General features: G+C 40.8%; 1 protein-coding gene across 2 annotated transcripts; it reads left to right on the forward strand.

Annotated features, from left to right (window-relative positions):
• The first annotated feature begins 489 nt into the window (after positions 1-489).
• LOC104608168 (Yippee family putative zinc-binding protein) lies at positions 490-25,138 on the forward strand. Of its 2 annotated transcripts, none has more exons than XM_010274063.3 (6): positions 490-733; positions 880-983; positions 6,370-6,413; positions 24,348-24,456; positions 24,630-24,733; positions 24,842-25,138. In XM_010274063.3, the coding sequence occupies exons 2-6, from the start codon at positions 888-890 to the stop codon at positions 24,918-24,920; spliced, it is 432 nt and encodes a 143-aa protein (XP_010272365.1). In that variant the 5' UTR covers positions 490-733; positions 880-887; the 3' UTR covers positions 24,921-25,138. The 2 variants fall into 2 exon arrangements, with proteins under 2 accessions (XP_010272365.1, XP_010272366.1); XM_010274064.3 differs by having other exon boundaries at positions 554-733; positions 24,678-24,733.
• Positions 25,139-56,319: the final 31,181 nt, after the last annotated feature.

Raw genomic sequence — 56,319 nt, forward strand, 5'->3', positions numbered from 1 at the left:
AACAATTACATAAATTATTGTAGTTTAATATTTAGAAACAAAAATTATTACAATTAACTTAATAAAAGTTTTGGGAGTTTTGGAAAATTATTAATTTAATATAAATTAATAATTCTCAAAATTTATCAAAACCAACTTTGAAATAGTGGAAAGTTGTTAATTCAGCAGAAATTATAATTTAATTTTGTTGGGGGAAAATCTCTAAATACCCAATTCATCCCCACTCTGGAAGTCCATAGCCGAGTTCACATCTCCTCCCCACAACGCCGTACAATACATCTTCATCGTGTATTGGAAACATTTCATCGGTTCTGGTATATCATCGGAAGATGTTCTCAATAAACGGCGGGGATGTGCTGTGGGGCGTTGTGGGGCGGCACCATGTGGGGATTAGATGTGATCTCTCAATAGCCCCCCCCGCTCATTTTATCCTACGACTTAGTCCAACACTGAGTCAGTTGAAACCTTGTTAACCCGTTGCTGAGTCAATACAACCTCGTTTCCACAGTCCTGACCATTTAGACATCTTGCGCAATCCAACGGCTTGATACTACATCATCATCATCATCATCGTCCCAGTCCCAGATGAAAGCCATATAAGCGGTGACACCAGGAACCAAGCGTGCTAGCCAGCCGCGTCCAACGTCCAACATCACCCAACCAAGCTGATTCTCTCCCTTTTCCTTCTCTTCTTCAAATCTTCATCCAGTTCTGACCACTGAATCGTCCGCAGGTTAGTTTCTTTTCTTTCCTCTCGAAACGGCTCGTCTGATTTGATTGGTTTCTACTTATCCTTCTTACTCAGCGGTGGGTTCTGTTTATTATTGTCTTTGTTTTTCCCAATTACATGACTGGGTTTTGTTTGTTATTCGGTGGCAGTAGGGGAGATGGGAAGAATATTTCTAGTGGAGCTGGATGGTAGGGTTTATAAATGCAAATTCTGCGGAAGTCACTTGGCTCTCGCCGATGATCTCGTCTCCAAGGTATTTTCTTCCTCTTCTTTCCTATTTTCACCCTTTTCAATCTCACCTGGTTCTTTTTCTTTTAACAATCTATGTTTCCAAGTAATGAATTGACTACCAAATTATGAAAATAAAAATAAATAATATCGAGTTGACTAGGAGAATGCCCACATAGCTCGAATAGATTCTGGAAGTCTGTTAGATGAATAACTTGGAACGAAATGCAGTGCCGAGGCTTTAAGGTCAACATAACTAGGAATAGGCTAAAAAATGGACAACGGATGAGATTGAAAGAGCTCGGTTTTCTCACTTTTCATGTTTACTTTATCTATCAAACGAGGGACTCTAGGATGGTGACATTAATGAATTTCATTCTCGCTAAGTGAGAAATTTTCAATTTTGTGCTTGATATGTGGATGTTTTCGCTAAGTTTCTTTCCGGCATTTCTTTTCTGTAAAATGGTATTCGATGATCAAGAAGACAAGAATGAATTCATTGATCAATTACAGATATATATATAGATTCAATACACGTGGAATGAAGTCTTGTAACTAACTCCAGCTGGCAAGAAACTCTCTCGAATGTTCACGAATCCTCTAGCCCCCCCCCCCCCTCAAGTTGGGGCATCCGACATCTCGGATGCCCAACTTCAGTAAATGGTATAGAAAGCGATTTGTGGAGACAACCTTAGTGAAGAGGTCTGCTGGTTGAGAGGCACTGGAGATATGAGTAGTCATGAGATCACCGCATTGTATGTAGTCACGAACAAAGTGACAATCAATTTCAATGTGTTTTGTTCGCTCGTGGAACATAGGGTTGGCTGCTATGTGCAAGGTGGCCTTGCTATCACAGTGGAGTGTTTGGGCTTCAGACAAAGTAATTGTCATTTCAGCAAGGAGACATTTTAGCCAGATGAGTTCAGCTGTTGTGATGGGCATGGCTCGATATTCAGCTTCAGTAGATCTGCAGATGAACGGGAGATTGTATGTTGCTTCTTGGTTTTCCAAGTGATGGGGGAGTCTCCTAGTAAAGTTAAGTAACCCGTGGTGGAGCGGCGAGTGAGGGGGCAGCTCGCCCAATCAGAGTCGCAGAAACCATGAAGCTGTGGTGAACTAGAAGCTGAGAAGAAGATGCCATGAGATATTGTGCCTTTGATGTAACGCACCACTTGAAGGGCAGCATTGTAATGTTCTTGCTTGGGAGCATGCATAAATTGACTCAAGCAATTAACAACAAAGCTAAGGTCTGGACGAGTGGCTATTAAGTACACAAGCCGTCCAACAAGTCTTCTATACTGGAGCTGGATCGAAGTATGGGGCACTGGAACTATCAACAAAATGATTTTGTTGCTCCATGGGTGTGGAGCAAGGTTTGCATTCAGTCATACCGGTGTCTCGAAGAATGTCAAGCGCTTACTTGTGTTGATTGAGGAAAATTCCAGAAGTTGATTGAGATACCTCTAATCCAAGAAAAAATTTGAGTGAACCCAAGTCTTTTATGCCAAAATGATCATCAAGGTGTTTCTTGAGAGAGAGAATGCACATATTGTCATTTCCTGTGAGAATGACATCATTGACATATACAAGAACAGCAACAAAAGAATTCCTAGAACTGTATGTGAATAGAGAATAATCCAAAGAAGATTGACAGTACCCCAAAGAAAGAAGTGTTTGAGTAAATTTCTCGAACCACATGCGAGAGGCCTGTTTGAGGCCATAGAGTGACTTCTGTAGTTTGCAAACATGAGTGGGATTTGTTGAGTCAAAACCTTGGGGAATACTCATGTATACTTCTTCATGGAGATCACCATGAAGAAAGGCATTATTCATGTCCAATTGATGGAGATCCCAGCCCTTAATGGCAACTATAGCCAGTAAGCAACGAACAGTGGAAAGTTTGGCCACAGGGGCGAAAGTATCATGGTAATTGAGGCCTTCAACCTAGGTGTAGCCTTTCGCAACAAGTCGCGCTTTAAAGCGCTCTATGGTTCCATCAACCTTATATTTGATGCAATAAACCCATTTAGCTCCTGTGGGTCATTTGCCAGGAGGTAGAGGGGTGATGATCCAAGTATTATTGTGTTCAAGTGCTGCGATTTCATCCACCATAGCTTGACGCCAACATGGGTCCCGGGCAGCTTGAGAATAGGATTTGGGCTCAACTTCAATGGAGGCTTAGTTTGATTGGGAGATGGAAGGGGGAAGTTGGCAAATGTAGTCTTGAAGATGTGCGGGAATAGTGGTGTGTCGTTTTGGCCGAGAGCTAGTGGGAAGCAAAGTGTTGGGCTGATTAATGGGTTCAGATGTGTCAACAATAGGGGTGAGCTGACATGTGGTGTTAGGATTGGTGTTTATGAGCGCACCAGTGCTAGTTAGTGGATTATTGTGCTGAGTGGGTGGTTGGGGTGGGCTAGGATAGTCACAATCATCAAAGGTAGATAAAGGAAGAATAGATTGGTGATGTGGGAAGATGGTTGAGAGGCCATGCTGGAAGGGGAAGCGGTCCTCATAGAATATGATGTCATGACTAGTAAATATTTTGTGTGTCAAGAGAGTAAACCCGGTACCCCTTTTGGCCGTGTGGATAACCCACAAAAATGCAAGGGGTAGCCCGATGTGCAAATTTTTCATGAGGCCGAGGACGAATTTGAGCATAACATAGGCATCCAAAGGCTCTTATGTGATGATAGGAGGGTGGTTGGTGGAAAAGGGCTTCATAAGGGAGTGGGTAGTAAGTTTATTATATATGTGGCTGTAAGTATGCATTCCCCCCAAAAGTGAAGAGGGAGGGAAGCTTGAAATCTCAAGGCCTGGGCCACTTTTAGTAAATGGCGTTGTTTTCGTTCTGTCACTCCATTTTGTTGGGGTGTATCTACACATGAGGTCTGATGTAAAATACCTTGTTGTGAAAAATATTGTTGAACAGGCCCTGAGAGAAACTCCAAACCATTATTAGAGCGTATTTGCTTTACATTAGTATTGAATTGTCTCTTCACCATAGCACAGAAAGATACAAGAAAATGACCAGCCTCAGATTTATTTCTTAGGAGGTAGACCCACGTACATCTCGTGTGGTCATCTACTCTAGGAATGAGAGCAAGCTGGCCTTGTGAGGCGTGGCCTAAGCGTATATGCCAAAGTGTGGAACTGATGGCAGACGTGGAATGAGCAGTTTGTGAGTGGTTGGCGCTGGAATGGAAAGTGAAGTAATACAGTCCATTTTGGAGCTCACCCAATCACGGTCTTGGAGTGTGGGTCTTGGAGAATACAGAAGGATGGAAAAAAATTGCCACACAGTTCAGCTGTTGTGTGATTTTGCTGACTGATAAAAGATTGCAGTTAAAGGAAGGAACATGTAGAACATTATCAAGAATGTGGGATCCAACGGTGACAGTGCCTCTATGATTGGTGCAGGTAAGGGATCCATTTGGGAGCCGAATGGATGTAGCTGTAACAGTGCGCTTAACAGAGAACCATTTGACACCATATGGTTTGAAGCACCACTGTTGATGATCCACTCTACGAGATTAGAGGAAGGAGGCTTACCAGCCGAGACGGTGGCTGCAAATTCAGATGGTTCACGGCTTAGAAGAGAGATCAACTGCGTATACTGATACATGGTGAGGCCTACCACTGGAGAACTGTGATTAGTGACAGGTACAGATTCCTTGGTGTCTTTGGAAACACAAGAAGCTGCTCCTGTATTCTTTGAAGAGTCACCAATAGAGGATGAAGCTTTGTTATTTGGACGATGATTCCAATTAGGTGGATAACCTACAAGGGCATAGCACCTATCCTTCGTATGGCCGGTGCGCTTGCAATGATCGCATCAAAGCTTGGATCGAGGAGCTCCCATGCTTTTGTCCTTAGATGCATCTGTTGCTAACGTTGCCACTTCAGGTTGCAAAGATCGAACAGTTGAGAGTTGTTGGTGACGTTCTTCTTGTATGATGAGAGCGTACACTTTGTTCAAGGACAGAAGGGGCTCCGATTCGAGGATGCTTGAACGAATTATGTTAAAAGATTCGTTCAAGCCCATTAGAAACTAGTGAAGCTTTTCTCTGTCTCGTTCTGCCAAGAAAACCTTGGCCTCTCCACAGGTGCATTTAGGACATACTGTAATAGTGCTGAGTTCGTCCCATAATGTCTTTAGTCTTGTAAAGCAGCTGCTCACAGAAAGATCACCTTGCTGCAACAAGGCTAAATCTCGCTTTAGTTGATATATTCGGGGGATGTTTCCCTGCGAAAATCTTTCTTAAAGCTCTCTCCAAATTTCTGCGGTTGATTTGATGAAGGCTACACTATCATAAATCTCTCTCGTCAGTGAGTTGAAGATCCATGCAACCACCATCGAGTTGCATTTGATCCATGAATTCAGATCTGGAGAACTAGTTACTGGTTTGGGCAGCAAACCATCGACGAAAGAGAATTTGTTCTTTGCCCGCAGTGCGTTGGTCATAGCTCGTTGCCACATTGGAAAGTTGTCACCATTGAGGAGGCAAGAAACAAGAACCGCTCTTGGAGTATCAGGCGCAGGTAAGTAGTAAGGAGAATTCTCTCTGGTTTCCATAGTGGTAGATGACTGAATCTCCAGTGAAAGTGTCGACGATCAGGAAGAAACAGAGGAGGCAAAAAAGAAAAGAAAAAAAAACAAGGGAAGCGACGGTTGGGGATCACCGTGCTCTGATACCATGTAAAATGGTATTCAATGATCAAGAAGACAAGAATGAATTCATTGATTAATTACAGATATATATACAGATTCAATACACATGGAATGAAGTCTTGTAACTAACTCCAGCTGGCAAGGAACTCTCTCGAATGTTCATGAATCCTCTAACATTTTCCTTATGCCATTAGTAGTATTCAAGGTGGATCCTTTCAGTGAGAAAAATACCTTATTTAGCCTCATAATTTGAAGTCAACTTATTGGCAAGTATTTCATAGTCATCTTTTTGTCCTTGTTCAACAATTTAGTGTGGGCTATATAAATTCTATTCCTCTATTGTATTCTTTTGTAAGTCTCTAGCTTGACCTGGAAATTAGGGTCGTTTAAGAGAATTTGGAATACATAGAAAAAAGGAAAGAAAGAAAATTGTGCTAGCTTTTGATCTGACACAGATATTTAGCTAGACTAGCTCAGGTACATTAGGAATTGTATATGTATGCAATGGACTATGGCTAGTTAAGTCAAAGAATTGGTGGACAAAGGCTTGACTATTAGAAAGCTTGCAACATGGAACATTTCTAAAGATTTGCGTAAGTTGCATTCCTTCTTCTTGCATTGAAACTTCTCGTTTAATTTCATGCAGGCAGTGTTCTGTCTAGGTTGTTTTGGTGAAATTATTACTTATTAGTGATCTATTTATAGTTTGTGACTCTAATTTGCATATTTATTCTTTGGCCAGTCTTTCCATTGCCGTCGAGGGAAAGCATACCTTTTCAATATTGTGTGAGTTCTCTATGATTTTCTTATGTTCATGTTCTTGATTGCTGTGTGCTCTTTTCATAGAGTTGAACTCCCACCTATTTATTTCTTTATTTAAGTTCTGATTTTATTTTTATGCAACTTAACATAATTAATGTGTAGCTCTAGATATACACCTTACTATTTGAATTCCAGTGTGCCTTACTATTTAAGTTTCAAATGTTATTAACTAATTATACTGAAAATTTGCCCTTCATGATTTATTTTTTGAAACAATTGATTCTGTAGCTATTGGAAGTGTATCCAAATGAGTTTAGATTTCAAATCCTTTCTCAGGTCTTAGGTTTTAGTCCAATGTTCTGAGAGATAATAGAGATTAATTGATATGCATGGGGAACATTGAAGCATGGGAAACTATATCTCAAGCCACAAGTTAGAAAATTGATGATCATAATTTCAAGTTTATTATATCAATTTGTTGCCATCTCTTAAATTTATTTCATAGAATATGAAAACTAGTTTTCATTTAGATTGCAACTAGGAAAAACACTCATGAAATATGTGGTTATTATTATTTTTATCTTTCTTTCCTTTTTTTTTGTTTGATCTGTAGCATTATATTTCACTAATAGACCAAAAAGTTCTACAGTATGTGCAAAAATAGGGGTTAAGAAAGAACAGGGAACATTGTAATGGCATGGCACTGCCACTATACAATTCCTCTCTCCCCACCCAAATGTGACGACAATCATCATTATGTTATTTTGGGTTTAACTGACTACTGGATTAGAGCCCCCTCTTTTTCTCTCTAAATCACTACTGACAGAATAGGTGGGTGATTGGGAGAGGGGGTGCTGCCCCTGGATTCATTCTTTCAAAGAATCTGTGATCCATTCTTCCTTCTTCTGCAATCAATTCCTTGATCTTCTTCTCCTAATTCTTCTCCAACTTTAAAGGCCTATGCCTCAGTTCAAATTTATCTCAAGTTGTAAAACCATGAAACAAAAGTGAACAATAATCTAATATTCAGTCTAAATAATATTAACCAAGAGTGATGCCATGAATTTAGTTTGATGCTTATCTATAGTATTTCCTACACCCAAAACAATAGCTAAATTATATTAATCAAGAAGAATTAAGGGAATTGCTAAAAAAGATGAAATTTAAATGTAAAACTTAAATACAAGTCAACAAGTGTAATTCATTCCAAATAAATGGATTGTATCTTCTTTTTTCTTTGATCAGTAGATTGAATCTTATCTTCCATTGATTCAAGTATTCAACTGGATCTCAGTGTTACTGTTGTGTTGAAGCGATGACTAGTTGTTTTGGCCCATCTAGTTGATGTGATGGCTAGTTGGTGCCTAGGTCCTGATTAATTGATAGAAAGATATGCTCAAATGCGAGATATTGATATAGTCTCCTAGATAAGTTAATATAGACTACAATTATGGAAGAAAAGAATGATATGAACATTTAGTATACAGTCCTTGTTTTGTAAACAAAGAAAAAGTTAGATTGGATAGGCTAAGACAGGGAGTCATAGCCTTTTTTTCAAAGAAAGAGTGCAATCTTGACTATTTGATGTGCCATTTGTTTGTGGAAATTCCGTACCAACACACCACTGCTTGGAAGAAAATTTAAAATAATTCTATATTATTTCAATTAATTAGAGATGTAAAAATAAATAAATAGATAAAACATTAAAATGATTTTTGTGATTGACTAGGTTGACTAGTCATTAATCAATTATTAGTCTACCTAGTTGATCCTTAGTTGTCCGAGGTGACCGTATCACGAGGATTGACCGACTAGTCAGTCAGGGATGCCGTTGATCAGACCCTCAATTGACTAGCCTGTCACATTGACACTTTGTTGACACTTAATAACACTGCCGGATCTTTCAATGACACAAGTTCTCCAACCAGCCGCTAGGGAAGGAAAACCTCATCCCATTCCTTTCTTTTCTATTTGTTACAATTTTGTCATTTATTTTGGAGGCACTAATTATGGTTTATTATGCTGTTATGGGAGACATATGTGTAGGAATCCACTATTAACTGAGATAATGGTTCAAAGTAACAATACTCTTGATATACAAATTTTGTTAATCGGGAGTTTCAGCTCACCAAAATACTATTATTATTATTTTAATTTTTGGTCTGACGATTTGACAGGAAACCTGTCACATCACATATTAGAGTTTTAAAAAGTTGGAACTCTTGTAAATCTTTGTATTATGTGTATTGGTGGTCCTAAAAGCTGATACAATACGCACCTAATCAGATGTATGATATTGATACTTTGAACCTTGACTGAGAGGAGAGATGTGATTGTGGATATTTTGGAAAGGGAAGGCTTTGGCCACATCAAGAAAGTAGTAAGAGAAAAAAAATTAATTAATATTTTAAAATGTTGCCTTCTTTACCTTTCTTGTCATCTCTGAGGGCATTTAATGGAAAAAATAGAGAAATGTTTATTGAACCTCATTAGAAATGTAGGAAGGTAGCTTCACTTAATGTATGAGTATTCATACACATAATTGTATCTTTATTTGAGTCTGTGATATATGCTTTTCTAATCAATTACAAGATCAAATCAACTCGACAACAATTCATTTATAATAATAGAAACACAGAAAAGACAGCCTCTTCATCCATCATACGTGGAAAATGAAATAGCCCAAAGGACTCGTGACTCAAAACCCAAACCATCAACTCAGCTCTGAGAGGTGCCTTTGATTGCCAGGAGGATGCCATTGGAACCGAATTGGGGCATGTATTAAATCCCAAGACTCAATGGCAAAAGAGCAAGTCTGCTGATGGATAAATTCATGATTCTTCTTACTAAGGATGCAGACATGTGGAGAACTGGAGATATATACCATTTCTTTCTTCTAAGTTGGTGAATCTCACAAGTGTTAATGAACTCAAGAGTCACTTCTGAATATGAAGCTCTTACTTTTGGTGGAATATGCTCTAACCTACAACATTTAACGAAGCCTCAAGTAAGAGAGGGTTCGGAAGCAAACCTTGAAAAAAGGAAAATCAACAATAAGGCACCATTGCTATCTGAAATTATCATGCTGTTATCCTCATTGGTTCAAGATAAATCTCCCTTAAACAAATCAATGAGGTAAAAGCCAACCAAAAATTGAAAAGAAAAAATAAAAATCAATGAGGTAAACCACATCCTTATTCTGATGTTATCTAATATCTCTTTTGAAACCCAAATCCCAAGATAACCCAGAAGAGGAACAAGACATATGGAAAAAATGTAGACATGCATAGGAAAAAGAAAGGGTGAAGTCGGTAATTTCTGACTTCTCATCAGAGATCCTCCAATAACTTTACCTTATGACCAGACACTGGATCATATTTTATCAATCTGAAGAAGGTTTCTAGAATTCCAGCAATGGGTTTCCAAGGGTTCACTAAAAGTAACAATGTTAGATGGAAATGAGTTCCATGCATCAAACCATTTTCTTTTGATGATTGAATATCAGACTTTTGTAAGGAATTTCCACAACCATTTCCCTAAGAGAGTGGCATTCCTCTTTTTCATTTGCTTAAATCCCAACTGAGCATCATCCTTTCTTTTTTATCTTCAACTTCACCAAATGATACTTTCTTTGGTACTCTCTGTACCCATAAAAAAGGTCTGTAATTATCAATTACTTGAATTTACTATATATGCTATATACAATTTAAGTTGTTGGACAATTGCCTAGGTGCCCCAAATTTCTATAAGTAGCCTCTTCTATGACTTTTGACAATGTTGGATCTAGGTGCCACACCATTTGAAAGCCAAGATGCTTCCAGTAGAATTAAAGAATGTTTCCAGCTAATCTCTCTTGGGTTTATAACTTGCACTTCATTCTGAGGGACTGATTCCATTACTCATCTTATGGAATTGCTTTGACTGGTGTTAAGACACAAATAAGGGGAATAGAGGGACAAGTGTACAAGAAGAGGCCACATCAACCTTTACGTAATGTAACTGACAGCCAACCACTCGAACAAACTAAATAACAAACTGGACAAGTGGAGAGGATGATATAACAGAATTGTAACGGAAGTGTTATAAATAAGGAAAGGAAGCCAGAAGAGGAGGTATTGATTTTGGGAATTCAGTCTCTCTCTCTCTCTCTCTCTCTCTCTCGTTTTAGGAGGCAGGCTTCCTCGAAAAGCCCTGAGTTAGGCAGTTACCTAACAAGTTGGTATCAGAGCAAGTACACTACTTGGGGCACGTAGTCGAAAACGGCACTGTAGCGGCAGACCCGGAAAAGATCTCAAGCATGATAAATTGGCCCAAACCTAACAGGGTACTACCGGCGATTCATCAGAGGGTATGGACTGATTGCTGCCCCCTTGACAAGTTTACTTAAGAAGAATGGGTTCTGCTGGACTAGGGAGGCCCAACAGGCCTTCGAGACGCTCAAAACAACTGTTTTGTCCCCACCGACGCTCGCACTTCCAGATTTCTCAAAGGACTTCATCATTGAATGTGATGCGTCAAGCCAAGGAGCGGGTGCGGTTCTCATGCAAGAAGGAAGGCCACTAGCGTTTTTCAGCAAAGCATTGACAACACAAAAATGGGCCAAGTCAGTATACGAACGAGAACTGATAGCAATTGTTTTCGCAGTTCAGCGGTGGTGACCCTACCTCCCCTACCTTCTAGGGAGGAGGTTCATCATACGAACTGACCACCATAGCTTGAAATTTCTGTTGGAGCAGCCACTATTATCCCCAGAACAGCAGCGATGGATAGCCAAATTACTCGGCTACGATTATGTCATTGAATACAAGGTAGGGCACACTAACAAGGTGGCAGATGCACTGTCACGCCAACCACAACTATTTCCATTACTTCTCACGGGCCCAACGTGTTCCTTCATGAGTCAGTTAAGGGAAGAAGCTGAAAGACACCCATAACTGAGCAAGTTGTGTTCACAGGTCCAAGAGGACCCTACCAGCCACCCAGGGTACACAGTGGAGAATAACTTGCTGTTGTATAAACGTCAAATGGTGATACCACAGGATTCAACCCATTCAGAAACTTCTTGAATTGTTCCACTCATCACCAGCAGGAGGACACTCAGGGATTTTGCGCACTTACAAGAGACTAGCCACTCAATTCCATTGGAAAGGCATGCGGAATTCGGTCCAAAAATTCATAGCCGAATGTGTTATTTGCCAAAAAAATAAGGCTGATACCCAGTGTCCAGCAGGTCTGCTACAACCACTCCTAATTCCTACACAAGTGTGAAGCGGATATATCCATGGACTTCATAACGGGGCTTCCCCTTTCCGATGGCAAGCCCGTCATTCTCGTAGTTGACAGATTCACCAAATACTGCCATTTTCTCCCTCTTTCCCACCCCTTTACAGCTTCAATGGTGGCTGAGATTTTTACTAAGGACGTGGCACGACTGCATGTCTCAAACCGCGACCCAATTTTTATGAGTTGTTTCTGGGCAGAACTTTTTCGATTACAGGGAGTGACTCTTCAAATCTACCAGCTACCATCCTCAAACAGATGGGCAAACTGAGGTGGTCGATCGGAGTTTGGAAACCTATCTAAGGTGCTATGCAGGGGATAGGCCATGTCAGTGGCTCAAGTGGCTCCATTGGGCGGAATGGTGGTACAATACCACGTATCACAGTGCAACAGGAATGACTCCCTTCCGGGCTCTATATGGACGGAACCCACCTCCCCTACTCCCATATGAGAAAGGGTCTACAGCAGTAGCAACAGTGGAAGACCAACTCCTCCAGCGGGATAAGGTGTTACAAGAGCTCAAATTCCACCTCCGTCGAGCCCAACAATGGATGGCAGACTCTTACAACAGAAAGCATAGGCCCGTCCAGCACCAGGTTGGGGAGCAAGTCTTCCTTAAACTACAACCATACAAGCAAGTTTCAGTAGCAGGCCACAGGTGGAACAAACCGAGTCCAAGGTACTTCGGCCCATTTCGGATTGTGGAATGCATTGGGTTTGTGGCATACAGGCTTGACCTTCCAGCAACATCAAAATTGCACCCTGTATTTCATGTATCTCTATTAAAGAAATGGCCAAAAACAGGAGCAATAACAACAATCACCCTCCCATCATTCTCGGAAGATAGCCAAGTTCAAACTGAGCCCACCCAGATAACAGATTTCAGGTGGATACGCAAAGGGAATCACATCGAACCAGAGGCATTGGTGGTATGGTCAGGTCTTCCACTTGAAGATGCAACTTGGGAACCTTACTTGGACTTACATAATAGATTTCCACATCTTGACCTTGAGGGCAATGTCGCTTTCAAGGGAGGGACTGTTAAGACACAAATAAGGGGAATAGAGGGACAAGTGTACAAGAAAAGGTCATGTCAGCCTTTAAGTAATGTAACTGATAGCCAACCACTCGAACAAACTAAATAACAAACTGGACAAGTGGAGAGGCTGATATAACAGAATTGTAACGGAAGTGTTATAAATAAGGAAAGGAAGCCAGAAGAGGAGGTATTGATTTTGGGAGTTCAGTCTCTCTCTCTCTCTCTCTCTCTCTCGTTTCAGGAGGCAGGCTTCCTTGAAAAGCCCTGAGTTAGGTAGTTACCTAACAACTGGGGCTAAATATGCTATGGCAAGTGAAGGTTGTAATATTTAACTGAAATGCTTCTATCTAATTTTGCATCTAAAACTACAAGTTGAAAGAAAGTTTACAAAAGAGGAAGATGCAGATCATAACTAAGAAGAGGAGGTTGAGTGAAGTAGAGAGATTAAAGAGAGATGTAGAAGGAGACAAGAAGCTCGAGGTAAAAGGAGATAGAAGGAAAGGGGGAAAGTAGTGGGTAGGTGGCAAGGGGTTTTTAAAAAAAGAAGCGGAATGAAGATTCTTAGTTGGAATGTGAGGGGAATTGGGAGTGCGAAGAAGAGAGCAACAATAAAAGAGGTAATAAGACGGTATGACCCAGACATTGTGCCGTTGCAAGAGTCTAAGAGAATGGAGTTTAATGACAAGTGGGCAAGGAGTGTATGGAAAGCCAGGTGGATTAGCTGGGTGGTGGCTCCATCGTGGGGTGCTTCTGGGGGGATTGTAACAATGTGGAAGAGGGATGTGGTTGAAGGTCTGGAGGAGTTGATCGGAAAGTACTCGGTTTCCATGAAGTTTAAGCAGCAAGAGGATAATTATATGTGGGTGCTCACAAATGTTTACAGACCGAATGACTACAGAGAGAGAAAGGAGCTGTGGGAGGAACTGGCTGATGTTAGAGGGTTGTGGGATGAGCCTTGGTGCATGGGCGGAGATTTCAATGTGATTAGATTCTCGGAGGAGTCCAATACGGTTAACCAAAGGGTGACAAAAAGCATGAGGAAGTTTAATAGTTTTGTGGATGCCTTTGAGCTCAAAGAGATTCCCCTAGCACATAAGGCATTTACATGGTCAAATCTCCAATCTAGACCCATTTGCTCTAAGTTGGATAGATTCCGATTCTCTTTGGATTGGGAAGAACATTGGGGAACCTTGGCTTCTAGAGCTCTCCCAAGGGTGACCTCGGATCACTGGCCCATAGTGTTATGTAAGGAGGAAAGAAGGTGTGGAGGTCCTACCCCCTTTAGATTTGAAAATATGTGGTTACTTCATCCAGGGTTTCCTAACAAAGTGAGGGAGTGGTGGCATGAGTGTAACCCGCTAGTGGAGTGGGAGGGGATGAGATTCCATAAGAAACTACAATTCTTGAAAGCAAGAATCAAGGAGTGGAATTTGATGGAGTTCGGGAGGATAGAAGAAAGAAAGGGAGACTTGATGAAGAAGATTGAAAGTCTTGACTTTAAAGAGGAAAGGGGAGAATTTGGAGAGGAAGACAATGACCTCAGGAGAGAATTGAGAAGACAGTTAGAGGATTGGCTGCAAAAGGTGGAAATTAGCTGGAGGCAAAAATCTCGGTGTAAATGGTTGCAAGAGGGAGATAGAAACACTAGATATTTCCACTCTCTAGCAGATGACAGGAGAAGGAAGAACTTTATCTCCAAATTGGAAGTAGATGGAGTTGAGTTAGTACAGCAAGAGGAGATTGCCAGGGCCTGTGTGGAGCACTTCAAATCTATTCTAAGAAGGCCTGTGAGTAGAAGGGTGTGGGTAGAAGGTTTGGATTGGCCAGATGTAGGGGTGGAGAACAGGAGAATGATGGAAAGAAGCTTTAATCTAGAAGAGATCAAGGAGGCTGTGTTTTCTATGGATAGAACAAAAGCTCTAGGGCCGGATGGGTTCACAATGGCTTTTTATCAGGATTGTTGGGATATCTTGAAAGATGATCTCTTGCGGGTGTTTGAGGAGTTTTTCAGGAGAGGAATTGTCAATTCGGGTGTGAACTCTACATTTATAGCCTTAATTCCAAAAAAGAAAGATGCATCCCATCCGAAGGATTTTAGGCCAATAAGCTTGGTTAATAGCTTGTATAAGATCATTGCAAAAGTGTTGTCTTTGAGGCTGAAGAAGGTACTGCCAGATATCATTGCACACTATCAAGGAGCTTTTGTGAGTGGAAGACAAATTATAGGTCAGATTTTAATTGCTAATGAGAGTGTGGAGAACTTTAAGAGGGATAAGAAGAAGGGAGTGGTTTGTAAGCTGGACTTGGAAAAGGCTTATGACTTGGTGGACTGGGAGTTCTTGGGGAAAGTCTTAACTAAATTCGGGTTTGGGGCTAGATGGTGTAAGTGGATCATGGGCTGTGTCCGGAATTGTCATTATTCGGTGCTAGTGAATGGGACAGTGGTAGATTTCTTTCCAGCCAGTAGGGGTATAAGACAAGGAGACCCCCTTTCTCCTTTCTTGTTCATTTTAATTGCGGAGGTTTTGGGGAAACTGATTCACAGAGCAGATTCTAGGGGGCTCATTAGAGACTGGAGGGTTGGGAGGGTGGAAACCCCCCTCACTCACTTACAGTTTGCTGATGACACGATTCTGTTTTGTGAAGGCGGTGATGTGAGGTTTATCAGGAACTTAAAGTCGGTGATACAACTGTTTGAGCAAATGTCCAATTTGAAGGTTAACCTTGGGAAAAGCTGTGTAGTGGGGGTGAATTTGGAGGAGGGAGAGATCAGGGAGAGTGCTGAAGTGCTGGGGTGTGAAGTTTCGGGGTGGCCTTTGAATTACTTAGGATTACCATTAGGTGATAATCCCAAGAGAGAGATGAAGAAAACTGAAGAGAGGAGAGCTTGAGAGTTCAGCAATGAGGGTCTGAGAATGAGAGTTTCGAACCTACCTCTCTCTCAGCACCCTAACATTCTTTTATTAAGATATATTTGAATAATTACAAGGAGGCCCTTAGGTGGGCAAGAATTTACAAAGAACTTAATATAGACAGGATGGGCCCAGAATAAGGCCCATTACAGAAAAGAAACATAAATAACAAGAAAGAATAAACAACCTATGGGCCATTTGGCCCATCTTCTCTACACTCCCCCTCAAGCTGAGCATAGATGTCAATCATGCCAAGCTTGCTGGTATCATGCTAAAGTTTTGCCTTGGGAATGCCTTTGGTGAGAAAATCTGCCAACTGTCCTTCAGATGTGATGAAAGGAAGACACACTTCACCCGAAGAGATCCTTTCCCTAATAAAGTGTCGATCAACTTCAATATGCTTGGTTCTATCATGTTGCATTGGGTTGTGAGCAATGTTGATGACAGCTTGATTATCACAGTACAACATCATTGGCTTGTCATATTCAACTCCAAGTTCTTCCATCAATGATTTTAGCCATAATAATTCAGAAACTCCATGTGCAATGGCCCTGTATTCTGCTTCAGCAGAGGACCGAGCAACAACCGATTGTTTCTTGCTTCTCCAAGAAACAACATTACCAGCCACCAAGCTGCAATACCCAGAAGTAGATCTTCTGTCATCAATGTTTCCGGCCCAGTCAGCATCGGTGTAGGCTTCAAGTTTCATATGACCATGCTTGGAAAACAGAATACCTTTTCCTGGGGAGCCCTTCAAATAACATAGGATTCTCTCTACTGCTGCCATAGAGCGTCTCGGGGAGCATGCATGAATTGGCTAATGCAACTGACTGCATATGCAATATCTGGTCGAGTCATGCATAGATACAAAAGTTTCCCAAGAAGTCTCTGAAAGATTCCTTTGTCTTCTAACAATGTCCCTTCTGAGGCTGAGAGTTTATGACTCATATCAATAGGAGTAGCAACTGGTCTAGCACCCATCTTTCCAGTCTCGGAGAGCAAGTCAAGAACATACTTCCTTTGGGAGATAAGAATCCCATCCTTGGATCGAGCCACTTCTATACCAAGAAAGTATCTCAAGTCCCCCAAATCTTTAATCTCAAACTCTGTATGGAGAAAAGATTTTAGATCATGAATTCCTGAAACATCATTACCAGTCACTATAATATCATCTACATACACAATGAGGTATACTGCCAGAGGTCCACTCCTCTTCACAAAAAGAGTATGATCGGACTGTGTTTGCACATAACCAAAGTTAACAAGTGCTGTTCTAAATCTCTCAAACCATGCTCTAGGGGACTGTTTTAGTCCATAAAGAGATTTCTTCAGTCTGCATACATTCCCTTTCATATCAGTTCCATACATCTCTGGAGGAAGAGACATATAAACCTCCTCATGTAATTCACCATTCAGAAATGCATTCTTCACATCCAATTGATAAAGGGGCCAGTCAAAGTGAGCAACTAAAGATAGAAGAACCCTCACAGATGTCATCTTGGCAACAGGTGCAAAGGTCTCTAAATAATCAATCCCATATGCCTGTGTATAGCCTTTTGCAACCAGCCTGGCCTTGTACCTTTCAATAGTGCCATCAGCTTGGTATTTGATAGTAAAGACCCACATGCAACCGACTGGATCCTTCCCTTCAGGCAAATCCACCACTTCCCATGTGTCATTCTTGTATAGGGCATCGATTTCAGATCTCATAGCATCCCTTCACTCTGGAATCTTAAGAGCTTCTGACACAGACCTGGGAATAGGATGAGAAGCAACAGAAGAGAGATAGGCAAAGTATGGAGGTGAAAGCAAACTATAAGAAAGGTGCTTGGAAATGCAGTGTGCAGTGCACTTCCGTTTTCCTTTCCTAACAGCAATGGGAATATCAAGGTCAGGGAAGGATGAATCCAAAGATGCTGAAACAGTACCTGTTGTCTCTTCTGTGACTGGAAGTGTATGAGGCCCATGTGTTGTAGGAGAAACAACCTGCACATTTCTGGATCTTTGCCTTTGATACACCTTGGGATTGAGGATAGGACGAGGAGGTAGAGTACTGGGACAAAGAGAAAGGAACGATTGATCCACCCTTGATGCATTTGAAGGAGAAGCAGACACATCAAGAGACTCAACAGGAACAGGAAGAGGAAGAGCAAACACCTGTGACAAATCCTCCCCCTGTGGACAATGCCCTTCTGGAGAGGAACCATAAAAGGGGGAAAGCTCATCAAATGTGACATCCATTGAGACATACCGATTGCCAGACTTTGGATCAAAACAACAATAACCCTTCTGTGTGGGGGAATAACCAAGGAAGATACACTTTTGAGCTTTGGGTTCAAATTTATGCCTTTGGACACTTGGAACATGTACATAACAGGTGCAGCCAAAGACACGAATAGGAACAGGAAAAAGGTCATTGTCTGGATGAAGAAGATTGAAGGGAGACTTAAACCCCAAAACCCTGGATGGCATACGGTTTATAAGATAGGTAGCAGTAAGAACAGCATCACCCCAAAACCTGGTAGGAACATGTGAGGCAAATAAGATACTTCTTGCAACTTCAATAATATGCCTATTTTTTTCTCTTAGCAACCCCATTCTGTTCTGGGGTCCTAGCACATGAGCTTTGATGAATAACCCCCATGTCAGAGAGATAGCAGGATAGGTTTTTCTCAAAGTATTCTTTTGCATTGTCAAATCTGAAGATTTTAATCTTGGTATCAAATTGGGTTAAAACAAATTCATGGAATTGTCTTACAAGTCTTGGAATTTCATCACGGGATTTCATCAGGAATATCCAAGTGAACCGAGAAAAATCATCAATAAACAGGATAAAATATTTATAGCCACCCATGGAAGGTAAGTGGTAAGGCCCCCACACATCAGAGTGCACAATATTAAAAGGAAAAGAAGATCTTTTATTACTCAAAGGATAATTGTTTCTACAATGCTTTGACAATTCACAAGACTCACAATGAAGACTAGACAAACTAATTCCCTTAAACAGTTCAGGGAAAAGATGACTCAAGGCAAAAAAAGACAGATGACCAAAATGACGATGACACAACATAATCCGACTAACAGACTCTGAAGAAACAGATCCAAGAGCAGCATTCCCAAGATGATCAGTGCATTGCTTCGGGGTATCAAGCAGGTATATTCCGTTCGCCTCATGGCCACTCCCAATCACCTTTTGAGACTCCAGATCCTGAAAAACACAGTAGGAAGGAAAGAAGGTTACACAACAGTTTAGTGACTTGGTTAAACTGCTTACAGACAACAAATTTGTATTTAGTTTAGGTACATGAAGGGCAGAAGGTAGGAACAAGGAATCCGTAGCCTTGATGGTTCCCTTACCAGAGATAGGGGCAAGTGAACCATCAGCTAAAGTGATTTTATCACGTCCAGGGAGCAAGTTATATGAAACAAATAGGGTAGAAAGATTGGTCATATGGTCAGAAGCACTTGAGTCAATAATCCAAGGGATCTTGAGATTACCTGAAGTGGTAGCATGATTGGCAGAAGCCCTTATACCTGAATGAGCAAATGCTGAAGCAATAGAAGAATACTGACTGATCATCTTCCCAAACTTTTCATATTCTGCTCTCATGGCTGCCAACTGTGCAGAAGCAGACATTTCTTCACTATCTAGCCCGACAGCTACATTTGCACTTCTTGATCTTTTACTATCATACTTTTTCTGAAACCGACTGGGAACAAGATTAGGATGTAGTTTCCAGCACTTATCTTTGGTGTGCTTTGACTTCTTGCAGTACTCGCATATAACTTCTTTCTTTCCTATGCCACCAGAAGTTCCAGCATTCCCTTTGGGTTTAATCCCCATATTGGCAAAGTGATCATTCATATCAGCCCCTTGAACCTGAACAGCCATTCTGCTCTCACTACTCTCCAATGCATAAGCTTGTGACAAAGAGACACACTCCTTGGAAAGAATATTCTGGGTTTAGTCCAGTTAAGAACTCAAATACCCTGTTCCTTTCAACCAATTTTCTGTAGGTCTTTGCATCATTGGTGGTGTCCCAAGGTAAAACTTCTATTAGGTCAATCTCTTGCCATAAGGACTTTAGGGTTGAGAAATATACAACAAGAGGTTTCTCCCCTTGTCTTAAATTCTTTACCTTCTCAATTTATATGCCCGGGCCACATTGAGTTTTTGTGAATAGGTTTCCGCAACACTGTCCCAAATTTCTTTTGCTGAATTCATCCATAGGTAGTGTTGGCTGATTTGCGGCTGCATTGAGTTCACAAGCCACCCAATGACTGTGTAATTTTCTTGCATCCACTTCTCGTAGGATGGATCATCTTCTGGGGGAGCCTTCTTACTTCCGGAAATGAATCCCCACTTTCCTCTACTACAAACATGAATCTTTACTGATTGTGACCATGCCAGATAATTAGTTCCATCTAGTTTAACTGTGGTCACAGTCAATAAGGAATCATTTGGAGTTCCCTGAACCAGTCCATATTCAGCACCATTTTTGTTTTCAAACTCTGAGGAGTACATCATGTAAACACTCTAAACAGAGTTCAGCCGACCACAAGAAGACAATATACTGAGTTCAGCCTTCAAGAAGTAATCAGAAACTCCTAGGCACTGTGCACTCAGCCGAAGTACCTTTTCAAGGCTGTGCACTCAGCCAAGAAGAGTAAATACCAATCGATATTGCTGAGCATGCCTTTTCACAAACACAGTGTGGGCAATAGAGACAGCCCCACTGTCAAGGAAGAGAAAAGACCCCAAAAACAGTTCGTACAACCCCTTAAAACAGCAAAAATATGAGTAACAATACACAACCTTGTTACAAGGATGTTTCGGCAGGTTTTAACAGTCCAAGAAGAAGAGAAAAACAGCCCAGAAATTTCTGGGTTAAACCAGATTTAATGCAGTCGAAGGTAGTACAGAACAGCTAGGGTTTTCGGACACTTCAACAGTCCAAACACAGTCGAAGATAATACAGAACAACCAGAAACTGAGCACAACTTACAGTTCGAGCTTCAACAGTCCAAACACAGTCGAGCTTCAAAAACAGAACAACCAGTCCAAACACAGTCGAGCTTCAATAGTCCAAACACAGTCGAACTTCAGAGCAGAAAACTGAGCACAACTTACAGTTCGAGCTTCAACAGTCCAAACACAGTTGAGATTCTAGTCTTGGGCTCATCCACTGACCTCCAAGAATCAGGCAGTATGTGACTAAGCTTCCAGCCCTATGATATTCAGGTTCAGATATGCTCTGATACCATGAAGAAAACTGAAGAGAGGAGAGCTTGAGAGTTCAGCAATGAGGGTCTGAGAATGAGAGTTTCGAACCTACCTCTCTCTCAGCACCCTAACATTCTTTTATTAAGATATATTTGAATAATTACAAGGAGGCCCCTAGGTGGGCAAGAATTTACAAAGAACTTAATATAGACAGGATGGGCCCAGAATAAGGCCCATTACAGAAAAGAAACATAAATAACAAGAAAGAATAAACAACCTATGGGCCATTCGGCCCATCTTCTCTACAAGAGAGTTTCTAGAACCCAGTGATGGAAAGGTTTGAAAAAAGATTGGTATCCTGGAAAAAGAACTATCTCTCTCTTGGTGAGAGAATTACACTAATTAAGGCCACGCTTGCAAACTTACCCATCTTTTTCATGTCGGTGTTTAAAATCCCAGTGAAGATTGCTAACAGATTAGAGAAGATAATGAGAGATTTCCTGTGGGAGCCGGGAGAGGAGAAGAGGGATCATAGAGTTAGCTGGGAAATAGTGTGTAGGAGTAAGTCGTGTGGTGGTTTGGGGCTTGGGAGTATTAGGAGAAGGAATATGACTCTGTTGGGGAAGTGGTTGTGGAGGTTTCCTATGGAGAAGGAGAAGCTATGGGCTAGAATAGTGGCAAGTATACATGGGCTGGAGCACAATGGATGGGACGCTGGAATCAGAGCTAGGATCACAAGCAATTCTCCTTGGAAAGCCATTCATGACCTGCTACCAGTTTTCTTCCATAATATCAGGTATGACTTGAATTCCGGTAACTCCATAAAATTTTGGGAACAAACCTGGTTGGGGAGCGCCCCTCTAAAGGATCAGTTTCCGTCTTTGTATGCTCTTTCTGATTTGAAAAATGAGCCGATCTCGTCTTTCACCACCCCGCCCTCTTCCACTTTTGGGATTGGGTGGAACTTGGGTCTAAGAAGGGATTTGAGGGACTCAGACTTCTACTGTATTTCGAGCCTTCTTGCACTTCTTGATAACGTTGTCTTAGACCCCACTAGGGTGGATTCTAGAATTTGGACACCTACCCCCAATGGCATTTTCTCTTGTGCTTCGTTCTTCAAAGTCTTAAGTCAGTCCACCAGTCCTACCTTGTCCCCTTTCCCTGTTGGTGAGGTTTGGTGCAGAGCTATACCTCCTAGGGTTGGTAGTTTTTGTTGGGAAGCCTATCTGGAAAGAATCAACACTGGTGATTTACTCCAAAAGAAGAGACCCAATACTTGCTTGTCACCTCAATGGTGTGTTCTGTATAAAGCAGATGGGGAGACTGGTTTTCACCTAATGGTGTCTTGCCACTTCGCGAGGTCATTGTGGGATTGAGCTTTCTCCTTATTTGGATGCATTTGGAATCCCCCATCAGACATGCAGGGCCTTTTCTCCCCTTCCTTTTTCAGGTGGTAGTTAAAAAGGGGAAGGACAATGTGGAGAGGACTAAGGGCTGCAGTATGTTGGACACTGTGGGAAGAAAGAAACTCCAGGATATTCTCAGAAACTCAGAGAGGAATAGCAGATCTGAGGGCTATCATACATTTTAGGGCGGTATAGTGACTGAAATCTTTGGAAATATTCACAGATTACACTGTGGATGACATGTTGAGGAAGTGGGGTGAAATTGCAAATTGCACGCAGACCAAGTCAGTAATGAGTGTGGCTTGGACCCCCCCACCTAGTGGATTCTTGAAATTAAACTTTGATGGATGTAGTAGGGGAAACCCGGGACAATCGGGGATCGGGGGTGTTTTTAGGGATGAAAATAGGGTAATCTCTGCTATGTTCTTAGGCCCAATTGGAGTGGGTGACTCTCTTAGAGCTGAAATCTGTGCAGTTATGGAAGGAGTCCGGAAAGCTAAGGAATTGAACATCAAGAAACTTATAATTGAAGGGGATTCAGAGGTGGTGATAGGGTGGCTGACTAAAGATAAAAATGATTTATGGAAGTATAATAATGAGAAGAGGAAATTCAAGTGGCTGGTGCGGGAGATGGAAGTTAAGACATGTTGGATTAAAAGATCTGCTAATTCCCTAGCTGACGGTTTAGCTAAACAAGGGGCAGAAAGGGATTCATTGTTTTGGGCTAAGCTGTAATGTTAGTGTCTTTGTATTTTCTTTTTTCCTTTCTTGAAGCTCTTTGTGACTCTTGGAAGATAAGTGTGTTTGTCTTCCACTTGTAAATTTTCTACTGGTGAATTAATGAAAGTGTTATTGATAAAAAAAAAAATTTTGCATCTAAAACTTTAGCGCTGGGATTAAATGATTTAGTAGATTATGATAGCCCAATAGGGTGCTTTTTAACCTTGTTATCTGTGGTCATTTCCCAACTTATGCTATGTTGAAGTTGTTGATATGATAAGGAAGCATGTAAAATCTTTCTCCCCCTACCCCACTTCTGTTGGGGTCCTGCAGCCATGAATATCCCCCCCCCCCCAAAAAAAAAAAAAAACACACGAACACATACAAACTCGTCTTGAAGCGCTTTTCACTAATTTTGTAAGGAAACCTTGGTGGAATAAGTAATATTGATTAAAGGTCTCGGTTGTGGAGGAAAGAGGTAGAAGATTGAGTATAAATTCCAGATGGATATGGACGCCAAGTTGCTCATACTTGTAAACTTTCTAAACAAAACTCAGTATAAGATCAGGAAGAGAATCAGGTGGTTAACTAGAGAGTAGAGACATGGGAGTAAGTCTAGGGCCCAAGCGGAGTGCTAATTCTGTAGTGGATGAGCCAAGCAGGGGTGTGGGGAGAGATTCTTTGTTTTGAGCACAATTGTAAGGGAGATGGGGCATTTTGGGGAGAGATAAGAGGTTTTATCTCTCACAGTCTTTGTTCTGTACTTTTATGCTTTGTACTTGCTAATATTTGCTCTTATTAATAAATTTTGAGGTTATTGATGAAAAAACAACTCACTATAATATCGTTAATAAGAAAACAATAGTCTGTAAGTTACAATAACGATGCCCTAACTGCTTCTTAGCTTTATCATATAATTCCAACAAATGTCAACACCTTAATCACTTGTCACTCTCCCCCAAATCCCATGGCCTCCCTTATTTGACTTGGAAAAATATTAATCTAGGGAATGAGATTTCTCTTGTAATTAATTAAATGGCTTCTTCACAGGTGGTCTTGTGGTTGTGTTTTCTGTGCACTGTGCTACAAGATAAACTCACCAAATTGCATGTATGTAGTAATGATCATAATAATTTTTTGCACTAATTTCCTTGGTATTTTGTGACAACCACTGCATTGAGTTTTGCGTCTGTTTTCTCAAGTGAGAATTGGAATTTAATGCCTCCCCAACCAAAACAAAGTTATAAAATAAAATAAAACTGAGTTTTCATTTCCAATACCAAAACTCTTGCATGCATCTACATTGAGCTATGAATAGAGCTTTGAAAGAGTAGATTTATCTGCTTCATACTTAATTTTATGTTTGAAATGCTTCAGGGTCAATATCATAGTGGGGGCCCAAGAAGAAAGAATGATGCTCTCTGGAATGCATACTGTAGCAGATATATTTTGTTGCTGTTGTGGACAAATAGTTGGCTGGAAATATGTGAGTTCTCTTAATAGTTTGTGTTTTTACTAAATTATCTATTTAAGTTAAGAGAGATACACAAAAACCATGTGGCTAAAGCAGAAAAAAGTGGTTTGGTTATGTGCCATAGCCATAGGCGTTATATCTTCTCTTAAACGAGTAAATGATGTTAATGTATTGGAGACCTCTAGCTTTTTATCATGGTTCCTGGTCCCTACTTGTTCCATTATCACATCCAGGAGGCAGCACACGACAAAAGCCAAAAGTACAAAGAAGGGAAGTTTGTTCTGGAAAGGTGAGGTTGCTCATTGATTTGGTTTAAAATTGTTTCTCCTTCATTTCTAGATCTTCACACACCAAATAATTTGTTTTCTGTTGTATTTTTGTCTGTTAACCAAAACAGGGGGAGGATCGTTGATGGAGCTGAGTCAGAATTTTACCTTGATACCCGCCCTAGTATGAGTGATAATGAAGATGCTTAGCGGCTCAAAAATATTTGTACAGTATGCCTATTAATAGTAAATCTTTACCGAAGACGAAATGTACTCTGTTTCTATCCATTGACAATCACTGTTTAGTAACTGTAAATTTCATGTTTTTTGCCTTTGTGGTGGTGCTATCTTTCACTCGAAGTTGCCTTTGTAGCGGATGGTGATTGTTGTCATTGTAATAGGTTAGTAATAAAATATATCTTTTTCCATTTCCTTGCTTATCTTAGTTGTTTTTATTTTGTTTGGAAAGCTGTGGGCTTTAAGTATAAACTCCACCAACCGACTGCAGTTTGATTTTATTAGTAAAATTGGGGTGAGGGTGGTGTATTACTGGCGACCAAGTCATTGGGCTTGGAGGGAATTTCGAAATGTGTGGACAGAGAGAGGGGAGGACCCTAGAAAGAGGATAACATACTACCAGTCCAAAAGTAGGACACCATCAATAAGTCTCACAGATTAGCTTTATTTACTTTACAAAAACATACTTTCCTCTTAGATTTCTTAGAGCTTCTTTGGAGATTCTTTTTAAAGCATTGGCTAATAAGGGATTTGGTTATTATTGACAGTCAGAGATAGGTAGGTTTTCACCAGTTTTCTGCTTTCGAAAGGGATTTGCTTTACAAGGGGAGACCTAGAAGGATGGTCGGTTCCTGAATTTGTAATGATAGAAGCATTCCTTCACATTCACAGTAAACAAGAATACAAGATGGGGGGGGCTATCTCAGGCTGCCCTTCATCAAGGTAGTTCTGGGGCCAAAGACTAAAATTGGTGGAGGGCCAATTAGATCACTCAGAGAGAGGCCAAGAAACCAGAGCTTAATGATGTTGTTAGTGCCTAGTGCCCAAGCTTTTGTCCCACGTGTTACTTTCTATCCAGTTAGGTGCTGTTCATGAAAGCTAACAGCGTGAGTTGTAACGTTGACCAACCCTATTATTACTATAACAAAGTGACCACAAAAAAAATTGCCTTTTCTTTTTCTTTTTATTTTCTGCCAACGAAGAACATTGGTTCTGGGTGTCTTCAATCACATCACAGCTAAGAGACAAGGGTTACTTGAGATGGGAAGTTCTGATAGAATCGTCTAAAGTTAAAATTCAAAGTTAAAAATCAAAAGTTTCTTGGGAGTAAGTAGTGCTGCACTACTAGCCCTAGTCTCCATTCAACTTCCATAGTGGACAATCGGGCCTAAATTGTGAAGGGAGATCAATTTAATGATTTATACTGCACAGAGATGTTAGTGGGTTGGGTTACACTGACCTGGCCCTATCGGGCTAGAGTTGGGTTGGCCTCAATTGGGTTTTTGGTTGGTTGGGTTAGTGTGAACCTGCACATTGAAAAATTCGTGTATATAGGCACAACATATTAGGTTTAAAGGAGGGTCATTTATTTGAACACTCCCTATCACCTAAACTAAGTGAAAAATGTTTAAGGGTATGGACCCATGGTTGTTTATTCCAAAAGTACCCTGACAACTTTTGTATAGAAAGCAAAATTGACCAAATAAAGAAAAATTAGAGTGATTATTCATATTGTATTAGGGGCAAAAATAGCATTTTTATTTTTACTTAATGGAAGGTCGATTAAGTAAATTGATTGCATATTTTAGTAAAACACAAATTATAGGATAAGTTTTAATAAATCCATAAAATTATAGGGGATGTTTAATAAATTACCCTTAAAGTATCGATGTGATTCAAAAAGGTTTGAAGTGTGGATGTGATATTAGTTATTAGAAACACATAAATAGTAAGAGTTTTAAAATTTTGATGTTTTTTAGCATAACACATTTCATGCATATCAGGTGCATGGATGGATGGATACCTTGAACTTTGGGTTAGGTTAAATCATCCCTTCCCTTCTGGGCTTGGATCAAACCAAACCCGACCCATTTACATCCCTGACATGCAGGTAAAATGCATGTATTGCACTCCTCCATGTGGAACCCACCAACACTCCGTGACAAAAGTGGTTTGTACAGCAAGGGAGGCTCATTGGACACTACTAGGATTTAGAGGCAAAGGGGTTCAGGTTTGTGTGGTGGACAGTGGAGACGAAATCTGAAAGCCGGAAAGTGGGCAAGCTGTTGTGTATCTTTCGGCCTGGTCAATGCTGAGTTGAAAGAGGGGGGAGAGTAGTGTGGGATATGGAGAGCGCATCCTCTGGACCATTTGACCAGACCCGATCCCCAATCAACTAAGCTATTCTGGCCTAGTGATGGCGTCAAGCAGAGATATTCACTAAATGAGGGAAGATGGACCATGGAGCTGTCGGCACTCGGCATCCAGCTTGGTTATTGTGATTAACTACTCCACTTTGAAAACTCGACCATTTTTATATTCATGTCTAGTCAATAATCTCTTGTACGGCTGCCGCTCGCTTTAAGCAGATTTCTTGATATTGAATTTGAATTGGATGGTGCTGCGTTGCTTTCCCCTCCACTTCCACTCACCTTCCATTCCAGTTCCATCGTTTGATTCTCTGTAATTGCCAAACGAGGCAGCGACCTCACAACTATAGAATTATTCGGGACTTACCGGCTTCGTCTCAGGCTTCTGATTCCGGCGCCGTCCGGAAGGCTTTTATCAAAATTCTGAATGTAGAGAATAATATTCTCGATGTCTCACTTCAAAATTCAAATCGTCAGGGTTCTAGTCTTTGATACGTCTATTCTTGCCACGTGTTAAGTTTTTTTTTTTTTTTAATCTTTTCTGCACCATAGATTTTCCCGTTTTTTTTTTTTAATCTTTCATCGGTAACTCATCTCTGCCAACCCCGGAATTTCTCCACTTTCTTTTACTACAACCTTCGTACACGTGTACCCTAAGCAGCCAGTACCTGCACCCTAAGCAGCCAGTACCTGCACCCCTACACGTGTAGACACACCGATAGGCTCTCACTTCAGTCACTTTTCTTGACTGCCGATGTCTCCGTATAACGTGCGCCCCCAAGCGTAGTGCTCCCCTTGTTCGTCCATCGAGATGTACGGTAGAGATGGCTACTCAGTTTTTGTGTCAGGTATACGGTATTTTACCGGACGTTCAGCTTTCCCACAGATAAACACGTGTGTGTTGCGCGTGGCATACCTGTACTTAATTCTCAAATTCCATTTAGGAACAAGTGGACTGCACTCTACCGCAGAAATCTGAAATTATAGTTTTGATCCATTAATAGTCCCTATAAATCGCATCCTGGTCGTGGATTTAACATCGATCCACGGTCCAGATTCATGTTAAGAATTAGCTGAACACTCATTCTCCCATTTATTTATTTATCATTATACTCTACAAAAGCTAGATAATGACAGGCAAGATAATCAGTGAGCCGGCGGAGTTTTGTTGCGAGTAACTTCATCTACATTAGATTACCAAGATAATCGATTCATCATGATGGTATGGTATGATGGATGATGATGGTATGGCATCGGTATACATCATCCGTCATGTATGGAAGGAAACGATAGCGGTTGGTTCAGCGTTTTCTGGACGGTGGGGTATTAAAAAAACGGAAAGCCAGAAGTGATGCTGCTCCCTGGTTGGACGACTGTCAAGGCGTCAACGAAGCAACCGGAAAGCAGCCGCCGTCACCGACAGGAGGACGGAGGTGAGTGGGGATTAATTAGAAGGTAGCGTCCGCGGACCGCCGTGATGGCTCCGTTGCCGACAATCTTGAGGGTCATTTACGGCGCGTCGAAGCACGTGGACGCAAGGCGGGCCCCAGCGTAAGCAAACGTTAAAGAGAGTGGAAGGGTAGAAAAAGGAGAAAAAGAAGCGCGTGGGGGAAGAGGGGACCACACGAGCGTCGAAACCCGTCGCTGTTCTTTCTCGTAATTAAAGCCAGCCGGAGCCGGCCAGGCTGACACTTTGTATTAGGTGGAGCGAGGACTTGCGTGTCCTCTGCTTAGTATCTCTCTCTCTCTGCCTTTTTTTTTGTTCATCTACTTTTGGCCTTTTATGTGTTCGATGAAATTCGCGTGAGATGTTAGGGACTATCGAATCCAGATTCCGAGAAATGGAAGGAGTGACTGACACACACAGACAGGGCCCCAAGCCCGAGCCACTCACCCGAATTGACGAACACAATTAAAATAGACCACACACGTACGTGAACACACTGACCCAGGTCCCAGTCATGCCCCTCGGGCCCGAGAAGAGAATTTGGTAGTTGGTCCCGTTCTACTGATATCTCGCGAATTGACAGATCGTTTATTTACGGTTCTGTTCTTTATTAATTACAATTAGAACGTCATCGCAATTAGTTGGCGCGGACCGATGGAAAACACGGTAAAGACCAAGCAGAAAAAATGTGTGTGTGAGAGAGAGAGAGAGAGAGAGAGAGAGAGACGGAGGAGCTGTAAGCGAAGGGTTTGATGCCACCACTCCAACCAACAAAAAATAAACAAGATGAAAGACAAAGAGAAAAGATTGGCGAGCTCGGAATGTGGAAGTAGAACATGACATGTTTCGTTTCATGTAACGAATAACTAAAATATATGTTATCCAAAAAGCGAATCCAAGAAGAAACAAAAGGAAAAAAACGCAAGGCAAAGAAGGAAGAGCTGGTGAAATAAGCAAACAACCAACGCAAAAACAGCTTCTCTTCTTCCTTTCTCATATCAAGCACAGAGGCGATGTCGTAGAGGGCGGGGTATCGTTCAAGTCGATCGACAGAACCCATCTCGCAATCCCGAAAGTGGGTTCCGCCGCCGGAGTCTCGCCCGAAGCAAGGAAATCTCTTACCGAAGGACCACCTCCGGAGCTCACCTCCTTGAGAACGCGCGTCTGCAAGTACTCACCGAATATAAAACCGCCAGGAGGACAGGCCCAGCGGTCCGAAGGGACGTTGAGGTCGAAGATTGAGCAGTCGCCGGAGCCGGGAAGTTTGTCTTGGCTTTAGCTCCCCTGAGAGACCTGGCAGCGCTGTCGTAAGCGAGAGCAGCTTCCTCGGGTGTATCAAAGCTACCTACCCAACCATACCCTTGTTTTCTTCCATGGATCCCTTATTTCGGCAGCGTATCTTCCCCACGGTCTCTTCCTCACCCCCTGTAGTGTCCTCCGCGAGCTGCGAGCTGCGAGCTGCAACTACTGCAGCAGCAGCCTAAAACAGAGCAGAACAGAAAATGTGGAATGGGAGCCACTAAAAGTCTCCCTCTCTCCCGTAATCATCGGCAAAGTGTCACGAATTTTCTTAATCAGATGCCTCCCTCCCGTTAAATATCCGTTTAAATTCATAGCGGAAATAGTTCTAAATGACAAAAATGGCCCTAATTTATAAAATTTCACGATTCTCATCTGATATTAGAGACGGGTAAATTAATAACTTTATATTTCCGTTAGTACCTCATTAACGGGACAGAGTTCCAGAAAAGAGCCCATAAATAAAAAAAGGTGCGACCGTGCGAGCGTGTGAGTGCGACTATGCGTTGAAGAGCGAGTAGCTCGTCGTGTCGTGGGACTCTCATGTGACTCCACAACAGGACAATGACGTCATCCCTACTGCAGTACGGATACTGACGAGCGGCGCTGCTTTTCTGTTTCTTCGTTCTCTCTCTTTTACTTTTTGCCCATTAATAATATAATTCGATTTATTTTTTATTTTATTGAGTTTTTGAAGAGCGGGAATGGGGACCACTGACAAGGGATGAGGAAGGGTGTCGTGTCACGTTGTGGGTGGAGGATAGTTACTTGTCTCTGATGTCTGTTAGTAGTTAGAACTGGCTGAGGCTTCCCACGTGGGCGGAATCCGCGTCGTGTGACTCGTGTCGAGCTGCAGGGGGCAGCCGAGTTCCACTCGCTCCTCTCCGGCCGAGTTCCTCTTGGTCGGCGACTCGCCTTGCATTGGGGCCCTCTGTTATTTATCTATTCCTTTTTATCTTCATTGATTTGACGCTGTTCTAACCCTGACAGAGAGATGTATTCAATGCGTTTCTCGTGATTCGTAAAACATTGCTTGTGGGCTAGGATGGGCTGGGCTGACAAATGTGACTCCACAACTAGTAGTAGGTAAGTGATAACTCAAAATTTATTTAAATAAATAGATATAATATAATATATTTAAGATTTAACATAAATTTTGTTAAATAAAAAATACAAATTATTAAATACCCAAACTGCCCATATCCGAGACACCTAATTGACCAAAATGCCCTTGTATTGTTGTAACTACCAAAAATACCCATGTTCCTATAAATTAACCAAAAAATTAAAATTTACATACATTACTCTACTATATTTTTTTTTTTTGGTGAAAATCGTGCGGATGGATATCTTTCATGGATCATGAAACTCATCATCTTAGGCCCATTGGGATCTATTCCAGGATTGAATCTTGGACCCATTATCAGACAGGGCCGAAAGCTAGTGAAAAGGTCAGAGGATCATATAAAGAGAGAGTTCGAATCTGCTTCCCACCAGCTTGCGCCCCAAAAATGTCCAACAGTCTTAGAATCGGCCGTGTGTTCTCTCACAGGTAGGCACTTCATTCTCGTGCAGGCTAACGGGACGGCTGTTAGTTCGTCCTGTTAGCTCCATTTCACCCAAAAACGAGTTTCACTCCCCTGCCCTCTGAAACTCAACCCGCCCCACCTCTTCCCCTGCCTGAGATCGCTGAGAAATTTGACGGACGATCATTCCAGCAGATACACCAGTACTTTCCGTCCCTTTCATCTCATCTGCTCTTGAATATGTTCGTCTAAATTTTTTTTTAACTTATTATTATTTTTTTTTTGCAATGGAAAAAAACACAGAAGGGGAAAAATCGCCGGCAGATAGAGGTATCGGTTTTTTCTAAGACAATGTATGGGAGGTGCCCAAATTACAAATTTGTAATTACACTCTTAAAAAAGACTAAGGTTGTATAATGCATGTTATGCACAAATGACAAACCAAAGACTCAAAACTGGACTGCCCAAAGAAAAAAAAAAAACAGAACACATTGTAAATCAAGCAATTCAACAGACACACTGGAAATCAATCTGAGAATTCAGGCCTATAACCCTCACAGAACACATTGTAAGATCAGATTGGTAAATCGAATGTACTAAAACATTCTAAATCACAGTTTTGAGGTGCATATCTTGCATCGGCCTTTTGGTAAAGAAAAGGGTCGGAAAGGCTTGGGAGACATGGACAGTGAACGGAAGAGATAAGACAAAATATTTCCAGACAATTGGATGGTGAAGATGGGCTAGAATTTCCTAGGACACAAATTTCTACAAGTAGACATGAACATGTTCCATCTTGACAATTGCCACCACTATTCTGTACTTCTGCATGAATTGGCATTGGCTCAACACCACCATACGGGTCTGGTGAACATATTTCAGCTTGAGGTTGTTCTGTTTTATCACCTTTTGCATGGGACTAGACAATCGACCCAGTGCTGTATTCAGAACTCCTTGAGAACTCGGCAAAATTAGACCTGTTTCAATCTGAAACCAACATATTTATTACCTCATAAAAGGCTCACTTCCCAAGTTACTACTCTATAGCTACTCTAGCAAGTCCTTGAAATCTTCGAGAATCCATTTCAGAGATTTTATGTGGGTGAAAATCACCTTCTTTGGTTTGATTTAAGAAATCTTGAAGTTCCTGAATATTAAATTTGAAGCTTGACAGCATTAGAAGATATGCTAATAGCTTTGAATTATCTATAATCAAAATTTATGAAAGTAAGTTTATTCTCGCCTTCCAAGTATTTTCAAGACTGGTTGGTGTTCTCCGTATTAATTTTTAGTGAAAGTGACTTCTTAGTTGATAAGGACGGATTTGGCCCTCCAGTGAAATTGTGACATCTGGCACCTCATGCAAACTAAGTGCAGCCTCTTGAGAATTGGGCAGCTTGGGAAGCTCGGGCAATTCGGCAAAGCTTGCCACAACTTGCCACTTACAGACAGCTCGGCATGGCTCGCCACAGGCAGCTCGGGGAGCTAAGTATAGCTAGGGGCAGCTCGGCATAGGTAGCTCGCCACAGGCAGCCTGGCATCCTACGAAGAGCTCGCCACTTAGGAGCAGCTCGGCACTTACAGGTAGCTCGGCATAGGTAGCTCGACACTTAGGGGCAGCTCGACATATCGCAAGAAGATCTCCTGCCTGACAACCATACCTGACAAATCTGGAGACCTGTGCCCACGTCTCTCGCTAAGCGGCGCCGTGCCTGCCAGTCCTGAGAGCTGTCCCTTGACTGGCTGAGCCGTACTCTGCAGCAGTCGCCTGCACCCGCCACCTCAGCTCTGGCAGTAACGGCTGCGGCAGAGAGATAGAGGCGGCTACGCCTGACTTGACAAAGGCTGTTACGCCTGATTTGACAGGACACCACTATATAAGAACTCTGACCCCCAAAGACAAGGGGGAGAGAATGAAAAAATGGAGGTAATCCCTGCTCTCTAGCTCTCTCATTTCTCTCCAAGCTCCCTACAATCAGAATGCTAACTTAGGCATCGGAGAGTCCCCGTCGGGAAAATACACCCGGGTCCTCTGATTCAGTTCTCGCAGGTTCCTCAGCTCCCGCCACCTACAAAGAGGAGGAAAAGATGGAGTTCTCGCAGGTCCCTCAGCTCTCACCGCCTACAAAGGAGAGGAGATCACCTCATGCAGAGGGCAGTCGGGTTGCGCTACACTAGGGAGCTCCACCATCCCCTGAGTTACAGGCCGCCTAGGAGCAGGTCAAATGACGAGTCCACCTAGGGAGCTCGTCACCAGGTAGCTCACCACCAGGGAGCTCGTCACCAAGTAGCTCACCGCCAGAGAGCTCGTCACCAAGTAGCTCACTGCCAGGGAGCTCGTCACCAAGTAGCTCACCACCAGGTAGCTCACCACCAGGGAGCTCACCACCAGGGAGCTCGTCACCAAGTAGCTCACCACCAGGGAGCTGGTCACTAGGTAGCTCACCACCAGGGAGCTCGTCACCAGGTAGCTCACCACCAGGGAGTTTGTCACCAAGTAGCTCACCACCAGGGAGCTTGTCACCAGGTAGCTCACCGCTAGGGAGCTCGTCACCAAGTAGCTCACCACCAAGGAGCTCCACCATCCTCTCCTGGGAGCAGGTCAAATGGTGAGGCACTTAGCCAAAAAAAATTGATACATCACAAAAAATTGGTACGTGACCAGAAACGGTTACATCAATTGGCGTCGTCTGTGGGAACACGCTACAAAAAGCTAAGTTCTCATCCTACAAAAGCTAAGTCCTCTTCTCCTAGAAAGCTAAGTCCTCAGTTTTTAGAAATTGAAGCTCTCGCTTTATAGTTTACATTTTTTATGAACTCCAAGACTACGCAGGGAGATAACAGACTAAGTTTACTTTCAATTCAATTAAAGCCTCATTAGTCCTCTTCGCAAGGTCCCCCGCTACAAAGATGAGCTCTTCGTGGCTTCCGGGAGAGTTGGCGGCCAACAGACTACATAGGTGCCCTTACTGATCGAGCCTTCCAAGGCTCCCGTGTGAACTGGCGACCTAAAATTAGTAGTGTTGCCCCCGAAGGTCGAGCTCTTAGTAGCTTCTTGTAGGAGTCGGTGACCGGCATTACGAAGCTGATGCAGTGCAATCATAGCTCTAAGGCACCCACCTGATCGGCTTGACACCTTATAGGTAGCTCGACACCTAGTCAGTTCGGCACCTCACTGGTAGCTCGGCACTTGGTCAACTCGGCACCTCACTGGTAGCTCGGCACTTGGTCAGCTTGGCACCTTGCAGGTAGCTCGGCACCTGGTCAGCCCGGCCCCTCATTGGTAACTCGACACCTGGTCAGCTCGGCACCTCGCAGGCAGCTCAACACTTGGTCAGTTCAGCACCTCACAGGTAGCTCGACACCTAGTCAGCCTAACACCTCACAGGTAGCTCGACACCTAGTCGGCCTGACACCTCACAGGTAGCTCGACACTTGGTTAGTTCGGCACCTCACAGGCAAAGCCTACGGGCCACATTACTGCTTAAGACCCGGTCGCCTCTTCGGCACGGGCAAAGTCAAAAAAGAGTGGACTACGAGTCACTCCCAAAAGCCTACGGGCCACATTACTACTTAAGACCCAGTCGCCTCTTCGGCACGGGCAAAGTCAAAGAAGAGTGGACTACAAGTCGCTCCCAAAGCCTACGGGCCACATTACTGCTTAAGACCCAGTCGCCTCTTCGGCATGGGCAAAGTCAAGAAGAGTGGACTACGAGTCGCTCCCAAAGCCTACGGGCCACACTATTGCTAAATACCTAGTCGCTTCCTCAGCATGAGCAAAATCAGCAAAAGTGAACTATAAGTTGCCCCTAGAGCCTAAGGGCTACACTACTGAACTGGTGGAGACCTCCTCACCTTACAGGCAGCTCGCCATTGGTAGGCAGCTCGCCACATACAGACAGCTCCCAAAGCCTAAGGAATTGGATCAGCACTTACTAGCTCGTCGACTTATGGGCCAAAAGAAGAAATCTACTCCCTTCGCTGAGTTACTCTCAGCTCGGGAGTGGGGGGCAAATGATGAGGGTGGATTTGGCCCTCTAGTGAAATTGTGACACCTGGCACCTCATGCAAACCAAGTGCAGCCTCTTGACAACTGGGCAGCTCGGGAAGCTCGGGCAGCTCGGCAGAGCTTGCCACTTACAGACAGCTCAGCATGGCTCGCCACAGGCAGCTCAGCAGAGCTCGCCACAAGCAGCTCGGCATAGCTCGGGGAGCTCGGTATAGCTAGGGGCAGCTCGACATAGGCAGCTCGCCACAGGCAGCTGGCCAGTCCACAGGCAGCCTGGCGTCTTACGAAGAGCTCGCCACTTAGGGGCAGCTCGACACTCACAGGTAGCTCGGCATAAGTAGCTCGGCACTTAGGGGCAGCTCGGCATATCGCAGGAAGATCTCCTACTTGACAACCATACCTGACAAATCTGGAGACCTGTGCCCACGTCTCTCGCTAGGCGGCGCCGTGCCTGCCAGTCCTAAGAGCTGTCCCTTGACTGGTTGAGCCGTACTTTGCAGCAACCGCCTACACCCGCCACCTCAGCTCTGGCAGTAACGGCTGCGGCAGAGAGACAGAGGCGATTACGCCTGACTTGACAGAGACTATTACTCCTAATTTGACAGGACACCACTATATAAGGACTCCGACCCCCAAAGACAAGGGGGAGAGAATGGAAAAATGGAGGTAATCCCTGCTCTCTAGCTCTCTCACTTCTCTACAAGCTCCCTACAATCAGAATGCTAACTTAGGCATCGGAGAGTCCCCGCCGGGAAAATACCCTCGGGTCCTCTGATTCAGTTCTCGCAGGTTCCTCAACTCCTGCTGCCTACAAAGAGGAGGAAAATATGGAGTTCTCGCAGGTCCCTCAGCTCCCGCCGCCTACAAAGGAGAGGAGATCACCTCATGCAGAGGGCAGTCGGGTTGCGCTACACTAGGGAGCTCCACCATCCCCTGAGTTATAGGCCGCCTAGGAGCAGGTCAAATGACGAATCCACCCAGGGAGCTCGTCACTAGGTAGCTCACCACCAGGGAGCTCATCACCAGGTAGCTCACCACCAGGGAGCTCATCACCAAGTAGCTCATCGCCAGGGAGCTCGTCACCAAGTAACGGTGAGCTCATCACCAAGTAGCTCACCACCAAGAAGCTCGTCACTAGGTAGCTCACCACCAGGGAGCTCATCACCAAGTCGCTCACCACCAGGGAGCTCGTCACCAAGTAGTTCACCACCAGGGAGCTCGTCACCAGGTAGCTCACCACCAGGGAGTTCGTCACCAGGTAGCTCACCACCAGGGAGCTCGTCACCAGCACCAGGTAGCTCACCACCAGGGAGCTCATCACCAGGTAGCTCACCACTAGGGAGCTCGTCACCAAGTAGCTCACCATCATGGAGCTCGTCACTAGGTAGCTCACCACCAGGGTGCTCGCCACCAAGTAGCTCACCACCAGGGAGCTCGTCACCAAGTAGCTCACCACCAAGGAGCTCCACCAAGGGTCAAATGGCGAGGCACTTAGCTGAAAAAATTGATACATCACAAAAAATTGGTACGTGACCAGAAACGGTTACATCAAGTACCTTAATAACATTAAAAAAAATAAAACAAAAGTGGAACAAGAAACAAAAAACTAAACCCAACTACGTCACTCATATATTCAAGGATTAATTTGTATAGCCTTATATAGCCTCTAGGAATGCTTATTGGATAGTAAATATTTATCCTAACAAGTCTTTATGAATATTTGATAAAAAACACTTTTTTCAAATAGGATAGTATAGGTATTTTGAAAATTACATGACAACAGAACCAGAAATGCAATAAGCCAAAATTGGACTTATTTTCCAAATGCATACAAGTGGTGTGATCGCAGCCTAAAATAAGTGTTTTCTCCAATAAATGCTTAAAAAGAAGCACTTCCAAACAGAAAAGAAAAAAAAAATCTATAATTCAAGTAGTAAACTATTGTGTTTATTGTTTGTTTGGTAATGCAATCTTAGCTTGTAATGCAACAAATGCGGTTTGAACGAAAGGTCACTTATGTTTACTCGCTTCAGTCAATGTGCAGGGTCATTGCAGTCGGTTCAAAATTCAAACCATTACTTTGATAAGTATTCCAATAGAATTAAGATAATAAGATCGACTGCCTTTGTTGCCTGCATTGTTGAGCCAATAAAGGATCAACAAAGTATGGATTTAGGGAAGCTGATTCAATCTTTCTCATTCAACCATCACCCTTTAGAAAACCTTGTCTATCATTAAAAATTTCAATTTTCCAACTGAAGAATATTTTGACTAAAGGCCCTCTTTTGCTACTTGTAAAATATTGACTAATTCCAATTTTCCCACTGAAGGATAATAAGGAACAACAAGGTGATAATTTGCATGTCATACTAAATTAATTGACAATGACCCAGTCATTGAGATGGTCATTAGGCATCCCTCGGAATATGGATGCTTAAGTAAGGGTGTCAATGGATCGGTTTTGGATTGGACTCCATCCAGTCCAATTGGATGAATCATATTGAATTGGATCAATTCGGTCTAAAAGTATTTATTGGATTGGATTGGGCCTGATGCATTTGTAATAAATTTATATTGAATTGGGTTGGATTAAGCCAATATGTGATTTATTGATATTAAGGTAAGAATATAGATGTCAACATATTAGGTTTGGGTTGAAACCAATCTAAATTAAAACAAATTTAAACAGATTGGACAGTTCAGACATTGAATTAGACTGGTCCAAAATATTCAGTGAATTGGATTGGATCCAGTCCATTTGTAATAGGCTCGCATTGGACTGGAACAGATTGGACCAAATCCAGTCCAATTAACACCCCTGTGCCCAAAATCAAACCCCTATTATATCCATGGCAATGTCAATGAGCCTCACATGCACCCTGCTCTATCCCCACCCTTTAATCCCCTAAAAAACAGTTATTTTAAATGAATTCATACAACCATTCTTCTCTTCAAAAAGCAGAAAGAAAAGTGATACATATTTTGCACTTCCACAGTCCACTCACTGTTTATGGAGTAAACTTTCAGCCTAAGCAGCCTAGCAATGCTTATTCATCCATTATCATGACCTAAAAATAATTTAGGCTCAGTTTGGAAGAAGTACAAATACAAATATGTAGAGTGCAAAAACTTACATTTTATATTATTCTGTATGAATTTGTATTGTACATATTTGTATTTGTATTCCTTCCAAACTGAGTCTTAGTGGAATTATAAAGAATAAATGAGTTAGGGAAACAAATACACAACCAAGCTTGGAAATCCTTAGGCTCAGTTTGGAAGGAGTACAAATACAAATATGTATAGCGCAAATACATACAAAGTTTTGCACTCTACATATTTGTATTTGTACTCCTTCCAAACTGAAAAGAGTACAAATATAAATATATACAGTATAAATACATACAAAATAACACAAAATACAAAGTTTTGTACTCTACATTTTCATTGACAATTTTATTCTACAATGAAAAACCTGGTTTTTGTCCTTTTTCTTTCTCAATAAATGTTTATAATGGATTCAACAATGGATATCTCTATCAGCTGCAAGATTTTTGTAGTCAACCAGTTGATTTTGAATTGTTTGCAAAAACCCAACTAAATGCATGTTAATTGCGAGCTTCAATTGAGATTATTTGCGAAGTGAATGGTTGAGATTATTTTCAAGCTTCCATTGCTTTAGACCATCTGATTGATAAGTTTAATATGTGGATGGAGAGTTTGTGTGGGTTTTTGATTGGTTTAATCCTATAGGATCGAGTGTTCAGGTTGTTTATGACGGGTGAACAATTTAGACCATTTATTCTTTTGGGTTGCTTTTTGTTCTTTTTCCGTTAGTGTTTACCGGCGTGTCAATTGTCAAAAAACTTAAGGGTAGCATAAGACAATATGTAAACAATAAGGGTACAGTTTGTCAATTTCGTGAACAATAGGGGTAGCTTAAGAGATTATAAAAAGTAAAAAATTATAAAAAATAATAAAACAATGTCATAAGACTCCTACTTAAGGATGACCATTTATAACTTAGCCCAACCTTGAGCTCAAGAAAATATTTTCTTCTAAGTTAGGTCTAACTCAAATCTACACCAAGCCCACACATAATGTATGCAACAGGGTTGTAAAATTAATAAAAAATTACTAAAGTAAATAAAAAATATTAAATTTTAGTATCTTTTATCTAACAACTATTAAAAGTTAAGAAATTAATAAAAATTAGTCTTGATAGGACAATTAAAATTAATAATAAAAAGTAATAAATCGTTTATAACTTAGCCTAACCCGAATAGATCTATAAATTTCCATGCTCAAGCAACTATTTTCTTTTGAGTTGGGTTTAGCTCAAATATGCACCAAGCCCATGCATAATGTTGGTAGTAGGGCTATAAATGGATCAGGTTCAAATCAAATCCAACTACATCCACATCGACATCTAATTATGAAATTTGTAGATCTGCATCCACATCTGATTATTATTATGTTGGAGTTTGAATTTTAAAGGATAATTGCATATATGTATAATTGCACATAATATGTATGTGTATACAATAATTGTACTACATATACAAAATAATAACTTTTTATTAGACATGGATTTAATTCAAATTGAATGGGATTAAATCCACATCCAATTGAATTATTAACTAGATGCGAGTTCTAACATCCAAATTTGGGGTAATCAAATTTGAAGTCTAATTAGGTATGAAACTTTCGAAGTCAAATGTGTACCCTAGTAGATAGGGCCCAAGCTAAGCAACCCCTAATAAGTTCAACATGAAAGTTATATGCATATATAGTAACTAATTTAGGTAACAAATTATATATATATATATATATAGAGAGAGAGAGAGAGAGAGATGCTATATATATTTTTATAATAGATTAGAAATAAAAACTTTAATTTGTAAAAAAAACCATAGTTTTATAATTAACATGGGTAAGCCTATAGGGCTAGAGAAATATTATTACACTTTAGGTGTGGGTTAGGCTATGCCAAGCAACCTTAAAAACTACTAATACACTATCAAAATCTTTATTGGGCTACACAATGGGGGTAGTCCATCCTTCATAGCTCCTTTGGCTTTAAAATCATCTAAAAATAGTTAAGAAAACCCCAGAAATAATACATGCATGGGTTGCACTTGGTTTGGTTCAATCCAATTATGAATGTTATGATGTGTGCAACTTAGGTGGGTTTGGTCAGGATGAAGATCAATCCAAGTCTAATCCAATTTCTTAAACCTTAAGTTTGGGCTTAGATTAATTTAATTATGACTAAACAAGATTACCTATAGATTAATTTAATTATAACTATAGCCTAATTTTATATATTTACTAATCTTTTAAGTATATTTACAAAAAATTGAAACACTTAATCATTAATAAATTAAAATAAATAAAATAGAACACTAACAAATAATATGGAAAAATAATTATTTTATTAAGTAATTAGCAATAATTTATTATTTTTGTTAACAATATTAATACAATTAATCCAAATTACTAAATTAGTAAAACATTTTTGTAACAAATTATTAAGATAAAGATTTAATTATTTTAAACAATGTTGCATTCCTTCCTTAGTTATAAGTTTTGGTTATTTCACTTTCCTTACAAATCCTATGCATCGCATGTGTTCTGGCTAGTAAAATAAAATAAAACTGAGTTTTCATTTCCAATACCAAAACTCGTGCATGCATCTATGTTGAGCTATGAATAAAGCTTTGAAAGAGTAGATTTATCTGCTTTATACTTAATTTTATGTTTGAAATGCTCCAAGCAGGGTCAATATCATAGTGGGGGCCCAAGAAGAAAGAATGATTCTCTTTGGGATGCATACTGTAATAGATATATTTTGTTACTGTTGTTGACAAATAGTTGGTTGGAAATATGTGAGTTCTCTTAATAGTTTGTTAGTTTGTGTTTTTACTAAATTAGCTATTTAAGGTAAGAGATATACACAAAACCCTATGGCTAAAGGAGTTCGATTATGTTCCATAGCCATTACTAAATTAGATATTTAAGGTAAGAGATATACACAAAACCCTAATCTTAAACTAGTAATCGATGTTAATGTATTGGAGACCACCTAGCTTTTTATCATGGTTCCTACTTGTTCCATTATCACATCCAAGAGGTAGCACACAACAAAAGCCAAAAGTACAAAGAAGGGAAGTTTGTTCTGGAAAGGTGAGGTTGCTCATTGATTTGGTTTTAAAATTGTTTCTCCTTCATTTCTAGATCTCCACACACCAAATAATTTGTTTTCTATTGTATTTTTTTTTTCTATTAACCAAAATAGGGGAGGATCGTTGATGGAGCTGAGTCGGAATTTGTTGGGGAAGATACACTATAGTAGAAGAAATGAGTGTGAAAAGCAACCCCAGGACAACAAGAAACTTTCCCCTAAGTTTGTGTGTTAAAATGGGTTTGTCAACAACAATGGCAGCAAATAAACAATTCAGCCAATTAATAGAAAATACAAATAGCAATCACCACACAATAGCACACCAGAATTTTTACATGGAAAACCCCAAAATTGGGAAAAACCATGGGACCTATTGTCAGTAAAAGTCTTCCACTAATTCAGAAATTAATGGGTACAACAGTCATCTCTAGTTACAACTAAAGATATACAAACATTAAGGAAATAATTCTTATCTCACGAGTACAACATTAATATCACTAAATGTAAGGTGGATTCAACAAAAAACAAATGTTTGGATCTCACCAAGTTGCTGCAATATGAAACTGAGAATAAGAAAGGAAGAGACAACCAATTTGAACTGGAGTGAGATTCTTGACTCCTTGAACAACACTTAATCACATTAAGAACGGGCTTTAAAACACATCCGAACTTGGCCTTGAATGGAGCAGAAAACCAATTCTCTTCTCTTCTTCACAAACTCAAAACCCAAAAAACCCTCGGCTCTTTTTTCTCTTCTTTCTCACTCTTCACTTTGGTGATATGAATGGTAGCTAAACCAAAACGGTGGAAGCCTTTTTACCTTCCACAATACGTCTCCTTTTTGGGAGTATGAAAAGTTAGGGTGGGTCCCTCATATGGGCTAGACCCACACCCAAGAATTCTTCCCCTCCAGCTCATATGGGGGGTTTCACCAAGCCTGTAGCTTCTTTGCAAAATTCAAATTTGTCTCTAGGCAAGGACTTTATTAACATATATGCACCATTCTCATTAGTATGTGTTGTGAGAATTATTTAATTGTTATTTTATACTTGTTGTTAGTGGGTTGTCCTCTTAAGATGTTGTCAATTAGTTTTTTTCTTTCTTTCTTATTAGTTTGTTTCTAGGGAGTGCTGCCAAGGGAATACTTGTAATTTCTATTAATTTTATATTAAGTTAATATAAATAATGAACTGGCGACAGCCAGAATGAGGTTTTCTCTTTCTCTCTCTCGTCTCCCTCTCTCCATGAATGATTACATAGTATCAAAGCAAGGTTATGTGCTATAAAAGAATTGGATCATTATCAGAGCAAGGTTCTCCCTCTCTCCATGATGACGATGCTAAGGCCTATAGGAAGTTGGTTTCTCAGCAGCGTGTGTTTACCTTCTTGTTGGGACTGAACCCTGCCTATGAACCTTTGAGAGTTCAGATCCTAGGAAGCAAAGAGTTGTCGTCGGTTCACGAGGTATACTCCCTTGTTCAATCGGAAGAAAGTAGGCAAAGTGTGATGGTTACAGCTGAGGGGGAGCAACAAGTTGCTTTGGTTGTGATGAGTAATAACAACATGGGGAAGAAAAGTGACACCAAGAAGGTTGATGATAAAGACAAGTTGTTTTGTACCCACTGTCGGCGCTCACGGCATACACGTGACACATGTTGGGACATTCACAGGAAACCCAAGTGGATAGTGAAGAACCAAGAACAGGGTAAAGGGCAAGGTCAGAAGAAGATGAACACAGCGCATAATGCAGTACATGTGACAATCCAAGATACTCAGGTTGCCGGTACTACCCGAGACCACCTTAATAATTCTGACCCCAAGGAAGATATAATGAATTCCTTCAGAGACCACTTGGAGTCTTGTGGTAGGGCTATGCGACAGATGGATAGCTCAGTCATTGATACTCCTACTTCATTTGCATCTACATCAGGTAAGACGACTTATGCATTCCATGTCACTCCCACTAATTCCCCTTGGATCATTGACTGAGGCCTCTAACCACATGACCGGTAAGCCAAACTTGTTTCAGACTTATAGCCTTTTGTTAGGAAGGGATAAAGTGAGGCTTACAGATGGCTCATTCTCCTCCATTGTAGGCCAAGGATCAATATCTCTTCCCTATGGCCTTAACCTGAATTATGTATTGCATGTCCCTCAACTTCCTATAAATTTGCTTTCAATTAGTAGTATCACAAGCTCTTTAAACTGTAGTGTAACCTTTTTTCCTAGCTCATGTGTTTTTCAAGACCTAACTTTTGGGAGGACGATTAGTAGAGGGAGCCTAGTGGATGGTCTCTACATTCTCGACAACAAAGCTGGTCTCTCGATGTCATCCTCAGATTCACATAGTCAGTCAAATAAGAGTCAATTTTTTTGTGGCATAGTTGATTAAGTCATGTTTCTTTTGAAATAGTAAAGTCTTTGTTTCCGATTTTATTTAAGTCATGTTCAGTGTTAGAGTTCCAATGTCAAACGTATCAGTTGAGCAAACAATGTAGAACAACTTTTCACTCAAATAATAAAAGATCAAGTGTTCCTTTTCACGTTGTGTATTATGATGTATGGGGCCTACTACTGTAATCTCTGAGGGCGGATATAAGTACTTTATTACACTGATCGATGATTACTCTTGCTATACATGGGTATTCCCTATGCGTAGTAGAGATGAAGTTCCAATGATTGTGAAAGACTTCCAGAGGATGGTATTTATGCGGTTCCATGTTGAAATACAGATCTTCCAATCCGACAATGCAAAAGAATACTTCCATGGTGAGCTCAATGAGTTCTTTGCCTCCCATGGATCTATTCATAGGAGCTCATGCGCCAGAACACCACAACAAAATGGTGTTGCAGAAAGGAAAAACAGACACCTCCTTGAGGTAGCTTGTGGGATGATGTTACACATGAATGTTCCAAAAAGGTTTTGGATGGATGCTATACTTGTAGCTATTTATGTCATCAATCGCATGCCCTCCAAAGTGCTGAACTACATGGCCCCTCATCAGTTGTTTTTCCCTCAGTTCCCTTTATTTTCCATTCCCATGAGAGTTTTTGGTTGTCGTGCCTTTGTCCATGATTTGTCTCCGTCTCGAGGTAAGTTAGACCCTCGGTCCATTCATTGTATCTTTCTAAGTATCCATCCTCTCAAAAAGGGTATTGGTGCTTTGATCCCGTTAGTCATAAGTTTTTTGTGTCTATGGATGCGTCATTCTTTGAGTCTGAGTCATTCTTCCCTGCTTCTCCTCAGGGGGAGAGTAGTAGTGTAGAAGAGGAGAAGCAAGTTCAGGTCCGCCAAGTCTCTCTTCCTTCCATTTCGGACCTTGCTCCCTTTCGTGTCTTCCAATGTACACGTCGTAGAGATCAACAATGTGATAAAGATGTGGAGCAACCAAACATTGAGCAACCGACACCGTTAGACTCCCAGGAGGTAAGTCCAATCCCTGTTACACCTATTGATACCCCTACTCCTATTGTGGATGACCTTGACATTCCGATTGCTCAAAGAAAGGGAGTCAGGTCATGCACTACCAAACATCCCATTACCTAGTTTGTCTCCTATGATCACATTTCTTCCTCATACCAAGCCTTTCTATCTGCAGTTGATTGCACCCCTGTTCCCAGAAATATTGTAGAAGACTTAAAATGCCCCGAATGGACAAATGCCATGAAGGAGGAGATTAATGCTCTTCATAAAAAATCAAACTTGGGAATTGGTGGATCTTCCAAAGGGGAAAGACCCCGTGGGGTGTAAGTGGATGTTTACAGTTAAACACAAGGCAGACGGAACAGTTGAAAGGTACAAAGCAAGATTAGTAGCCAAAGGGTACACTCAAGTGTACGGGGTTGACTATGATGAGACTTTTGCTCCAGTAGGTAAGATGAACTCAATTAGGGTTCTCCTGTCATTAGCTGCTAATTTTGACTAGGAATTGCATCAACTGGACATAAAGAATGCTTTTTTGAATGGTGACTTAGAGGAGAAAGTATACATGGTTCAACCCCCTGGATTTTGTGCCAAGGGAAGTGAAAATAAGGTGTGCAAGCTGAGAAAGTCTCTTTATGATTTAAAACAATCTCCCAGAGCTTGGTTCAGTAAGTTTCACATGGCAGTTCAGCAGATGGGCTTCAAACAATGTCAGTCTGATCATACACTCTTTGTGAAGAGATGTCAGGAACAGGTTGTTGTATTCATAGTGTATGTGGATGATATCATTATTATAGGAACTTGGAGTTCAAAAATACAAAAATTGAAACAATTCCTTGCATCTAAATTTGAAGTGAAAGATTTAGGTCCCCTGAAGTATTTCCTTGGAATTGAAGTCGCCCGCTCAGAAAAGGGTATCTTCATTTCTCAAAGGAAATACACCCTTGATCTATTACAGGACACAGGCAAATTAGGTGCAAGGCCAGCATATACTCCCATGGATGTTGACCACAAGTTGGGTGACTGTGATGGTGAACCTCTGAAAGATGTGAAACAGTTCCAAAGGTTAGTGGGAAAGCTGATTTATTTGTCCATGACTCGTCCAGACATTGCCTATTCAATTGGGGTTCTAACCCAATTCATGCACTCTCCTAAGAAACCACACATGGAGGCAGCAGATAGAGTTCTTAGATACTTGAAAAAGTATCCCGGAATAGGTCTACTATTCAGTAAACATAATCACCTAAAGGTGGAAGTCTTTACAGATGTTGATTGGGCAGGTGTTGTGGATGACAGAAAGTCCACGAGTGGGTATTGCACATTTGTGGGAGGAAACCTAGTGACTTGGAAAAGCAAGAAACAAAGTGTGGTAGCAAGGTCAAGTGCTGAAGCTGAATATATAGCTATGGCACATGGGGTGGCTGAAGTCCTTTGGCTAAAGAATCTTCTAGGGGAGCTTGGAATTGTTATTCATAATCCTATGTCTCTTTACTATGACAATAAAGCAGCCATAAACATCGCCAGCAACCCTGTCCTACATGAGAGGACCAAGCACATTGAGGTGGACAAACACTTCATAAGGGAAAAATTAGAAAAAAGGGAAATCTGCGTCCCTTATGTCAACTCTAAGGAACAACTCACTGACGCCCTCACAAAAGGGCTTTCATACTCGCGGCACAATGAGTTATGTGACAAGCTAGACATGATAGACATATTCAGCCCAACTTGAGGGGGAGTGTTGTGAGGATTATTTAATTGTTATTTTATAGTTGTTGTTAGTGGGTTGTCCTCTTAAGATGTTGTCAGTTAGTTTTTTTCTTTCTTTCTTATTAGTTTGTTTCTAGGGAGTGCCACCAGGGGCATACTTGTAATTTTCATTCTTTTTATATTAAGTTAATATAAATATTGAACTGGTGGCAGCCAGAAGGAGGTTTTTCTCTTTATCTCTCTCATTTCTCTCTCTCCATGAATGATTACAGTATGGATCTTCTCAATATTTAACAACTTCATATCCAATACATCTCAAACCCAATGGTACCTTACATCAATGTGTTTGGATCTTGAGTGAAAAGTTGGATTTTTAGAGAGATGGATAGCACTTTGACTATCACAATAGAGAACATATCTTTCTTGTTTCATGCCTAGTTCTTGTAAGAACTTTTTCAACCATAGGATCTTCTTACAAGCTTTTGTAGTTGCAATGTATTATGCCCCTATGGTGGACAATGCAAGACATTTTTTAAGTTTGGATTGCCATGAAATTGCTCTCCTGTAAAAGTCATTAAATATCCCGAAGTGGACTTTCAGGAGTCAACATCACCATCCATGTCTGCATTTGTATACCCATCCAACATGACTTTACCATTCCCGAAGCATAAGCATATCTGATAAGTACCTTTGAGATACATGAATTTCCATTTTACTGCTACCCAATGTTCTTTGCTTGGATTAAAAAGAAACTGACTAACTGTACCAGCAACACGAGCAATGTCTGGCCTTGTGCACCCCATAGCATACATTAAACTTCCAATTGTTGATGCATAAGACGCTTCATTTCTAGTTTGTCTTTCTCACTTGTAGGACATTGTTTTGTATTGAGCTTGAAATGATTTGCAAGTGAAGTAATAACTAATTTTGCATTGTTCATGTTGAACCTCTCAAAAGCCTTTTCAACATATTTTTCTTGGAATAACCATAACTTCCTATTTTGTCTATCTCGAGAGATCTTCATACCAAGAATCTGTCAAGCTGGTCCCAAGTCCTTCATTGCAAAGGACTTGTTAAGCTCTTTTTTCAACCTGTCAATCTTTTTATAATCATAGCCAACTATCAACATATTATCAACATAAAGCAAGAGAATAATGAAATTACCATCAGAAAATTTCTTTAAAAATACATAATGATCTGAAATGCTCCTGGTGTATCCATGATCAACCATGAAGGAGTCAAATTTATGGTACTACTACCTTGTCGCTTATTTCAACCCATACAAGCTCTTCTTTAACCTGCACACCAAATGTTTTTGACTTTTTCTTTGAATCCTTCTGGTTTCTTAATATAAATTTCTTCCAAATCACCATGAAATAAAGCAGTCTTCACATCAAGTTGTTCAACTTCCAAATTTAGACTTGCAACTAGTCCAAGTACAATTCAAATAGAAGACATTCTCACCATGGGAGAAAATATTTCTTTAAATGGACACCCTTTTCTGACTAAAACCCTTTACAACTAGCATTTCCTTGTATTTTAGTTATGAGTAACTCTCATTAGATTTCAGTTTATAAACTTATTTATTTTTGAGTGCCCTTTTCCCCTTTGGTTATTTCACCAAGTCATAGGTGTGATTCTCATGCAAGTATTTTAATTCATCTTGCATTGCTTTTCAGCTATTCATCTTTCTTGTCATGTGACATAGCCTCTTGATAAGTCTGGCTCTCCCCCATCTATAAACATCACATATTCATGTAGATGATACCTAGTGGAAGGTCTTCTCTCTCTTGTGGATTTTCTAGGCTGAGCTTGTGGTGAAGTGGCTAAAGGTACCTGTTCATTCTATACTTCCTTTGTATTTTTATTTACAGGAGCTTCATCATTAACTACATCATCCTGTTCATTTGGTACAACTCTCCCATGATCATCATCAACTGTAGGTGGAGAAACTGGATCCAAGTTGACTAGAACATCAATAGAGGATTTTGGTTTCTCAATTTTCTCTATGTCTTCAATTGTTTGATCCTCAAGAAATACAATATCTATGCTTCTGATCACTTTCTTGTCCATTGGATCTCATACCTTGTACCCAAACTCTTCATGGCCATAATCTAAGAAAATACATTATTTAGCCTTGTCATCAAGCTTGGATCTTTTATATCTAGGTATGAACAAATGTTCTACAACCAAACACTTTCAAATGATTGTATGGTATGACTTTCCCTGTCCAAACTCTCTCTAGAGTATCTCCATTCAAAGGAACTGAAGAGGAAAGGTTGATGATGTCATCTGCAGTTCTCATAACCTCACCCAAAAGGATTTGGGTAACTTAGCATGAGAGAGCATACATTCAATTCTATCAATGATTGTTCTGTTCATTCTCTCTGCTACTCCATTGTGTTAAGGAGTCTTAGACACACTTTTCTCAGGCCTGATACCATGAATCCTACAATATTCTTCAAAAAGAACTTTATATTCACCGTTATTACCAGCTCGAATGCACTTCAACTTTTTCCTTGTTTCTGTTTCAACTTTGGCATGAAAATACTTGAAAACACCCAATACCTGATCATTAGGTTTTAAGGCAAAGGTCCACACTTTTTTGGAGTAGTCATCAATGAATGTCACAAAATATAATGCACCACCAAGTGATCTATCTTTCATATAACAAATATTAGTTTGAACTAAATCTAAAACATGAGGCCTTTTAGATGGATGAAATTTATGAAATGCAACTATACTCTATTTGCTAGTTAAGCAATGTACACAAGTTTCAAGAGGCATACCTTTCACTTCAGGAAGAAGATTTTCTCTAGAAAGTATCTAAAGCCCTTTTTCACTCAAATGCCCAAGCCTCTAGTGCTAAAGCTCAATTGATGAACCACGGATTGCATATACCTCTCCTTTGTAAACTTTGCTTGCACCACATAAAGGGTATTGTGCTTCTTTCCCTTTGCCACAATGAGTGAAGCCCGATTGAGTTTCCATTTTCTATCATTGAAGGTGTTTGCATAACTTTCATCATCTAATCTGCTAGTGGAAATAAGATTTAGGCGGATATCAGGAACATGCCTAACATTTTTCGAAAGCAATTTACAACCGGTATTGGTATCTAGACAAATATCTCCCACGTCAACAATCTTGGATGCACCAGCATTCTCCATACGAACATGTCCAAAATCACCTATAGTATAAGATGTGGAAAATTCACCATGGGGAGTAACATGAAAGGAAGCACTCGAGTCTATAACCCAACTACTATTTGGGAATGCAAAGTTAACATAGTTATCATCACAAACAATAATGATATCACCCTCAACCGCAACTGTTGTAGTATCTCTTTCTTCTTTCTTGCCTTCACCTTTTTCTTTGGCTTGTCATTTTTTCCAAATCCTGCATTCATTCTTGTAATGTCTTGGTTTATTACAGTGATGACAAATAATATTTTTCTTGGACATGGATCTCTCTCTAGATTTATCATATTTGTTGAGGGGACCTTTGCTCTTACTTCTTCCCCGGCTTTCTTTCTTTTCTATCACAATAGCTTGAGATTATGAGTAAGTTCCTTGTTCTTTCCTCTTGAACTATTCATTCAATAAGGCATCTTTGATTGTGTCCATGGTTACTATGTTATTAGGGGTTGAGTTACTAACTGAAACCACCAAGGTTTCCCAATTGTCAAGCAAGGAACTAAGTAATAACAAGCCCCGCACTTCATCATCCAGATTCAATTTCATAGTAGTCAATTGATTTATCAAAGCTTAAAAGTCACTAAAATGTTCAAACATATTAGTCCCATCTTTATATCTCAAGTGTAAAATTTTCTTAATCAAATCAGCCTTGTTTAAACATGTTTTCCTTTCATACATAGACTAATTTTTTCCATAAAACATCAGTCCTAGTTTCTTGTGCAACATGGTGAAAAATACTGTGGTTGATCCATTATCGAATTTGGCCTACATTTTTCCTATGCATAATTCCCCATTTATCACTTGATTTGTCACTTGGCTTTGCTTCATCACCTCTTATGAGTAGGTACAAATCTTTGCAAAAAAGAATGTCTTCCATTCTAGGTTTCCAAATGGCATAGTTTGATGATGTCAACTTTATTAGAACACCCGAGGATTCCTCCATTTATATGAACACAAAAAATTAATTTAAGCTAATAAATTCCGATACCACTGTTAGGGAAGATACACTATAGTAGCTGAAATGAGTGTGAAAAGAAATCCTAGGACATTAAGAAACTTTCCCCTAAGTTTGTATGTTAAATGGGTTTGTTAACAATAATGACAACAAATAAACAATTCAGCCAAGTAATAGAAAATACAAATAGCAACCACCACACAATAACACACTAGAATTTTTATGTGAAAAACCCCAAAATTGGTGAAAAACCACGAGATCTATGATCCGTAAAAGTCTTCCACTAATTAAAAAATTAATAGGTACAACAGTCCTCTCTAGTTGTAATTAGAGGTTTACAAACATCAAGGAAATAATCCTTAGCTCACAAGTATAGCATTAACATCAACAAATGTAAGGTGAATTTAACAAAAAACAAAGGTTTGGATCTCATCAAGTTGCTATAAATATGAAAATAAGATGAAGAAAGGAAGAGACAACCAATATGAACTGGAGTGAGATTCTTGGCTCTCTGAACAACACTTAATCACATCAAGAACAGGCTTGAAAACACATCCAAACTTGGCCTTGAATGGAGCAAAAAACTAACTTTCTTCTTCTCTTCTTCACAAACTCAAAACCTAAAAAACTCTTGGTTCTTTTTCTCTTCTTTCTCACTCTTCACTTCAGTGGTTACGAATGGTAGTTAAGCCAAAAAGGTGAGAGCCTTTTTAGCTTTCACAATACGTCTCTCGTTTGAGAGCATGAAAAGGTGGGGTGGGCCCCTCATATGGGCTGGACCCACATCCAACAGAATTTTATCTTGATACCCGCCCTAGTATGAGTGATAACAAAGATGCTTAGCGCCTCAAAAATATTTGTACAGTATAACTATTAATAGTAAATCTTTATTGAAGACGAAATGTACTCTATTTCTATGCATTAACGGTCATTGTTTAGTAACTGTAAATTTCATGTTTTTGCCTTTGTGGTGGTGCTATCTTTCACTCAAAATTGCCTTTTGTAGCGGATGGTGATTGTTGTCATTGTAATAGGTTAGTAATAAAATTGTTTTTATTTTGTTTGGAAAGCTGTGGGCTTTAAGTATAAACTCCACCAACCGACTGCAGTTTGATTTTATTAGTAAAATTGGGGTGAGGGTGGTGTATTACTGGCGACCAAGTCATTGGGCTTGGAGGGAATTGCGAAATGTGTGGATAGAGAGAGGAGGAAAGTTGGTCAATGGGATTTTAATTTCTCATTGACCAAAACTCCATGTTCTTTTTTTAGATTTAAGTGGGAAGCAGGGAAAGTTGTACCTATCTCCTGGGTGGATAAATAATTTTCCCACCTTGGGGGAAAATTGTTAATACTTAAATGGGACAAAAATACCCCTTGTAATAATATATTTTTATGGCTAAAATGGTCATTGTCTTGTTTGCATGAGAAATAAAAGAACATGGATAGGTAAATGCATTTATCCAAGTAAATAACTTACCAAAAAGCGAACAAGACTATAAATTTTAGAACTTCGAGTTTATTTTTAAAGCATTGGCTAATAAGGGATTTGGTTATTATTGACAGTCAGAGATAAGTGGTGGGCCAATTAGGCCAAGAAACCAGAGCTTAATGATGTTATTAGTGCCTAGTGCCCAAGGCCCAAGCTTTTCTGTCCCAAGCGTTACTTTCTATCTAGTTAGGTGCTGTTCATGAAAGCTAACAGCGTGAGTTGTAACATTGACCAACCCTATTACTAACAAAGTGACCACAAAAAAAAAATGCCTTTTCTTTTCCTTTTTATTTCTTGTCAACCAAGAACATTGGTTCTGGGTTTGTCTTCAATCACATCGCAACTAAGAGACTGAGGGTTACTTGAGATGGGAAGTTCTGATAAAATCGTCTAAAGTTTAGATTTAAAAGTTGTGCTGCACTAGCCCTAATCTCCATTCTACTTCCAAAGTGGACAATTGGGCCTAAATTGTAAAAGAAGATCAACTGATATTGCATTGTGATGTTAGTGGTGGGTCGGGTTAAGTGGTAAACCCGCACTGACCTGGCCCTGTCGGGTTAAGATTGGGTTGGCCTAAATTGGGTTTTGGGTTTGATTGGGTTATAATGTGAACCTGCTCTAGATCCATCTCTTGAAATTGCAACATTGACATATTCATGTATATAGGCTTCTGAGTACAAGTGTATTATATATGATCAAGGTTTAATGTATTGATGTGATATTTCTCATATTAACAATATTTTCAAAATCGGATTGGACCAGAAAAATTGGGAATTAGGGCTGTAGTTAATCCGATTCTGCTACGATATTTTTTTTAAATATCAGACATATTGAAAATTTATTTATTTTTTAACCTTTATATATAATAAACTAAATTTATTATATACACAAATTCACATATAATATAATATATAGAATATATTTTTATAATTTTAAATATAATTATATAAAACTTATATATTAAAATTAATAATTGTTATATTATAAATGGATTTGGATTTTAAACGGATCGGATGGGGTCAAATCCGAATCCGATCCGATTGTTAATCAGGTGTAGATTGTAACATCCGAATCTGAATCCGAAATAATCAAATCAGATATCGGATAGGGTCTCGGATTTTCATATATGACAGTCCTATTGGGAATTGGTCGTTTGACCTGTTTTGTTTCACCCTAAAACCATCTTTTGGCCAAAAACCATTGGTTTGGTCAATAAACCTCTGACCCAATCAATTGAATCGTCGAACCAAAAAACATATTTTTATTATTTTTTATTTTTATATTTTTTTTGTCAAAACAAGCCATCCGTTCAGATCAAACAGTTGAATTGTTTGACTTAAAAAACCAGTCCCAAAAAAATTTCCTGTCCCGTCCGATTTTAAAAACCTTTTGCATATTAGGCAATATAATATGTTTCAAGGGTTACCGAAACACTTTATAGTAAAACTGTACTAGTAGTTTTAAAATTTTGATGGTTTTTTAGGAGAATACACATTCATACATATGGGTGCATGGATACTTTGAACTTTGGGTTAGGTTTCATACTTACATAATCTTTTCCCTTTTGGGCTTGGATTAAACCAAATCCGACCCGTTCGTTTACATCGCTGGCTTGCAGGTAAAACGCATGTATTCTTCCATGTGGCCAGTCCGGATGAATTGGAGACAAAATCATATACACCCGGCTGAATTACATATCACAGGTGAACACACCAGTGCCCAACCATGTGGGATCCAGCTATACTGAACACTAGCACCCACCAACACGGCAACACCCCGTGAAAGAAGTGATTTGTACAGTAAGGGAGGCTCATTGGACACTAGGGTTTGGACTTTGGAGGGGTTGAGGTTTGTGTGGTGAGCAGTAAAGCCATATAGCCCGGAAAGTGGGCAGGCTGTGTAACTTTCGGCATGGTCAATGGGACATGGAGAATGCATCCTCTGGACCATTTGACCAGACCCAAGCAGCTATTCTAGCCTAGTGATGGCGTCAAGCAGAGATATTCACTAAAAGAAGGGGATGGACTATGGAGCTGTCGGCACTCGGCACCCAGCTTAATTGGTTATCTGGTTAACTACTCCACTATTAACCCACGACCATGATTCCTTTGAAAACTCGGCTTTGCCGCTCGCTTTATGCAGATTTCAGTTGAATTGGATGGTGCTGCCTGCGTTGCCTTCCTCTTCACTTCCACTCACCTTCCTTTCCAGTTCCATCGTTTGATTCTCTGTAATTGCCAAACGAAGCAGCGAGCGACCTCAGAACAATGGAATTCGAGACTCACCGACTTTTATCAAAATTCTGAATGTCTCACTTCAAATCAAACTTCATTCAAAATTCAAATCGTCTAGGGTTCTACTCTTTGATACGTCTACGTCTACTCTTGCCACGTGGTAAGTTTTTATCTTTTCATCGGTAACCCTGCCTAGCCTAGATCTTCCGTCCGATGCGCTAGCGGCTAGCGCAAGCAATACCCGACCCAAGAATTTCTCCAATTACTTTTAGGTTACTACAACCTCCGTACAGGTGTACCCTAAAGGAAATCAGTCCCGCTGCATCCTAAGCAACCTGTACCTGCACCCCCTACACGTGTAGACACACCGATAGGTTCATACTTCACAGTCACTTTTCTTTGACTCCTGCTGTCTCCGTGTAGCGTGCGCCCCCAAGCGTACTGCGTACCTTCGACCTAACCAGTGCTCCTCTAGATCGTCCATCGAGATGTACGGTGGAGATGCTACTCGGTTTTGAGTCAGGTGTACGGTATTTTACTGGACGTTCAGTCTTTCCAGCGTAGATAAATACGTGTGTGTTGCACGTGGCATCCCTGTACTCAGTTCTCAAATTCCATTTATTTATTAATGATTATACTTAACTTCACCTACATCCATGCATGTATGTATCAAGGCATCCATCATCATGATGGTATGGGGTACGATGGATAATGATGGCATGGCATCGGCATACATCATGCATCATCCATCATCCATCATCCATCATGTATGGAAGGAAACGGTAGCGGTTGATTCAGCGTTTCTGGACGGTGGGGTTTATCATCGGCTCCACCCACAGCCAGTCGGAACAGCCATATAGTTCAGAACCTTTCTCATTAAAAAAAAGGAAAGGAAGAGTGAGGCTGCTCCCTGGTTAGACGACCGTCAACGAGGCAACCGGAAAGCAGCCGCCGTCACCGACAGGAGGATGGAGGCGCGTGGGGATTAATTAGAAGGTAGCGTCCGCGGACCGCCGTGATGGCTCCGTTGCCGACAATCTTGAGGGCCATTAAGTGCGATAGCTACGGCGCGTCGAAGCACGTGGGGACGCAAGGCGGGACCCAGCGTAAGCAAACGTCAATAATAACACTGAGGGAGAGGGAAGGAAAAGGAGCAAAAAGAAGCGCGTGGGGGTGAGGGGACCACACGAGCGTCGAAACCCGTCGCTGTTCTTTCTCGTAATTAAAGCCAGCCGGCCATGCTGACACTTTGTATTAGGTGGAGCGAGGAGTTGCGTGTTCTCTGCTTCGTTTCTCTCTGCCTTCCTATGTGTTCATTTACTTTTTGCCTTTTATGTGTTCGATGAAATTCGCGTGAGATGTTGGGGACTATCGAATCCAGCTTCCGAGAAACGGAAGGAGTGACTGACACACAGACAGGGCCAAGCAACTCACCCGTTTTGGCGAACAGAATTAAAATAGACCACACACGTACGTGAACAAACTGTCCCAGGTCCCAGTCATTGCTCCTCATGCCCAAGACGAGTATTCGGTAGTTGGTCCCGTTCTACTTATATCTCGCGAATTGATAGATCCTTTATTTACTGTTCTGTTCATGGAAAGGATATGATATCGAAAAAATATCTGACCAATCAATTGAATCATAAATCTAGTAGTGAATCAAGTGTAATTTGTCCAAGTTCATGTGTGGATTGTTGATTCGTCAAAACTCTTTCCATACCTTGCATCATAGATTTTTCCTAATTACAATTAGA

Source organism: Nelumbo nucifera, chromosome 1, assembly GCF_055504915.1.
Source record: "Nelumbo nucifera cultivar China Antique chromosome 1, China Antique-T2T, whole genome shotgun sequence".
Lineage (NCBI taxonomy): Eukaryota > Viridiplantae > Streptophyta > Magnoliopsida > Proteales > Nelumbonaceae > Nelumbo > Nelumbo nucifera.

Coding starts and splice junctions, on each gene's coding strand:
- LOC104608168 (XM_010274063.3), top strand. CDS start 888: ATGGGAAGAATATTTCTAGTGGAGCTGGATGGTAGGGTTTATAAATGC. Junction 6,414..24,347: donor GCATACCTTTTCAATATTGT/GTGAGTTCTCTA, acceptor GAAATGCTTCAG/GGTCAATATCATAGTGGGGG. Junction 24,734..24,841: donor GGGAAGTTTGTTCTGGAAAG/GTGAGGTTGCTC, acceptor TAACCAAAACAG/GGGGAGGATCGTTGATGGAG.